Source organism: Sander lucioperca, chromosome 16, assembly GCF_008315115.2.
Source record: "Sander lucioperca isolate FBNREF2018 chromosome 16, SLUC_FBN_1.2, whole genome shotgun sequence".
NCBI classification, from domain to species: Eukaryota; Metazoa; Chordata; class Actinopteri; order Perciformes; family Percidae; genus Sander; species Sander lucioperca.
Window position 1 is genome coordinate 3,466,721 of NC_050188.1, and position 69,954 is coordinate 3,536,674.

Sequence of the window (69,954 nt, forward strand, 5' to 3'; positions counted from 1 at the left end):
TCCTGTCAAATAAAGGCCTAAAAATGCCCAAAAAATAATCTTAAAAAAAAGAGACACTCACAGAGAGATATTTCATTTGAAGAGGAGTGAGAGTGTAAGCCTACATGTGTGGGTGTTCATGATGCAAGCTTGTGAAAGTATGTGGCTCTATGAGCTAAATGCTCTAAAAGTGAGTACACAGCTGTAGTGGCAATTAAATGACATGCTGTGGAGTCAAATGGATGTAACTGAGCCAGTGATATGGATGGGACAACTTGTGATTCGCTCACTGCACGTGTTTTTACCCAGCTAAAATTTAGAAGGAGCACACTGTCCAGAGAAAATGCAAAAATGTGTTCAGTTCATTTGGAAGGCAGGACACACAAATACACATCCACAGAGAGACTCATCCGCTCTCTAGGGGGGGCAGAGTGTCTTCCTGTGGGACGCTCAGCAGGCAGAAGAGGAGGTCAAAGTTTGAGGGGAAGTGTGGTCTGTAAAAGACGACTGTGACTCGCACAAACACACATCCAGACATAACCCTCTCATATCGTCCCTTCAGCTCCACAATCTTCCATACAGTAGACCTAGCGACCTTCTCCAACACATCTCACACTCACACACGTGCCAGTGAACCCACACCTCATTCCGTGTTGCGTCGGTGTTAATCTCTCGCTCCATTTGCACTCGTCAGGAGATAATGACATCATTACCACACATTAACATGTCTTTATCATTCCCTCAGTGTCCCCGAGTCCCTGTGCATACTGCACGTGTGTGTGTGTGTGTGTGTGTGTGTGTGTGTGTGTGTGTGTGTGTGTGTGCGTGCGTGCGTGCGTGCGTGTATAGAAAGAGTCGGAATGGGGATGAAGCGAGAATGTGTGTTTTTCAACAGTGTGAGTCTATCACAGTCTGTCACAGAGGTGCGTCTGTGTGTTAGCCAGCAGATCCATATACAGATCAGACAAGCAAAATAACTTGTTAATTACACTCATTATCTAGATGTTTGACACAAGCTTTTTTTTGTATGACAACATCGAACTACAGGCATTGAAGCTGGGAGAGATACCACCATTTAAAAAAAAAAACACGAACCATAATGAAAAGTTTTTGTTGCATTTTTGCATTAGTGAGTTTTGAGTCACATTTACATTACCCATTAACAAACCAGCCTGGTCTCACAGAATTCCGTGAAATGATCACGAACTGTTAACACCGCATTACGTGGTGGTGGCACGGAATGTGTGAAAATTCTGTGTGGCCACTACGGAAAATAATGCCAATGTAAAGTCAATGAGAAGATGACGTAGCATTAGGAGCAACTACGGTAGCGAGTAGTATGAAAGCCCGAAAATCTGCGCAGGGAGATTGGTTGGGGTGGTGGATGGGTCAAACACAGGACTTTCACCCAGGAGACCGGGGGATCGTGTCCCGCCTGTTACGTTTCCTAAACCCAACCGTAACCATCCCGTTCTTCTTTTCTTGAACCCAACCGTCCCGTTGTTGTCCCACGTGTCATGGAAAGGTAAGCCCACCCACGACCTTTTCCTTATCTTAAGGGGCCGTGTTCATTTCACAGAATTCTTCCGTGGGCCCATCACGGAATTTTTTGTGATTCCGTGAAACTTCCACAGATTTTGAGTTAAGGGGCCGTGTTCATTTTATGGAATTCTGTGAGATCAGGTTGAACAAACAAGTCATTTGTTAGTAATTTGTAGGACCAAGACACTAAAACAATTGTAGAAGGAATGAAAACAAAGTATGGGTTAAAGAGTTTCTCATTTAGGATGCAGGCGCAGCAGGGGTCAGAAAAGACGTTGCTACAAAGTCATGACAGCTAAGATATGAACAATTTAAATATTTTGAATACATTTAAAATACTGTTTAGGTACATTTGAATGCAGCACTCATCCTAGCATCCTAGTCTTTTTTATTACTGCTTGCCTCCTGTATAGACATTTAGCTAGCTAGCTAACATGACACATTTCCATTGAGAAGTGGCAGCTGTTAGCAGTAACGCTAACAGTGACTGCATGAAGTAAGATAACAGTAAGTTAGAAAATGAACACACACACACACACACACACACACACACATACACACACACACACACACACACACACACACACACTTTGTGATGTGACTGAGAGTTAGTGACAGGTCTGTGCGAAAAGGCAGGCTGGTAGTAACGTTATCATAAAAATACATAACATTAGCATACATTATATACCTCCTATTTAAGTTAAGATATAGGCCTATTAGCATATATGACTTTTTGGCTGTTTAAAATCAAAATATTGAACAAGATGAATGTGAAATGTCTCATATTATGGCAAAAAAAAAAACTCACAACTTGCAAAAAAAGCATAACAATGTGATGCATTTTCCATCCAAAGCCATCAATATGCACCTCTATCAGCTGTTAACAAGTCCCACGCTCAAACTCTACATGCATGTCAATAGCCTTACAAACGTGTTGCACAGCACTATGCATTAACAACAACCACAAACATGCAGCAACAGTGCGGGCTGTCTAACCTTAAAACATTTCCTTCTCACCAGTAATTGTGCAAAACTGACTACCACCTAATTAAAATCGGGTGCCCTGTCAAAATAGCAAATTTAGCAGATTTCCTCTTTAAAATATTGAACAAACTACTTTATACAGTCAGAATGAGGGATTTATTATTGTAACTATATTTCCCAAACGTGTGGTTTTGTGTGTTATTTTGTGTCTTCTTGTGTGAATGTTATAAATCAAAGTGAAACATTTGTAATCCTTCCAGTTAACCTTCACCTTTTACTCTGTATCCAAAGTGCCTCAGAGATCCCACTCCGAAGCAACGTGTTAACATTTCCAAAAATGGTTGGACCCTCAGTGTTTTGCTCAAGGTCACCTGGGAAGTCCACACTGTCCATCATGTCATCCAGCAGAAGGGCAGTGTTCTCTCTCTGGACCATCATGGTTCCAAAAAAAGGTGATGAGGGTTAAATTCTGAACTATCCGCCTGCTGGAAGCTATTTTCCCAGTCAGTCTATATATTTTCACTGAGAGATCCTGTCACGGCCCGGACATCCCCAGTGTACGGATCCCTGTCCTCTCCTGGATGTTAAGGAATGACCATAAATCAGATCCATCTGGGAGCTCTGAGTATGGGAATTGGATGCTGGCTATCTGTTACCTCTTTCATATTATTCCCAGTGGACAGACAGCCACCTATGTCAACAGCTGGTGTCCTGTACCTCAAACACACTTGCATGCATTTGCATGCACCTGAAAAGAAAAGTCAATAAACACAGAGATGGAAGGGTTAAAATGTCATGGCTATACTTCAGTTACATTGCAAATGAAAAGCAGATGACTATATCCAAGAGTTTGAAGAAAACAAAAACTCCGGCACTCACAGACAATTAATCTTTTTGTTTAATATGGGCAAAAAATGAACATATTTCAGCTAGAAGCATGAGTGCCAGAGTTTTTGCTTTCTTCGATCTTTGTCACAACCTTATTGCATATTTAAAATGAAAGCATGTCATGAAAATAGATGGAAAAAACACTCTTTTAAGTCATCTTGATGTTGTGGCACCTGTTTCTGCATTTTACCTGTAGACAAAGAATTCCTGGCCTGCTACCACACATCTTTACATGTTTCCACTTCTACGGGAAGCACAAAAAATAAAGAAAAAAGAATGTGGGTATATGTAACCACAAGATCCCCATATAGGCTTTATTCATGTGGGTTCCATCATTAATTCGAAAATGAGGCGAGATGAGGAACTAAAACCCGAAAGCTGTTCTTACAAAGGGTAGTAACTTTACATTACAGTTACATTAGAAAACAAATCACATTTGGCTCAATAAAAATAAGTGCATGTAAGTGTAATTAAAAGGTTAACACATTTTAGTTTAATGACTTTCTCTTTCCACAATGCCATCCCACCACAGAACTGGAAGTTTGTTCCTAATATTGGCGCACCAGTGGAGCATCAGTACACAGAGAGCCTGCAGAAACTAGGACTTTCATGATGGCTACATTTGTTCATCCCTTGCATCTCCTAATTCCTCTCCCCTCTCCATGACCCTTAAACGTTCCTTAAAAACCTCTGGCTGGGCATTTTGGTGCCCATCCCAGGCCCACAGCGGTGTATGTGTCCAAGCTAAAGCCGCCTTTCCCTGCTTGACCTGGCTCTGCTTGTCTGCCTTCCCGGGCCTTAATCCTGATCAAGCATGTCTAGACCTCTCATTACCAGCACATAATCAGGGGGCAGGGAAAGGATGGGACGATGGGGCCGCGGGGAGCGTAGGATGGATGTTGGGAGGGGAGGAGAGGATGCAGAGAAAGCGACCCTGACCACTGACCCTCACATTCATTACACTGTTTACTTTCTCGGTACACAGACAGACTATATACAGGGAGTCAATACACAGGATGGAAGACAGATGGAAGAGGAAATATGAGGCAGGGGAGAGAGAGACCAGATGTAAACAGAGGATTAGACAGAGAAAGGGACTCCACAACAATATGTATCTTGAAAGATTTTTTTTTTTAAAAGTGCTACTAGGAATGGGATCAATGTTCTAGGATCAAGGGCAAAACAACAACCTCCTTCATGATTTCCTTGATATTAAAGCAATAATAGACATTTTTGGAAATATGCTTATTCGCTTTTTTTTTTTTTGTTGCCAAAAGTTAGATAAGAAGATTGATACCACTCTCATATCTGTCCATTCAATATGAAGCTGGAGCCTAGAGACCATTAGCTTAGCTTAGCATAAAGACAGGAAACAGGGGGAAACAGGTAGCTTGGCTCTTTCTAAAGGTAACATAATCCTCTACCAGCCACCTTAAAGCTCACTTACGGTACATTTTATAACTCGTTTGTTCAAAGCTATAGTGCGTAGTTTCTGTCGCCCCCATGAGTAATGACAACAACACTGTCGGCGCGTCCACATGATGCAAGCCGTCCGTGATCGCGCACAGCCCCCACCCCTCCTCCACGTAGTTGCTAGTAGCCAAGGAGGACACGGAGGATTAAAAAAACATGACAGACTCTTCAGAAGAGGCAATTATCTTCACTCGAGTTTCTGCACCCAAAAGACACAATCTTCTGAACATAGCCATACTGAGAAATACAGAGAGTTGTGTGGAGCTGGTAGTCTTAATTAGCTTTGTAGCAACTCATTCGGCAATGGCTTGAATGTAACGGACGTTCATTAAAGCAAATCGCACTTCAGGCTGGAGGTGGTGCCAGAGGAGCCGGATTGTTTTTAAAATTACCTGCTTCATGCAGTTCTACTGGAACATAGGGTCAGTTTCAGCAAATATGAAGTTAGTTTTATCTACTGCAACTTTAATTTTAAAGAGTTACGCACTAGGGCGCCTATTTTAACGATCTGAAACGCAAGTATCAAACAGCAAACGCAAGTAGCTTTGTGGGTGGATCTCCGGCGCTGTTGCTATTATACCGGACTCTTGCGCCTGACGCAAATCTAAAATGGGTTGGTCTGAAGTAGCTACATTACTCATAGGTGTGGTTTGGGCGTAACGTACAATAAATCAATCAGAGAGTTATCTCACATTCCCTTTAAAAGCATGCGCGCTTGTTCCAATGGCGGATTTGCTAGGCGCACGCTCTTAATACATCCATGGGCGCACACGCCAGGAGCGGTTTACAGCCGAGGAGACCGACGTTTGCTATTGATTTTTCTTTTTGTCAAAATGTAAATAAAGAAATGTCACAAAAACATACTTTCCAATGTTTTGGGCTCACTCTCACTGAATCACGGGGTTATGAATGCATGGTGATATTTTTGCAATGTAGTCTAACATTAGACCGAGATTACCTCACTATAGACGACGCAGCTCTTCTGTCTCTCCTCTCCCGTGCTGCTGCTGGGGCATTTGGGTTAAGTGGCATCGGCACATGCAGTTCAACATCACATCTCCTTACGTCCTCTAATATTTCCTCATTTATGTCATCAACACATCCGTGATTCATGGAAATGTTGTGTAAAACAAGGTCATATTTTCCCTTGTATTTATGTATGGTTTGCAAAAATGGGAACTGCTGGGTCCGTGAGATGAGAGAAGCAAAGTGAATGCGCGGTGTGCACACTCTACATTACGGCCAAGCATGCGCCCTTAAAATAGCATCTGAATAATGCGCCACTGACTTTAGACTAGGGTTTTCCTGGTCTGTGGCGGAACTGTTTTCTGAAACTGCAAAATAGCACTAGGGAACGTTTGTGCCGGGACACGCCTCCTCTTTTTGCTGAACCGCGCCCGTGAGCGCAAGTTCATTCCCTAATTTACCGACGTGAGTCTGTTAGGGAAAAGTCTGCTGTGCGTCGGGTGCAAAATAGGAATGATACATGCGTCGGTGTACAAAGCGCTGGGTGCAAGATAGGGCTAAAGCTTTAATACATAAAGTGTAAAAATTTAATTTTACGGGGGAATTGTTTGCCAAGCTATATTTTAGCTGGGAGGAGTGACTTGTTGTGACTGTGAGTGTGCCGTTGTCTTGTTGTGAATGTGCCGTTGTTAGCAGAAAATAAAACGTCTTTTTATAAAATATGGGTTAAAAAAGGGTTTTGTGTGACGTGTTAACTAATGAGCTTTAAAGGCTCTGAGAGGTGGATTTTTGTTACCCTTGGACAAAGCCAGGCTAGTGTACAGACAGATATAACATGGGTATTCTCCTCTAGCTAAGCCAGGAGTTATCAGTATTGATTTTTTAAAATGAGGTTTTTTAAAAATTAAAACTAAAACACTGGAGTTAAGTTAAGCCTCCAGTGCTTCCATGTCACTTTCTTTTAGACCAAAACACTTTGTTGATAGTGACAATATATTCAAACAGAAAGGGCCACATTACTAGAAAATAAAAAGGAGAAAATACTATTGATGTGACTGGATTTACCATCATGAGCTCAATCCCATTACCACACATATACTCAGTCTCTGCTAAACCATGGCTCCAGTCAAGCAGATGAGTGTGACATGCTGAGATTACTGAACATGAATAAATGTGATGAGGGGCTAAACGCACAAACTAATGACATGACAGGCGCCACTGGCCAACCACGGATAGAAACAACCTCACAAAACCAAATCAAATAATACACTACCTGCTTACAGCAAATATGAGCTTGGATTGGTGCATTGAGCTTCAACAAGGGAAGGAAGAAGATAGATGTGCGTGTGTGCATCTCGAAGGTGTAAGAGGTGTTGCATACTCTGTGCTGTGCCATGACACGTCTTTCAAGTGATCAAGTGTGATACTGTGATCTCCTTCAAAATTCACCACATGGCAGGGTTTTCATCAAGTCTCTGCAGCTGAATGTATCCTCCCATGCACGCACACAAACACACGCATGCACACACACACGCACACACACACACACACACACACACACACACACACACACACACACACACACACACACACACACAATTCTGTCTATATGATCAAAAGGCATGCCTAGAGTCTGCACCTGCATGCAATCCAACACTCAAATGCGCCCTATAAATACACAGCGAGCTGTGTTAGTATGCAGGGTGACTGGAAGCCTGTTTCACTACGTCTCTGAAACATTCATGTAGGCCTGCATTTGGTCTGATCCCAGTCTCTCTCTCTCTTTTTTGTCTTCTGCTGTTTCCACCCCCTCACCTTCTTGCCCTTCGCCTCTTAATCTCCCACCCCTCCCTTTATTACTCTGATTTCTTCCCACTCTCATAATTTGGATTCCCACACATATATATCCCTCATGTAGCTCCGCTCTCTGCAGCTTCCTAATTACATCTGCATTAATTTCTTTCAATTCTGCTGTCGATACTTTTACCATCTACGGCAGCACTTGAGTGATTTTCTGCAATTTCCTTGCCTCATTTACATACGGGGGGGGGCATAACAGTGGTGCTCTAATTGGCTGTCTGGTCTGTATTCAGTGTGCTAATTGCTTGTCTGTGAAAGTGTCCACACAAGGGTTGACCGACCCCCCCCCCAACCCCCCCATCGGAGGGGTTTATCGTCTTGGCTGTCAATCACTGCAGCCAAACCCAGAATGCCTTTGTGGAGATTGCAATACCTTTGTCAGTAAAAACCCAAAATGACTTGAAATGAATTGTTGCATAATCTGTTGACATTGTATTTCAAGCATAAAGAAGCAGACAATTACCCTAGATAACCCAAAAGTCAGTTCATTTGTGAATTCACAGCAGACAGGCAAGACATAGCAATATTTTTTAAATCAGTAAAGAACCGGAAGAATCGTCATCTGATAATGCCCGCAGAGTGCAAGTGCTTACACTCTCACCAGCAATTGGACCCAGCTCTAAGAGGGAGGAGCAAGGCTCTCACCCTCGCAACAGATCCTAAGGCTACATCCACACTAATATGTTTAAACACACACTACGTTTACGCCTGGCGTCCACACTACTCTGGCGTTTCCGAGCCCCTAAAACAGAGACATTTGGAAATGCTACTGACAACCGTTTTAGTTTGAAAACTCAGACACCCAGGTTTGCTCCCTGATTGGGTCTTATCAGTCCTGATGTGTCTTTTCCTTATTTGGTACAGCCCTATCTCATAACCAATAATGAACATCAGCCTTTACTACCGGTGGTTAATTCAAAATAGATACCGAATTACAGCCGTTTCTGACCTTGTTGTCGATGATAGCAGGGGTTGTGCAGTTAAATTCTGCATTTTATAATGCTACTACTGTTTACATGCGCAGAGGCAAGCTTTTATTCACTGATATGAAAAAAGAATCTTACCGGTCACGAGTCATCATTCCACTTTGTTGTCTATTTCAGGTTTTGCAGTCAGTTTGGCAGATGAGGTCAGACTCAGGGACTGAAGTGACTACAATAGGGTTGATATCTCTCATGTTACCATTAAAAGATGAGTTATATGACTTGCAACAATAATTTGCTATGGGTAAAGTAAGATGAAAATAAAGTTTTACCTGTGCACCCCTTGTGTTAATCTAGAATCACCCCTCCTGCCGGCATCATCCGAGTGTTAACCGTGTTCTACAAAAACTGTTGCATTGTGTGCCGTGTGATAATGTGGCGGAATGAACGCTAAGAGGCATTCGGGCTGGTGTGCTGTTTACCTTGCAGTCAAAAAAGCAAGTCATTAACATTCTCTTCATTGTTGTGTGCCGCATCTCAGATGCCGGGCTGCATCTCAATGGGCTTTTCACTGAGACAGTCAGGGGGTCAATTAGCTTATCTAGATATTGGCAATGTCTGCCTTGATGTTGTTGTTGACGCCCCAATGCAGGGCCGGCTTTACACTGAGTCACGTAGAGGCAAGCCTGATAATGCCAAGGCCATCTTAAAAGAGACCTCACACACACATGCAAACAGTATTACGTGCACGCACACACACGCTCCCCTCCCTAGACGTTCCCTAGGGCTGAAATTGAGAGCAGGGAGGCCCCCAACAGATAAACAAGACCTATTGATTCAGTGTAATTTGACTCAGTGGGTGCCATAATGTCATTATAGCACAGGACCAGTGTGTGTGTGTGTGTGTGTGTGTGTGTGTGTGTGTGTGTGTGTGTGTGTGTGCACGCACGTGTGTGTGCGTGCGCACACAGGTGCTTGCTATAGTGAATGATGACACATTATTCAGCTGTGCCAGGGGAATTTAGCTGATTGGAAAGTGATATGGAGGAGGGTGAGTGAGATAGAGAGACAGAAGTAGAAAAAAAGAGAGAGAGGGAGCAAAGTGCCAGCGTTGAGAGGGAGAGAGAGATAGTGTGTGTTATAGATGAGGAGGTAGCAGTGTGAAAGGAGAAGTAAATTGCGCTGCCCTCGTGTGTGTTTTTCCACGGGCACACAGCCATAAATACTGTCTATCTGTGTAAAACTCCGAGGCGATCAATGAGCCATCAGAGTAATGTTTTACTTGCTAATCAAAAGGGGGAGAGGCAAGAGAAAGAGACTGTCCAATGGTGTGTGTGAGCAGATAAAGTCTCCAGCTGAATTCCAATCATTCCCCATTTAATTCCAGTTTGACTACAGATTTGGAAATGCTAATCAGCCATCTGTTGATCGCTGACAGCAGATCAAGGCCATTCCTTCACTTCTGGTGGATGCATTTCAAAAATAGAAAAATCATTTGGAAAGCAAAAGCATTTGCTCGAGTTCATTTTGGCACATTATAGCAAATAACATTGATAACAAAGAATGCAGAGACATTCCGGTGCAGATCTTAGCAGGCTCACACACATGCAAACTCAAAACGCTGTGGTGTTACACTGACGATGATTTATCACCAATGCTGTCGTGTTGAAACTGCCAACAGCAGATGTTTTGTGCTGATATTCAGTATCATTTATTGGGACAACTTTAATGACGCACAATTACAATTCATCAGGTTTTATTCATGGCAGGTTGGAAAAGCTTCTGCAGCAGTATTAAGATAATGGGCTCTAAAGTCCAGCTTAACAATAGTAATAAAACATATTTATGGATACTTAGGTGGAATTCAATTAAAATATTGCACTGTGCTCAGTTCAGGTTAAGACATTACCATAAACAATATGTGACCAAATATATGTTGATATACACTCAAACTCTGCCTCATTTTTTTATCATATTAGAGCAGGGGTGGCAAACCTGTGGCTCTTGAGCCGTATGCAGCTCTTTGCCTGCTCCTGTGAGGCTCTTACTGTGTGGCTGGGGGCTGTGTCATTGGTTGATTGTTGTTTTTAACTTTTCTGAAACATATTTCAGATAAGTAAAAAAAAAAACACATTTGAATGCATCTGCCAATACATTTGCCAATTATTTTAAAATGGAAAATAATGCAGCAGAGTTTTGAGGACAGATTCTGCAACCTGAGGAAAAACAGCGGCCACAGATCACCTTCCTCGTTAACCCTTTCACTGCTGAATCCGATTGTTTGAAAGCCCCTTTAGCGAGAAATGAGTGAGAGAGTTGCTTCGAGTGGCCACAACCGAGTTCAAGCAAGACCTGAAAAGGATTGTGGATAACAAAGACTGTCAGGTTTCCCACTGAGTCAATCTAAGTGAGAAAAAACTATGAAAACTGCTACGTATTATGTCATTAGATCTGGAAGACACTGTTGCTGTTGTAGTGTGGACGTGCATGTGTTGTGTGGCTTTTTGCTATGGTGCGCTTTCTTTTGTGGCTCTTTATACCTAACTGGTTGGCCACCCCTGTATTAGAGTCAGTCAGATAGTTAGACAGACTAATATTTAACAGTCTAGCTAAATGCTTACAGAGCTAAATGCTATTTATCATGTTTACCATGTTTACCATCTTATAGCACATTCCATTTGAACTGGGAAGTCGGAAAGAAAGTCAGAAGAACCTCACCAACCCTTACCTTAAAATCCAAGATGGCTGCTCCGCCCATCAAGCTGTAGCAATATATTGTTTATTAGCACTTCTGTCTTTTTTGTGTCTCATTAAATCAGTCGTACACACAGTCTTGTCCAACTTCTATTTGTGGACATGTTGTTACAGTGTTTGTATGCCCAAAATACCGCATAATGCATTGTTATCAATTTGTATTGCTAACAATGGCTAACCTGGTACTGGTATTACTGGTAGGCTAGAACATTATGATTTGTCTTGAGAAAGGTCCTTGTGACATAAATCGTCTGAGGTAAATGGAACGCAATGAGTTAGAATGCTAACATTTGATAATTAGCACTCAACTCAAAGCTAATGGTAATTTTGATGGTAATTTTGCTAGTATTTGCTCATAAACCAACATTCCAGTAGCTTCTGTAACTTAATGCAATCTGTGCGTTCCTGAGGTTTACTTCTATTCTAAGACAAATTGACATCCACTACAGCATTTATTAGAAACTAAAACTTTTGTTTTATTTATCAAAGTTAAATGATTACCTTGTGAGCACACAACAAAACTATAGCTCCATAATAATATAATATTCACTCACCCGTCAACACTTTCTTCTAAGGTTTATGACCCGATGATGGCACAAGATGACAAGTCAGGGGATCACTTATGTATTTACAATTCATCCTGAGGGGAACATAGATGTCTGTGCCAAATTTCATAGCAATCCATTCAAGTTTTCTAGCCATTTAATTTAATACCACAAATGTCAACCTCAAAGTGGCTCTAGAGGAAAAGTCAGGGGATTACCAAAGTCATTAGGATCCATCTTCTGGGTCATGAATGTCTGTACAAAAATTCTATGTCATCCATCCAATAGACGTTGAGATATTGTAGTCTGGACCAAAGTGGTGGAAACCTCATTAAAGTGTTAGACCAAGACTGTAAAAATAGTGGACAAACCTTCCTGGCCTGAAAAGTGAAGCCTATGCGGAAGTGCCTTAAACCTGCATTCTATCTAATCCAGCAGGGGGCGACTCCACTGATTGCAAAAAGAAGTCTGTTTCAATAGAAGTCTATGGGAAAATGACCAGACTTCTCACTTGATGTATTACCTCAATAAACGTTTTCATAACAGACCTGCCAACCTTGAAGACATTTTATGAGTACAACCGCCACCCCCCCCACCCGCGCGACCCACCCGACAGCCCGCCGCCAATGTACGCTCCACCGTTGCCCACCCACCAGTGAGAAACCTAACACCATAATACATAATAGACACATGGCGTTTGCAATCTGAAAATGTAGGTGGAGAGGGGATAGATTATGATAGGCTACTATGAGTAGGTCACATTCCTGCATATTGTTACAAATATTATGAATTATGTCACACACACACACACACACACACACACCTAGATATATGTAATTTATATTCAGATACATTGTTTGGCTCATCACTACCTCCTAGATTACAATAAATTATTATTACTGTGTAGAAGAATGGAGTGGATGAATGGCCGTAGGTGTACTGAAACTAAATGTTTTCTTATATCCTGTCCAATTTTGTGCCCATATATTTGTTAGTCTAGCCAATAGGAGGCAGAGAGAGCTAATAAATAGGCCTAAGTACTTCTGTGTTAAAGATGAGAGTCAGACCAGGTTAACACATAGCCTTCTTCTGATTACTAAAGTAGTCTAATTAATGATTTACTCATAAAGCAACTTTAAATAGGCCTAAAGCAACTATTAAAAAAGCACAAGATCAGATATTTTCAGATAGGCTTTTCAAAGATTGACATGGGTGACATTGCATTATGTCAGTTGCCATCACATTGGCCTAGCAAATAGCCCTATTGTATGCTATGCATCATTAACTGAGCTCGTAACAGCTGGACTCCCAGTTATGATGTCAAGGTCATTATTTATGTTCATAAATTCAAGTAGGCTAAAAATAGCCTAACTGTTACCTTTACGTTAATCAGCATCTGGCCTGTCTAAAACCTAGTTTTCTAGCCATTCCACCACTTTTCTAACTGCCCCCAACTAATGGGAAAGATGGCGGGTGTGACAGGCTGGCCTATTGACACTATGAACGTTTTGTTTCTTATCATCCTTTTATTTTTAATATCATTATGTTTCGGGGGGGGGAAGTATTTGCAAGAGTGTATCGCTGCAGCCTGGAGACCTCCTGTCTCATTCCTGGGCATGTCCAACGCTAAACTCAGATGTTCAGAATACGACGGTAAATTCAGATGTTCAGAATAGCCTACGAAATCGTGAATTATTTTCTAAATGAAGTCACGGTTAAGTTAGCGGGCATGAGAGGCATGAGACGGGAGGTCTCCAGGCTGCAGCCATACCCGACTCGTATTAACCATACCCGACTCGTATTAACCATACCCGAGTATTTGCGTGTGGGACTGTGTTCGTTACCTGTTGTCCCTTCGTGACTGATATCGATGTCTGTCTTGCACACGGTGCAGAACGCGTGATGAGGTAGCCTGGACATGTGGATTCAAGGCCATCTCTCCCGATAGCTGTCAAGTTTCCGTAGTTGGTTTCCGAACCTTTTTTTGAGGCGGTTCAGTCATGGCATACAAGCCTACAGTTATCCGGCCAGCCTAGCTTGCTTGAGGCACTGAATTGAATTAAACGTGCAAAGCATTTGGCTAGGAGGGGCAGGTGGGCGGAGGGTTAAAATGCAGCGCTCCGATTGACCGAAAGCTTTTCACTCCACTTACACGCTGTGGCTGAGCGGCAGAATCAACGTCATATAGATTGCATAGAAACTGAAACCGGCGAAATGAAAGATGCAACAAAATCATACATCCATAAACAAAATGCGTACCTAGAGAGCAGGGAATCGTACAAGCGTACTCAAGGGTCAAAATGCGTGCCGAGTACAAAAAATGCGTACATGTTGGCAGGTCTGTCATAATGAGTTTATGGTCTCAATCGCTAGTTTAAAGTCTTCTTCAATACAGCATGTTGTTTATTCTGTAAATTATAGTCCCATTTATTGTAAAATTGACTATAAAGCAGGGGATGCTGTAGGGCGTAACTACACACCGAACTGTTAATCAGGACTGAGGCTTAGCAATGCTAACCATGGCACTGTGTACATTAAAATAGCCATGAACTTGTTTTTGGGTGTTGTGCATGTTTTCGTCTGGAACTTTGACCCTATCACTGTGTGTTTTCACTTCATCAAAGTTAATTGGACCATTTTGGTTGCCTAAAAATGTCTTGTTTAGCGTTCTGCCAACCAACCTAGCTAGCTACCGCTGGCATTAGCTGTTAACTTAAGAGGGAGGTTGGTCGATTTTCTGTACTGCCCTACATGCAGATAAATGGCGCCAGTACCCGGGGATCCACGTTCACCCGCCGCTAAATCTCCGCTGGATGACTCACTTCAGAAGGGTTTAGCTTAGTGCCATTGCAACCATAAACAACTCTGGCTTGGCCGCGTCATCATCCTTAGCTCCACCCTCTTGTCAAAAATCGCCACATCCAGTTTCAAAAAACCAAGATGGCAACTGCCATATTGCCAAACCCGAGGCTTCAAAACGGCAGTCAACATACCAATGGGTGATGTCACTGCTGCCACGTCCATTGATTTTACAGACTATGTGATAGACACACACACACACACACAGATTCATTTTTCAGATCAGAGATGTGTATCCCTACTGTGAGAGCCTCTGACCCAACAGTGGAGGCTAAGGAGACGCTCAGCTGTCATTTTGACTTCCTCTAGCTTTGCTCTCGTCCAGTTGACAGGCGGAGACCGGGGTAATTGGTGCCACGCATGATTCTGTCAACTAGGAGGACAGGTAACAAGAGACAGAGAAAAACAAAGAGATAGAAGAGAAAGTCAGACATATATTTATTCTTCCGCTGTAACCTAAAAAAAAAATTCCCTCCTGTTTTGCTAATGTAAAAGTGACTTCCACCGCAGTGTTGTGCAGAAAATCATAAAAAAAACAGCCTGCTATATATGTATTCAATATATTTCTGTTACTCTCTGAATTATCCACAGAATTGAGCAACCATTTGGTCTAAATTACTCAAAAATCCATCATATTACTGAAATTCAAGAACCTAAAACCTAAAAAGGCTACTAAGGCAACTAAATGCATGAATTTGCTTTCAGTTTCTCCCCTTACTCCTTTTTGCAGCACTGTCTCTCCTCCCCCGACACCCAGACACACACATTCTTAAGCAGTATGGCAAGAAAAATACACACACACACACACAAGCCTGGCTCAACCCTAGTCTTAGGCATTACAATATTTAGCACCATCAATTCTGTCTATCCCACGAGCAGCCATTTGCACAGAATTAGGTCAACACTTCTCCACACAACACCCCTCCTTCTCTCTTTCTCTGTCTTTGCTGATTACCAACTCTTTTGCCTCGTCTAGCTTCCTAGTTATCAATTCTCTTTACTGTAATTTTTATAATCATCAGCCAGTAGCACAACACCCCCGCCCCCCAAAAACATGCAGATATTGTGCCCACGGTAAAGATCAAATTCTAGATGTCTTTTAGGCGCCCTTTCAAAGGTGCACAATCTGCATTTCCAGCAAAAATGATCCATCAGGAATCATTTTGGGATTTGCACAATATGTGATGTGTGTTTCTTTGATATGGATTTTTTAAAAGCACGGCCTGTGATTGCTGATGGCAAAGCAGCAGATGTTCTGATCTCAGCAGATTAATTATTCCACGGGTCTAGTTTCACAGTCTGTATACAGTCTTTAATGTAACGGGAGTGCGAGAGGCAGGCTGAGCCACGCAGCCATCTTGCCACCCCCTTTCTCTTTTCAGTCTCATCCTTGGGCATGCAGCCTCCCTCCCCCCACCGCTCCATGTGCCAGCCTAGAGGGTGTGCTGGGAGGGCAAAGTCGATGTGTGTGTGTGTTGATGCCAAGGGCAGCGTTGCTACTGTAGCTTTTCAGGCTGCCAGTATGTCAGTGCCACTCCCCTTTTCTTACCGGTCTACATTTTTCCTCCAACAACTGCTTCCTCCATCACCCATACTTGACCTCATTACCTCACCATCACACAGACCACATGATAAACAAATTCGCCTCATACTGAGAATGATACAAATTCTCCACATTCTTTGGAGACGATGTGACCTGCCGGTGGTCTCTACAGCCCCATGTTGGGTTAGACTGGGGATGTGGTTTAGTGTCTTGGGTTTACATAGTAAACCTTTATTCCCCCTAACCGGCTGACTGCCTTGTCTTACGTAAGCAGCACTTTAGGGTAAAGCCCCATATGGCCAGCAGATAACCTGTCTCACCTTCCTCTTCTGTTTATTCACACCAAATGAAATAATGAAAGGTTTTATGCCGCTAACAACTACAAATACAAAGAAAGACCTTGCATTCACTGAATCCTCAACACTGTCTGACCTATTTTTTTTTTTTCAGAAAGGAGATGGCATCCCACTGGTTTGTGTTTTCATTGTGAAAGGTCTCTAATGGTGATATTAAAGGGGCAGTGTCAAGCCACCCTGAAAGAGTGCACATCCAGCCAGCCTTTTCGCACCAACCTGTCACTAGCTCTCAGTCATATCACATCCTAATACTGCACACTGTGTGTGTGTGTGTGTGTGTGTGTGTGTGTGTGTGTGTGTGTGTGTGTGTGTGTGTGTGTGATTTCTCTCCCTGGGGATTTGTGTCATCGTGTTTATTTGGTGTGTGTGTGTTTGTGTATAAAACATCCTTTCAGAGACGCATCCATCACTCGTAGCACTGATGTCCTTGGAAGGTGTTGAGCTTGTAATTAGATCTAAATCTCCTAAGCATGCAGTCTCTCAGATTGACTTAATTAGTTCACTATACAGTAGTCTATATCGACGACATTTCATCTATGGGATTGTTCGGGCCTCCCTCTTTCTTTGTGTTGTCATTCGAAATTCCAGTTGATTCGGGAAACATCCTCCGAGCTAGAACCGACAATCGCATTATATTTATCTTTTTTTTTTGTAAAATTCTTATCACACACTAAACAGCCATTATAATTCCAGAGCTCGTCTCCCCACGTGCAAATGTTCCACCAAAACAAGTTCCTTCCCGAGGCTATTTTGCAGAGGCACCATTGCTCCGTCCGGCGCTTAGCGCCACCCAAGACGATTGTGATTGGTTTAAAGAAATGCCAATAATCCAGAGCACGTTTTTCTCCTATCCAGGAATGATGTGTGGACTAACCAGACCTTTCACCACATCACACCAGTGCTGGGGAGAAAGGTCTGGGAAAGCGAGCCTCTCCTCTAGCTCTACACACTGCTGGAACACAGCACCCAGTGCAGCCTTTGCTTCGGATTCTTTAAAAAGTGGGACCCAAAATAGTTTCCACACTGGCCACACCGGAGGATGGGAGAGGTGAGTCCTCAACTCCAACGGTAAATCAAAGGATGAAAACAAGGCCGTGAAAAGAAAGCCAAACACCTGAAGACTAAGCCTGACCAAATAGAGAGAAAAAACACAGAAACAGTGAGTCTAAGAAGAAGAGGAAGATGATGAAGAAGAAAGAGAGTTGACAGAATTACACACCGGCCTCTATGGCGGGTTTCCATCCAACGCTAACTACAGCTTTTTAGTAAAACAGCTACATTCATTCATATGCATTCTTAACCTTAGCTCCAGGTCCTGCTTTCGGGGCCCAGGGCTATAGGTTAAAGGTGAACTTCCAAATGACTTGAAAACATCACATGATCATTGTCGGAAGACCTGACATGTTGCACACTTAACCTGAAATCCCCCTCGCCCACACTGTCAAGACAAAAGGCCATACTCTGAAATTTATTAGGCATTCAAACCCAAAAATACATTTGACAGATTTAGAAACCCAGTGGGGGCTAAAGTTGTGAAACCCGGTGTATGTTTCCTGAGCGGGCATGGCACTGCTTCCTCCATATTATGACCTTTACAGTAACAGCAGACAGTCAGAGATATTAGCAGAAGTGTGCCAGTGTGTGGTTTCCGTGCTTAATTGTGCAGTACATATCCAAGCGTAATAATAGGAAATGCACATGATGCACAAGTAACACTGGCTTAAAACCTTGGCTCTTGGTTTGATGTTAAGGAGGAGTAAGTCCAGTCAAAAGGGCTTATTCATGAGTGAGTATGTGTGTGTTTCACCAGTCCAGGCGAAGCCACTGGCAATGCAGCTGCAACATTAGTGGGTCAGTGTGCCATCAACCCATTCATCAGCACTTCTCCCTCTCTTCTCTCTGAGTCCATCTCTCCTCTGACTCATCACGCATCCATCCATCCATCCCCCTGTACCTACCTCTCACTCCCTCTCGTTCGTGAAGTGTCCACATGCAGATTATTTTTGAGTTCTGAATGAATTCCTTCAGACTGGCGATGCCAAATGAGGTGTGTAAATCAAATGTGGTCAGCTAACAAGGTGCATGCATGCAATCAGTGGAAATGTTAACGGATTCCCAGCATGGATTTGACAGATGGAAATGTGCAGGTTGTGGCAAAGCTCAGCATTTGAGATTTTTAAACATCATGTCAAAACAGCTTTGAAAACTTTTTACCTGTGATGTAATATTAACATGTAAGGGGTCTGTCAAAGCTATCACATAGCTACACTGTTTAACACGCAGCTTTCAACACACAGCTTTCAACACGCAGCAGTCAACATTTTCCAATATTGGCTGGGTTCTGGATGATTTTGACTTTCCTTAAAAATCAATAGGGCCAATTGTTCAGAGTGGGTGAACAAGAAACCTATTATGTAATTCAGCTAAATAAAGTGAAAGTAGGTCGTAGATAGGAAAGTAGTAGGTTGAAATGTTTATATGTTGTTGGTCACCCATATCTTCCTCTTAAAGGGGGACTCCACCAATTTTAAACATCAAAGTGTGTGTACATGGTTTTGGGGAGTGCTACTGCATATGTGAAAAAAGTTGTATAACGCCTTTTGTGTCTCCAGAGGGAGCTGTGTGAAATCTGGAAAGCTTCCTCGAGTGATGTCACTTGAGTCAGCGCCAGTTGGGGGGGGGGGGAGTTAGAAAGAAGTGAACTGACCAGACCTCTGCAGCCCGCTCCCAATCTCTGCTTGATAGCAGCTCAAGGCTACATTAGCCTCTAAACATAACACACCAAACCTCTGACTGTATTGTCAACTGTCGGGGTGCATTGTGGGTAACGTGGGCACCAGATTTTGACAAGGAAGAAGAATGCGTGGGGGAAAAAAAGACATCAATTTTGATTGTATATTATATTAACTTTCCATTTTGAGTCCAACAATGTTATGGCAGTGCAATGCTAAATTGGTGGAGTGCTCTTTTAAACAAACTCAAAGGCTGATCAGTTTTATAGCAAACAAATTAAAATAATTATTGGTTCAGTCCAGTGTGTGTGAGATGGTTACAAGAAGCATTTAGTTTTTTTGTTAAATTAGTATTTTAACTTTTATAAAGTTGTGGTACTCACAAGAGACAGACTAAGACAGAACAAGAATGGTCAAAATAGAACAAAACCACAGGGTCCTACATTTTCCATAATGTAACCAGATAGCATCTTTTCATGTGATGATGACATCATCGGGGTCTTCAGACTTTGGAAAGCTCCGTCCAGAACCACAAAAAACATTATACAACTGTTTTCACTGGCTGAGTAGTACTCCTTGTGATGATCAAACTAAACTTCCAGCCCAGTCTCATGGCAGTTCGTGAAATGGTCACGTTATTGAATCTATTGATTCGTGTACTGAACACGTTAATGTCGTTATTTTCGTGTGGTGAGCATGAATTTTAAAGTAATGTATTTTAATGGGAAGCATATTTCGTGATCACAGAACGATTACGGTAGCATAGTAGTATTGATAAGGCGAAAATCCGCGCAGGGAGGTTGGTCGGGGTGGTGGATGGGTCAAACAATACAGGACTTTCACCCCGGAGACCGGGGATCGCGTCCTGCGTGTTGCAGTTCCTTTCCAGTTCTATTCTCTTCCTAACCACAACTGTCCCGTTGTTGTCGGTGTCTCCTGCGTGTGACGGTTCCTTTCCCCGTTCTTCTTTTCCTAACCACAACCGTCCCGTTTCATGTCCCCGTTGTTGCGTGCCACAGAGAACGCGGATCGTGTCCCTTTGTTCGTCCGTCCCGTTGTTGTTGCCGGCGTGTAGCGTTTCATTTCCCCGTTGTTGCGTCCCCCAGAGCAGCTCAGTGTCATGGCAGTTCATGAAATGGTCACGTTCGAAAATCATGAACTGTATACGAAATAAACGCGAAAATCGTGACCTGTACACGAATCAATAAATCAAAATAACGTGACCATTTCACGAACTTGCGTGAGACCGGGTTGAAACTTCATGAGTGCCCCTTTTCTATGAAATGAATTAAGCTGAGCTCCCATATTGAATACCCAGCTCTTCTACGATCTTTGTCTCCTTTGCACCCCTTTTTTATTCTCCCATTCCCAGAAGTTGCCTGCCCTCCATGCATTCATGAGATAAACACAAAAAGACAAACCAGGCCTAAAAAATGCATACAAAACCCTGATTTTCTCTCTTTCCTGGTCTTCCCATTCCCCTACTTTCCTCTGACATTCTCCCTGTCTCTCCCTCTCAGGATGGATGGAGGAAAGCGGAGGAGAGAGAAGGAGGCAGAAAACAGGAATAGGAGGGGGTGGATGTGTTGTTCAGTTCTGCTGAATGTGCTCACATGTATGAAAGAAGAAGCATTTATTTTAGGACTCTTGCGTGGGTGTACACACACACACACACACACACACACACACACACACACACACACACTGGAAGTGAGAGCTCACAAGCCCAGAGATAGGCCTGACCTACCTGAAGGTATCATTCTTGTTTTGAAAGCTGCTGGAAGGTTGCTTTTCTCCCTACCTGAAACCTCCAAATGCACTACAAATTACCCAACACACACACACACACACACACACTCACAGAAACACAGGGAAATCAGGGCAAAACAAGAAAAAAAATACATGAAGCACAAGAGAGCGAGAGGAAGACATAGAAAGAAAAATAAAAATAAAAAGCGAGTGGTTCGCCTCTCAGCAGCACATCGCACAATAAGTGTCTACATTGTTGTGTCACATTGTGTCAGCATTGCCACAACGTTATAATCCTGTAGAAACTGTTGTCATGGTAATAAGGTCACTGGCATGCTCATATGTCAAAAGGGATTTATACAGGGCTGACACCATTTCCAGTGCTGCATGTGCCAAGCGTGTGTGTGTGTGTGTGTGTGTGTGTGTGTGTGTGTGTGTGTGTGCGTGTGTGTGTGTGTATGTGTGTGTGTGTGTGTGTGTGTGTGTGTGTGTATGTGTGTGTGTGTGTGTGTGTGTGTGTGTGTACAGTATGTTAGACAAAGACAGACTGAAAGGCTGAGTCGGGTAATTTCTTCGTTGGTGAGTAACAGTGAGGCTGAAATTCCACATTTAGGACAATCTATGCTTTATTGCCTGAAAATGTAGGCCCATTTCAAAATCAAGACTTATAGTAATACTCCCTAAAAAAAAACAGGAAATTTTCGCATTGCTTTACAACATTCGGGAAAACAACAGCATGTCTACAGTATTTACACTGTGATACATACACATAAACACCTTCTGTAGGGAAATCCCCAAAGGGATTCCCCCTCTCTGACCAACCAGAAAGAAAGAAGAAGTGGGTTGAAAGTGAAAGTAAAATGTCGTGAGTATACTTAGCAGAGTGATCCATTGATCTAAATGGGTCAGCAGTAGTATTTGAGTTGTAAATGGAAAGTCCCAAACACTTCTCTGAAACTGCTTATTGGACTTTTTAGTACAATTTATCTTTCAACACTGAAACCTCCCAATCCTAGAAAATTAGGGAAATAAACCACTGTAACTGTAAATTCAAACTGCTTCTTTGTCACTCCAGACAACATGTTAATGTGACCTACTTAGCTGTTATTTTATTAAGACTGGTGTACTACAACACTCCACCTCCCCATTTCCTTGCACCTTGTTTTTTGCCCCCTAACTCTTATCCCCTTTAACCCCAGGCCACTCTGGCTCAAAGCTAAAGTCATGATTATCTTTTTTTTCCTGCTCTCTATTTGTGTAGCGTGGACATCTGTCGGCTCAAACGCTAAGCCATATGCTATCTATTGTCCCTCCACGAGGTCTGTCAATCAGTGCTTATACGATTGAGCGAGCACTTAAGAGATATTGACCGCAGCTAGGCTGGCTTTGATTAAAATGGCTGATTATAATCCAGGGCAGAGACTGTATATGCTTTTTAAAAGATTTGACTTAATCATCTAAACATTAAATTGCTTGTTTGTTTATGATGGCATCGTCCAGAAATAGCATTAATTAACTTCAGCACATTCTCTTCAGTAATCAGCTCAGTTTCTGCTGTTTTAGTACCCATAATACTTTGTCCCTTTGGCCTCTCTATCTCTTTCCTTCACTGTCTTTACCCGGCCAGTGCTACCTTGTGATGCTCATCCATAGGGTGATGAAGCACAGAACAATAGAGCCTTTGGGAGACAGAGCTCACGCACAGCCCAATATCCAGGAGGTGGCATTTGGGATTATACAACTGCATACTACATTCTGACTTAAAAGAGGTAGCTAATAGAAAATAAATAACGACTACTATAGGATGAAAGCTGCGGGGCAGTTAGTCTTGCATTGTCAGACCTACCTCCACAGGGCTGCGGAGGAGGGTCTGGCTAGTCCACACAACAATCCGGGATGGGAGAAAAACGTACTCTGGTTTATTGGCATTTCGTTAAACCAATCACAATCGACTTGGGCAACGCTACGCGCCAGACAGAGCAACGGTGGCGCTGCAAAATACCCCTTTTAGCCGTGCAACAGAAAACTCAGATTGGACAGATAGTCGAGCTAGCTGACTTGATTTACCTTGCAGAATTTCCATCGGCAACGGAGCAATTCCGGGAGTGGAACGTCATGGATATAGACTACGGGGCAGGTAACAGTGATCCAGAGATGAAGTAAGCCCTCTGTATGATGAGCCTCAGGCGACAGGCTCCAGTCCTGTGATCATAGGGTGGTCAAAGGGGCAGGGACAACTTGGACTATCCCCTGAGGCCGAGCGGTTTGGCGTGCTGTGACAAAGTGACAGCAAGCATTGGAGAAAGTTAAAGGGTATGATTGGCTCAATTAGACTTCCAATAAGGTAACAAGATCTTAATAATCCTTTTCCGGCCGTTTGAGGTTGGTGGTGAATGACTGAGAGTTCAGGCTGAGAGACTAATCTGATATCTGCTCTTTACAGCTTTAATGGAGGCTCATGTCAAGGCTTTAGTTTTGCAAACCATGAACCATGTACGTTCAACTGAACCTTTTGATTTGCGGAATAATATTTGTCCATCATTTAAGCCTGGACTGTCAATTAAAAATCATTCTATGCTGTGTCAAAGTCATGTTATGAACTGATCTGTTTCATATTGGTGAATGTTTGTGAATATGACCTCATACTTTTAGTTTCCCCACCTTCTTATTTACCATTACACCACTGCCTGATTGGAAAGCACCTTACTCACTGCGGCACACCTTGACTCAGTAAAACAAAGAGCCACGAGAGTTAGGTGACTTCCTCAGAGAAAAGTTAAATGTCATTGCTTGTTTACCTACCTAAACAGCAGGTCAGGGAAAAATGTGATCATGCTCATTCTCATTCCTTTTCCTCATCCTAATGTTCTTTTCCTTTCCATTAACTTTGTAGCCAGGGGCAGAATATGTTGGCTCACTGATAATACCTCCTTGATTGGTAAGCCATCTCATCCAACTCGAATACGATGGATAAATATGTCAGCATATATTCAGGTCAGAATTTATGAATGTAACATAGGTGTTTATTAGAAGCCGCCAACATGAATTGACCATACAATTTGATCAGATTCCACAGAGCTGATTGTGAGGTTATGAGATTGCATTTCAGCCAATGCATTCACCTCTTTTGCTCTCCACAGACTGTTTACCTGCATGCAACCAAAGCCCGCCTCAAACGTGATTGTTCAATTATACTACTCGAGCTACAAACGGACTACAAATGAAAAACCAGAATGCTTCCGGTACCAAAATCTAGTCCCATTACCTACAGATTCTGCATTTATATGCCAAAGACATTCTCACTTCCATTGCGTAAAATACAGACGCATGGTCAGATGCCTTTGCCGTTGTTATCGACGCTAAAAGTCTCCTTTAGCGTCTATCTAAACGCACTTTATCCAAACACGCTGGGTCGGGACTATTGTCGTCACTTTTGACGCAGTTAGCTTTAGGGAAAGATCGTGGGTGGGCTTAAAAAAGGTGCGTTTACGTAACACGTGGGACAAGAACAGGACAGTTGGGTTTAGGAAAACACTAACTAGTCTAAAACAAGACACCTGCTTAGGCTTTCAGCTAAAATTGCAATCAGAAGTGTTTGATAGGCACCAGAAATCTATTCTGTTTTGAATGTGTGGTTAACAGTTTTGACAGCAGTGTGTTAGCATTTGAACAAAGTGCTGTAGATCCACAGTGTTGTGGTTAAAGTCATGGGATAAGTGTGTAGAGTTTTGAAAACTGTGTTCAAGCAATGAAAAACTAACTAGAGTTTGGTCCACATGAACTGCTGATGTGCAGACTGTACTTAGAGTTTTGCACATGTGGCTTCAGTTGTGCCCACGGTCGTTTAGCATTCGAAAAAAAACTGTAATATAGTTGCATGTTTTTGATTGGACAGCAATATAGACGTGTCCTGGAAATCGATTTACACATTACTAAAGTAGTTACTTTCTAAGACATACCTTATGTTGTTAACGGTGCAACTGATTTAGTAAATAGCTAGTTTGAAACTAGCTAGTAGTTGGAACTTAAGAAGAAATCCTGTCCTTCCATCCTTAAATATGCCTCTTGCTTTCCCAGCTTTCTTTACGGATCTTCCCTGGTCTCGGACCATTTTTTTCCCTACATCTTGCCCTCCTCCTCCCAATCCCAATATGCATCCATAATAAAGATTATGCGGTGGTGGGTTTTAACGATTGTTTGATGACCTCTTATCACATCCCCTGGCCCCACCTAGTGCAATCGGTCAGCTATCAGCACGTCATTCTGTTGCCAATCACATCCAAACAATGACGTGACTGCATCTACAGTACCTCTGCTGTCTTCTTTCTCCCCAACTGTCACTTTTCTTTCCATCTAAGGCCTCAGCTCTATCATACAGATCAGAAAGCCTCCTCGTCTCTGCATTCCAACCCCCGTCCCATCTACATGAACTCTGTCACAGCTGATGCCCTCCTTGCTTTGTATGTGCTGGGTGCATAATGTGTGTCTATGTGTGAAGGATTGCTTCTCTGTGCCTTTCACCCCCTGACGCTCTCTGGTCCCTCGACAATGCTTCCCTTATATGCACATAACACACAGACGCACATGTGCAAACACACACACAGACACACATTACATAGAGCAAAGTGTCAAGTGCGGTGATGAGAAGACGATGAGCCTGCGCCACGTCACTGCCCTCAGCACTGCCTGCTATTACAATCACACAGGGACTGGTTTTACATACAAGAAGAAGAAAGGGGCACTTGATGTAGTTCCATCTGCAAAAGTTAACCATGATAGCGTCTCTCTCGCTGCCTCTGCCCCAGGGCTGAGTTACCTCAAGCAGGCTGAAGAAGCCCATTCACAGGAGAAGATGGCTTGAGGAGACGGGAGGGCCTGCGTGCCAGGCATTCCACAGTACACAGTGGACACATTATTATGACATTTACAAGGCCGGCTAGATAGATACAGCGTGATACGTGTGGGGAAAAGGTTGTCCTCTCAGTGGGACTGCTATGAAGCGAGCGCAGGAAGGAAAGTAGATAGGGCTGGATTGACGTTTTATCACTTTTGGATGCATATAAAAGTCCAGCCCTGCAAAACAGCAATAAAACCACTTACAAATCAATACAATGATCATGGATGTTCGTTCAAAATAACAATGGCGGGACAGTCACCTGCCAGGTATTTTTTGGCCAAGAATATGACACCCCTACCCACATAAGGTTGTATACATTTTTAGTCTAGGGCCTGTTTGGTTCCAATTGAGGGAAATATAATGCTACAGCTTATACTAATATTTTAGACAATAGTGTGCTTTCAGCTTTGTGACAACAGTTTGGGACAGGCTAGCTATCTTCCCCTGCTTTTAGTCTTCATGCTATAAGGTAACTAAGCTAAAAATGTAGCGCACAGACATGAGAGTAGTATCGAGCTTCTCATCTGACACTCAGTAAGAGCGCAAATAAGCAAAAAACTTATACAAATGATTCCTTTAATGTCAATGATTTTGATATCAGATGTTTAACAATCATATATGGTTGTTGTGTTAAGATGTTCCCATTCTTTGTTCATATGTCCACTCCCCATACTGTTTGCATGGACTGTGAAATACATAACTCTCCAAAGTGCATTGCAAACATTTTTTTTTTTCATAATCGAGCAATGTGACCAGTGTCTGCATTAACTTACATGTGCAAAGAGAGCAGGTTGATTTTAGCATCAAGACGGGCTGCTGACATGCATTCCAATGATCCCAAGTCTTGCAAAATCAATTAGGCTGATTGGTCACAGCAAAGATCATGTGTGACATTGAACACTGAAGCCTTTTCCTCCCATAACTGAGATTTGTAGCTTTAACAGCTGTTGCGAGGAATGTGTGTGGGAGAAAATGATCAGGTGGAATGTGCATGATCATCACATTGACATATTTTGCTCCTGGTAAGTTGTTGACAAGCGGAAGTGAACAACACATCTAGTCATGGAGCGATGAGGAGACAGCATGACATGCTGTTAGTCCCGACGCTGATCCTGTTCTCCGGTCACATCGCCATGTCCCCATGCCCACAATGAGAGCACAACATTGAACAATAGATTAAACCCTTATTGACCATTGTATGACAAAAGTAGGTCCATTTTACTATTCAGCTGCTCCTACTGCTGGACTGATAGACAGAGAGGAGAAGGGTGTGCTGGAGAGATAGATGCAAGAAACTCTTAAATAACATTTAAAATTCACATCTCTCTTCTTACTGAGCTTTTCACCTGTACATTTTGCCACAATTCTTGCCCTGTTTCATGCCATCCGTCACAAATGTTGCACTAATTTCTGAGAGACTGTAACCACGATCTCATGACCATCATAATTCATTTATTTTGCATTACTGCTGTGCTAACCGGCCAGCTACAGCTAATGAAAATTGGTCGCACGTTGAGTTGTATAGGTGTTTTGTTTCCAGAGAAGTGTATGTATTGGTAGGACAGATAAAACACATGTTATGCGTGCCTATGTCATTAACTAAACATTGTCTTGTCATGTCATAACAGGTCAACAAATGATGGCTATACAGCTATCTGACTAAAATATGCTTCTGGAAACACCTGTTGTATTAGACTTTACTGAAACTGAAAACTATGTGCTGAATCAGATTCTAATTTAAGATCTGTGAGTATCTTTAGTGATACTGAAACCAAAAGACACACTCTCAAACTTCCCTGCTTGCTTAAGAAATACACAAAAGTGAAACTGTTGCAGTGGAGTGCATTACTTCATGCCATAAGCTAAGACAATCAGGGAAAACAAGAACTGAAACCACCAGCTGATTGAGTGATTGGTCAACTTGAGCTCTGAAAACATTCTGGCAAAAGTAATCGATTAATCCAGACAATAACCTACAGATCAATTTAGTAACGAAAATAACTGTTAGTTGAAGCCTTGTCATTTGTTTATCACAAGGTATCAGCCAATCTGGATGCTATGTAAGCAAATAGCTACAGTGAATAGAGTTACCAGAGTCAATAGAACTCATTATTTCCTATTACATGTTTGTTATGTTTACATCAACTTATCAACTTTAGTCAAAAGACTAAACAAAGACCCCATGTACACCTGTTATAATCATGCAATCTGTATCTGCTTATCTTACCTGGATAAGGATGAGTGTAGTGGGGAAACTAAGGTCCTTGTCTATAAGCCTTATTTTTACAGTCTATGACCTAGGCACTTGACACACATACCCACACACATGAAAATGCTGTAATAATAGACAATAAAGTAAGAAGTCCTCCTCCTTGCCTTACTACCAGCAAGATGTCCTGAGTTCAGTAAACATTCCTCAACTTTGACTGAATGCTCAACCATCATTGTAAGAAGTAAATGAACACACACAATAACATACACACTTATAAAAGGAGAGAAAATGATTTCATGGAAATTAAAATGTTGATCTTTTATCTTGATGCCATGTCAGTGTTGTTGTTTTTTTTACTTTACAAATCTATAAAACACTGAATTCAGCTGAACTAAATTAATTTCAATGCCGGGGGTCCTCCTGTGGGGCGGGGCCAATTAGAGAGTCAGAGGTGATTGGCCAGAGCTGGCTAGACTTGCCCTTAGACTGTAAGATGATTGGTCAGATCTCAGCAGGTCCCGCCCACGGGTGGCGCCTTGAACCTGCTGTATGTTGAAGCGTTGCGCTCAACCAGTGTTGAGTTTAGAGGGTCTCTCTCTAGCGGGGTGACAAGTCCGAGCACAGTAGCAACCGAGAGGAAGTAGCTGAAGAAAAACCCACACTTTTCATCGTTTCACCGCTGGATACGTAACTCGCCCTGGGGTTGGATTAACTTAAAACCACTCTTTTTTAGTTTTTCTTTTTAATTTGCTTTAGAAAACTCCGAAACTCACCGAAGACAATGGGATCTCAGGCATCCAAGGGAGATGTGGCCGCGGAGGCAAACGCTGCTGCCGCTGATGGTGCAGCTGTCAAAACCAACGGACAGGTAATTACAGTTACCCGGGCCGTTATTACTGTGTTTTTTAATGGAGGAGATACGTAGACGTTAATAAAAGTTTAATTTCTCACACGAAAACACTAGTTTAGCAAATTTAGTCGACGTTGAATTGACGAAACTTGAATGTGAGGACATTTTGGGCAAGTCAGGTGGGGCTGCTGATGGGTTGGTCACAGAGCACCCCAAAATCAGCTAGCTAGCGTGTTGTTATTTAGGCTATCTCGGTTGATAATTTGAGTTTTAAGTATGTTGAGTATGTTTGCGAATATTTGTGACTGAGGTCTAACCCAAAATCCGCACAACGTGTTTGATAGTGCCAGGCATTAAAGGGGGAGGGGGGAGCTCGAGCGCACGTAGGCACTAGGCTACTCCTCCCTGATTAAAACCCCCATATGTCTGGACACCCATTTTGCAAATTGGGACTTTCCAAAATGTGAAATCAGTGAAATGAATTACATTTAATCATACATTTGATACTTAAGACCATTATTGGATCTTAATGTAAATTAAAATGACATATTAATTACACGTTGTGTGACACACATCTACTTTACTTTAGTATTCATTGCATTTATTGAGCAGTTTACATTTTAGGATAGTTATTTTTGATAAACATTAATTGGAAGTGTTTCAATTCTTCCATCGATGGACTCTAGTCTTGTCTTTGTTGAGCCGATGTCTGTCTGGTACCTCAGGCGGTCTGTGAGGCGCTACCGCCGCCTATCGCCTCATTAGGGTACTGCAAGGCGTCGCCTCTGAGCCAGGCGAGACGGTGGTTAATGGATGAGCACGACGATGCTCTGAAAAGAAATGAGAAATGGACTTCTAAAATCGCAGTACAGAGAGGCTTTTTCTAATTATTTTTTTTTATGTAAACATAATTTTCTGTGTCAGAAGGTGAAGCTTTAGAAACAGAGGACTTATTTATTTTTATTTTTTTTTTCAGGAGAATGGACATGTGAAAACCAATGGTGATGTTTCCACAAAGCCTGATGGGGATGCTGCCGCCACCAATGGCTCAGCCGAAGCAGCCAAGGAACCTGAAGCCGGCGCAGGAGGCGACGCTATTGAGCCGGCGCCTGCTGCGGACGGAGAGGCAGCCAAACCCGAAGGCGAGGCTGCGGCTAAGGAGACCCCCAAGAAGAAGAAGAAGAAGTTCTCCCTGAAGAAGTCCTTCAACTTCAAACTGAATCTGAAGAAGAGCAAGAAGACCGAGGCTGTGAAAGAGGACGTGGCCGCCGCCTCCGCCGCCGCCACCCCCTCTGAGGAGAAGCCAGCCGAGAACGGAGCCGCTGCTCCCGCAGAGGAGAAGAAGGAGGAGGTGAAGGAGGAGGCTGCCGCTGAGCCTGCGGCCGAGGCCCCAAAGGCAGAGGAGGCTCCGGCTAAAGAGGAGGCCCCCAAGGAGGAGGCCAAGGAGGCAGCTGCCCCAGCCCCCGAGGCCACGAAACCAACAGAGGAGAGCAGCTCGACCCCCGCTCCCTCTGAAAAGAAAGAGTGATTGTACCTTTAGCTCACAATGAACTGGGTGAACTGTTTTTCAAGAGAGAGAGAGAGAGAGAGAGAGAGAGAGAGAGAAAGAGAAAATTTAAGAGTATATATATATATTTATATATATATGTGTATATGTATACATATGTATATGGATATATGTATATGTAAATATATACACATGTATGTGAGAGACTCCTTCGACGTGCCACTTTTCGTCATGATAACAAGACGACTAGATTCACTAGATCACCTCCCTGGTTACTGCTCAACATCTGGACCTGGACTGAGTTTTAGGCTGTGGGTTGGTCGCTATGTGGAAATTGGATTTTAATGGCTAGAACGCGAGCTAATGACACCATGAAGTATAGACGGGTGAAGGATGGATGGAGAAGGAAGGAGTCAAAGCATCTTTTTCCCTAAAAATCTGCAGATCAAAGATGCCTCCTTGCTGAAGGAATGCAGCTAGATAAGATACTAGGACACCATCACCACTTGAAATGACTGTTGAATAGAGCAACAACAAAAAAAAAACAAAAAAAAAAATGAAATCAGAAATTTAAGAGACTCGCCAACTTTTTACATTCCTATATTTTAACCCAAATTTGAAGTATTTTGTGGTGTATTATAGAGAACCATCTTAAAGATTCAGAGAAGCTATTACCTGTTTGTTTAAAGAAAAAAGAAAAAAATAGACAACTTTGATTTTTACCTTACTATGAAAAAAAGAACACTTAAGCTTGCTATGTTCACTGTTGCGGTTTGATATGAAGCAGAGTTGTTTATCTGTCGTATGTGAGCCTGAATCTGCTTTGTCTCTGTAAATACATTGGATTGATTTCTGTTCTTTATTTTGCTAATGTTGACAGATGTTACTGGTTTTATTGTAAAGTTGATAATGGTAAATAAATATTGGTTTCCTGCCCGTTTATGTGTCTTTATGGTTATTTACATCACGCATTACATTTGTTATGAAGTAGTATACTTTAATGAGAGAGTGTGGAGCCTGTTTGTCATATATATATATATATATATATATATATATATATATATATAACTGTACTGTTAGCTATGTTCCAAGGTAATATGATCAGTGACACCAAAATGATTGAAGGTCTTTTTGACATGTGTAGCGTCTCCTATGCCACTAATTAAGCCATGGTAAAGCTAATAAAGTATAGAAATATAATTGTTTGATATGAGCGGTGTGGTACACCAGGACATGCTGAGTACCCTCCAGGATGAGATAAAGTGAAATCGTTTGAAGTAAGCCATCTGTTGTCTAGCATGTACTTTAGCAGTTATTGTCTGGGTCACAACAACCTACACCCATTGGAAGTAGTCTAGCAAAGTTAGTTAGGGACACACAATTTTAATTCATCCACGTATTGAAAGTGAAGAGACGCCGTGTAAAGGCCAATGCTTCATTGTCTGACATGTAGCATAGCTTTGGTGTCTGCATGTAAGACAAATATAAGAATAAAGAAAAAACTTAAATCGGAGCAGCTACACCATGTCCTTCCATATTTGACAATATATATATTTACAAATTAAATGTTGAATTCATAAGCAATAAATACATAATTTCTCAGTTGAAAACACTCACTGGTGTCTGCTGCTACAGCCTGTCTTGGTCTGGTATAACAGTGGCGAATGTTAGCTAAGGTTAGCGAGGTTGTTAACTTGTGGTGCTGTCACACATTTGACCATTTACCATGTTCTTGTAAATTGTCACCTGTGGCTCCAGTGGCTGTTATTCAGCACAGAGACCTAGTTTTGCTTTAATATGCCAGTCACATTTTCACAAGGAAACAAAAGGTGCTTACAGCCCACGGTAATAAGCTTTATTAGTGCAAACACCCACTAAATCGGAATAGGCCAGACTTGGACATCAATAAAGTTTTATTCTGCTCATTCATGTAATTATTAGCCTTTATTGGATTGTCACTCACTCTGGCCTAGCTTCAAACAAACATATCAAGTCAAGACCATTTTTATTTATAAAGCCCAATATCGCTAGTGTCTCAAGGGGTCCTACAATCTGTACAGCATTCGACGCCCTCTGTCCGTCACATAAATAAAAATAATTGAACAACAAAGCCAATGATCCACTGCTAATAATCAAAGCAAAAGCTCAGTGTCTTCACTGATATGAGATTAGGTGGCACTCCCCACGACACATCACTGTGATTCTCTCTGAAACAAGAAACACCCACGTGTATTTTTTAGCTCTATTTGTTTGGAGATAATCAAACACTGCCATGTTAGCTCCAATGATCCCCGGGCCCTCAATTAGTCTTTTGGCCCTGAGATCAGCACCATTACCTCGGCCCCCCCACTCGCCCCTCCTCCTTCACATCTACAGTATTCCTTCCATTTGAAGGAGGCGACTGGCCTCCTGAACGTGGCTAACTGAACATAGCAGTCCTGCTCTGGGTGAACTGACCTAGTTCACATGGTGATATGATGAGTTGAGATCTGAGCTACATTTGGACCCAGACTTCAAACAGTTGCGGATTATTTAAACAAAACTGGGGCTCCACGCATTGACGCAGCTCTCTGCCTCTTGAAGCAAACTATTTCTTAAGCGCGAACAGCAGATTTATTTCATTATAAGTGTCTTTAAATACCAAGCAAATTCATCACAACTCATAGCTAAATTGTGTCAATCTTCCACATGCAGCTTACACTGCATGGCAGCAGGTACGGTAAGCTGTAAATGATTTATGGCTGCTCCACATGGAGTTGATCTTTCCAGTGTTTTCTTTGCACTGCATACTATACATGATATTATGTGAGCGATCAGCTTAGGGGTGCTGCTGCATTTCTCATTCAGCAGTGAAGGGGTCTGCAGAGATTTGGGAGTTACAGTCAAACACGTGAGCTTACACTGTCATCTGGTGGCCATTGTGTGGAATGCCACAAAGCTGATCACCTATTGTCTAGTATCGCATTGCCAGGCCTACTTCCTATTGTCTGGTTTCCCAATCTGTTCCAGTACTAAGCCTGCATCAATATGCATAATCAGTCTCATTGTACACTACACTATAAAACAGGACAGTAAGTAGCTTTTTAAATTCTATTTTAGGGTACCATCCTAAGATCTGGCCAAGGACAAATATATATATATATATATATATATATATATATATATATTACCTCACTCATTCCCTGTCAAATAAACAAATTAAATAAAATAAATGTAGAAATATTTTGTCAAGGGGCGCCTGGGTAGCTCACCTGGTTGAGCCTGTGCCCCATGTAGCCTACAGAGGCACAGTCCTTAACGCAGCGGCTGTGGGTTCGATTATGACGTGCGGCCCTTTGCTGCATGCCATTCCCCCTCTAACTCCCCTTTTATGACTTCAGCTATCCTATCAATTAAAGACCTAAAAAAATGCCCCGCAAATAAAAACATTAACACAAAAAAACAGACATAAATAAAACGTGGCAATTTTAAGTTTTTAAATGTCTAAAGAAATGTCCTGAAAAGGACATTGCTTCTTGTTATAGGTTTAGCTGAAATAATAGAGGAAATAGGCATACCGGTATGCATATGTAGATAGGGATATTGGAGATTTCAGACGCCAAGATCTAAGCTTAGATACATTTATACTTAATTAAATCTAGATCACTAAACCATCAATCAATGTAGAGGAAACCCATCTAAGCACTATATTAACCTTTGAAGGCTAAAATAAAGGTTTATTATTTAGCAGTATTAAACTGGGGCTGACAACTGATTTTAACCAATCAATGATAGAATACAATTAAATTGACAAATTACATAATTGTAAATTAATGAAATAATGGTGTTACTGGTACAGTGTGGTTGCAGGGTGGGTTTTCAGAATGGAGATTTGCCAAGGGAGGGCCCTTTAACCTTTATATAATCTGCAGGGGGCTTTGAAAATCATCTTGTCCTGGGGACAAGCAAGACCCACGACGGCCCTGACAGAAGGTACCACGATCTGTGTTAGCCTAAGTGGGGTCTTTTGTTTTGAATACATTTGCTTTTATACCCATGGCCTTATTGTCCCTATCCCTGTCATTCTTGAGCACAGTCAACTGGGCATAATAACACTGAACCCCAGTGACTTAAGACAGAAGAAGCTGCTCATGTATGTCATCAATTAACTAATTATCAATTGCTGGGCATTACAAATAAGCTCGCCTCTACAAAACTGAATTAAAAGACAAAATAGTGCTGTGTGCTCTACCGGTCTCTACACACTTGTCTGGTTGTAGTTTCAACCTCGAGTCGGCGGTCCTTGGTTTGGATACCGGCGCCTCCCAGTCGGGCGGTTGAGCATCTGTGATTGGTTGACTAGAGCTCCACGCTAGTTCCCTGGCGCAAGAGAGGAACCGGTGGACACGGAACAGTGGGATTGTCACGGTAAAATGGCGCTGTCTCAAGGAACAAAGAAAAAAGTTTGCTATTACTATGACGGTAAATATTCAACTTGTGCACCTCGGGTTCTCCCATGATTGAAGCGGCCTTGAAGGCGCGTAGCTGTATAGGAAATTGCACATGTATTTTTTAAAAGTGTGCAGTACGGCCATGCTAGCTAGCCGGTGTAGCGAGCTAACGTTAGCTTGCACGATTGGCTAACTAGCCGGTATGCTTGACGTTAGCTAACTGTTAGCTTGACACTGCAAGCAATGTATCATCCGGTGTTCATTTCATTTTCAAGTTACCCAATAACCAGAACAATGTCCTTAAATTATTTAAATCTTTTATTGTATTGTGATGTGTGTATCTGCGGTAACTTGGTCATTCTGGGAACAGAGAGCCATGGATCTACCCGGCGCTAATCACATCAATGTTGCCCCAAATTGCTATTAACTTCCGAGAAGTGGGGACCGGTGTACTGGTTGTCAGTTAGATTGTTTAACGAAAAGTTTTCGTTCAAATAAGTGCCGTTAAGTTATATTGCATTTCTCTTTTCTGTTATGCATAAGTACTCTTAGGAAAATTATACATACCCGTACGTAACGTTAGCTGAGTGTAGAAGGTACAAGTGGGATGGTTAAGCTGCTAATCACTGTAACGGTAATGTTATTACATTTGATTATTCTCGGGCTTTCTAATGAAAATTAAATTGTTGTCATATGGAAAAAAACAACAAAACAAAAAAATCCCATACCTATACTATAGACACAGCTGATCATTGACTCATATCTCCTGGCAAACATCAAACATATAGCTAGGTCAAGTAGCATATGAATAAATCAAGCTAACGTTACAATCCAGCGAATTGACCATCTCCTATTTTTATTTCTCAGATTTTAACATCAGGTCATGTTAGTGCCTACAGTGTAATCTGCAATTGAAAATTGTGTGAATAACAGGCAAATCTGTAAAAAAAAAAACAACAAAAAAAACGTTGCAACAAAATCGGCTTGGTGGATTGGATTGAAGACTGGTTTACCCTAAAACATAAAATTGTTGTAAGTAAATCGTTATAACATTTGCAGATAAACAGGACATTTTTGAATGGAGTTTGGCATTAACTTGTCTTTACAGCCAAGTCAGGAGAGGCAATTGGGTCATGGCAATAGACTTATTACTAGAATTATTAAGCAAAAATTGTAATGTAAACTTGTCTGGATAATGTTTTCTTTCTAAGGGGATGTGGGGAACTACTACTATGGCCAGGGCCATCCCATGAAGCCCCACAGGATCCGCATGACACACAACCTCCTTCTCAACTATGGACTGTACAGGAAAATGGAGATCTATGTGAGTTATGTCACTCCACGCAAACCATTCCCCAACACTCGGATCCAAACGTATGTGTCATTACACCATTTTCTTTAAAGTATAGAGTCTCATAATCTTAAAAGCTAGTGTCTCATATGAGAAGATAATTGTTGATAGTTTCTGACTGTGATGCAGGTATTTTTTATATTTAGTTAGCTAGTTGGCGTTTGAATATTTGGATGACCTTGTCACATGTAAGTGAATAGAGACGTGTCAAAATCGGACAAACCCAACGACTACTGACAAACGGGGAAGTGTCAGCTGTCACTTTCTTCCTCATCATCTTTCTGTTTGTTTCCAGAGACCACACAAAGCCAGTGGTGAAGAGATGACAAAATACCACAGTGATGACTACATTAAGTTCCTGAGGTCCATCCGACCAGACAACATGTCTGAGTATAGCAAACAGATGCAGCGATGTGAGTGTCTGCTTTTTTTCTTCCAACTGCTGCTGGAATATTCTTTCTTTCCGCATTAACGTTAAATCTTTTTGTCTTGTTCTTTTTCTCACAGTCAATGTCGGCGAGGACTGTCCAGTGTTTGATGGTCTGTTTGAGTTCTGCCAGCTCTCAACAGGCGGATCTGTCGGTAAGTTACTCAAACCACACTTCCCATAATCCCTCTGGTGTACCACCCTAAAACAAGAGGGATATTTATGACTGTGTGCATGGAATAAATCTGAAGTATAGGCCTTAATTTAGTCTAGTGATTATGCCGTCTTGGACTAAGTTAAACGTATAATTTCGACTACCAGTGGTCGTCCTTACTGGGAAATATATGTCCACACAGAACTGTCCAGAGGGTGCTTAGAAAATCTATATTTGATTACAAAAACATTTTTTGCACATTTATAAGTGTTAAGACATTTGAATCGACACACAAAGGCCATTAATCCCATGTTTATTTCACTCTCATTCTGTCCTCTAGCTGGGGCATTGAAGTTGAACAAGCAGCAGACAGACATCGCCATCAACTGGGCCGGCGGACTTCACCACGCCAAGAAGTCTGAGGCCTCAGGTTTCTGCTACGTCAACGACATTGTCCTGGCCATCCTCGAGCTGCTCAAGTAAGCTGCTGCCTTCCTTTTTTAAACTTTAATCATCCTGCCTTTCCAACCGTCTGTCAGGGTTCAGTTAATTTGGGCCCCCGAAGAAATCTGGCACGTACATTTTAAATTAGCTGAATTAGATCTACACCTGCCATGGAGCTTTATTTCTGATAAAAATGCACACAATCAGACAACTCCGTGCCAAACACTAGATGGCTGCCTTCGTCATTTTCTCGCAGTGTTTCTGCCTTTTTAGAGATGACATAAAGTGTTATGCTCACTCCCCATCCATCAATGCTATCGTTTCAAAATTATTTTGGCAAGTTTCTGTCTGAGCGTTTGGCCTGTTTGATTTGCATGGATTTGCTGCTAAGGTGGCCGAATGCACTTTGGGCCGCTTTTGGAGGTGGATATCAAATGCATCAGGACTACTGAATTAGTCCCCCCCATATTGAAGGCACGTTTGAAAAAAAGCAGACTCTGAGTTGTCTTGTGGAAGTGCCTACTAGAGCAAATTAACCTTCAAGCCACATTATCCCGTGGAGGCTGCCTGATTTCTGCCCTGATTGTTTTTGGTGTCCATGTTATGTGAATGCCCTTTTAAGATGTCCTGGACTGAATTCTCTCTCTTCTCTAGGTACCACCAGAGGGTGTTATACATAGACATTGACATCCACCACGGTGATGGAGTGGAGGAGGCCTTCTACACCACAGACAGGGTCATGACTGTCTCTTTCCACAAGTATGGGGAATACTTCCCTGGCACTGGAGACCTCAGGGTGTGTTTTCTTCTCTCCCCCTTTTAAGATCATCGGCGTATCTTGTGCGTCTCCGGGCAGTAATTCAATATCTCCAATGTGTGCAGGACATCGGAGCTGGAAAGGGCAAGTACTATGCAGTAAACTACCCGCTTCGAGACGGTATTGACGATGAGTCCTATGAAGCCATCTTCAAACCTGTAAGTCTGCCCTTATTTAGGTACTACGTAATCAATCAGGCGGTTTCTCCGAGCTAGTTTGTCAATGTGTGTGTGTGTGTGTGTGTGTGTGTGTGTGTGTGTGTTAGATCATGGCTAAAGTCATGGAGATGTACCAGCCAAGTGCTGTTGTACTCCAGTGTGGAGCTGATTCTCTTTCTGGAGACAGACTGGGGTGCTTCAACCTCACCATCAAAGGTATAAACACAATTCACCTGTCCCACGACAATACCGCAACGTTCTTTTGCGCTTTGGAGAATTTAACAGTTGTGTGTTCTTCCAGGCCACGCCAAATGCGTCGAGTACATCAAAAGTTTCAACCTGCCCCTGCTGATGCTGGGTGGCGGCGGCTACACCATTCGCAACGTGGCCCGTTGCTGGACGTACGAAACCGCCGTAGCCTTGGACTGCTCCATCCCCAACGAGCTGCCCTACAATGATTACTTTGAGTACTTTGGGCCCGACTTCAAGCTGCACATCAGCCCGTCCAATATGACCAACCAGAACACCAACGAATACCTGGAGAAGATCAAGCAGCGTCTGTTTGAAAACCTCCGTATGCTACCTCACGCCCCTGGCGTCCAGATGCAGGCGATCCCTGAGGATGCTCCCCACCCAGACAGCGGAGACGAGGAGGAGGAGGAGGAGGACCCCGACAAACGCGTCTCTAGTAAGAGACTTCTACAGGCCTAGATTTAGACGGCATCACAAGAAAATGGTCACCTACATCGACGTGATGATAGGGCTTGAGTTGTAAAGATTCAGTTTATAATTTGTAGTGTCAAATCATTACAGAAGTTATCTCAGGACACTACAGATAGAGCAAGATGTATCCTACGCAGTTGTCCAGCTCTAGTCTGTGTTTGCTCTCAAAGGAAAATGAATGAACTATGCCTATACCAACGGTGTGTGTTCTGTGTTCCAGTCCGGGCCCACGACAAGAGGATAGCCTGCGAGGAGGAGTTTTCTGACTCTGAGGATGAGATGGAGGGGCAGGGAGGAGGCCGCAGGAACGCAGCCAACCACAAGAAGGTGAAACGAGTGAAGAAGGAGGAAGAGAAGGAAGGAGAGGAAAAGAAAGGTAAGACTTATTCTCCAGCCCCATTGGTATTTGTAGATGACCAGATATTGTAATAAGCACTCTTGTTCTTCTGCCTCCTAGAAGTAAAAGAGGAGGAGAAGGAGGAAGAGAAGATGGACACATCAGGGTAAGATCAAGCACATTCTCATTAATTATTAGAATATGAACATTTTAAACCTGGTAGGGTGAAAACCTGTGGATAGTAACAGTTTTTCAAGTCTCAAGTAGCAACAAGCAATTCAATTTTATTTATATTATCAAATCATAACAAGAGTTATCTCGAGACACTTTACAGATGGAGTAGGTGTAGACCACACTTTGTAGTTTACAAAGCCCCAACAATTCTAGTAATTCCCCCAAGAGCAAACATTTAGTGCGACAGTGGCGAGGAAAAACTCCCTTTTTAGGAAGAAACCTGGGACAGACCCAGGCTCTTGGTAGGCGGTGTCTGCCGGTGCTGGTTGGGGGTGTGAGGAACAGTGGCAATAATAGTCACAATAAAGATAATGGAACAGTGACTACAAATGGTAGTCGTAGTAGTTCATGTCATAGCAGGGCACTGCAGGGCGTTACAGGATGTAGCGTGGCACAGCAGAGCATAGCTGGACGTAGCAGGATACCGCAGAGCGTAGCAGCGTGTAGCAGGGAGTGCAGCAGGACCACGGCGACAGCTGCAACCAAGATCTTGGTGCCATCCGAATCCAAGGAAATATGCTGGGTGAAAAAAAACAAGGACTCCGGGGAGTAAATAAGCACTACTGAATAAATTAAAAGCTGAAAGTTTATTTACACTACACCAATCTTTGAGCTTAGAGCCATTTTAGATTCAGATTCATGGCATCTTCATGTGAAGTTTTTCCATTAAGAAGCAATGTCCTGGCTGCCAAGTAATTAAAGGCTCTGACACACCAACCCGACGGCCAACCATCGGCAGAAAAGGCAGTTGGACCGATCAGTCGGCTCCCGTCTCTCGAAAAAGTACCTCGGAACACACCGAAGCGGCGCCGACTTGAGCGTACGTTCTGCGCAAGACGTAATACGTCTCCGTAACAGCAGGCGGCGCTAAATCTGTATTGTCGCCCAAAAAAATGAAAACGGAAATGACGGAACATCTCTCTAGACCTAGTGAACGCAGAGCACGCTGTCGTCAGTCATTGTTTTCATCAGAGGGTGCTGACAGTAGTCAAGAAGAATCGTTGTTGTCATTACTCGCTGGAAGGAAGAAAATACGATGGCTAGTAATAAGAAGATACTGCCGTTGTCAGCTCTCGGGCTTCTTCTTGTGGACGAAGCACTGATTCGCTAGTCAAGGGCTAGCACTCCACCAATCAGATTGGTCATTGAGTCCGACTGCCCACTGCAGACCTGCCAACCTGCACACATTTTGCGTAGTAGTGATATACTTCTTGGTTTGAAGCGATAATTTTCGTTTGGTCTGTACCTCAACTCAGCTACATGGTGTCACGGACGATCGCTGAAAACTACTTGACAAAAGTCTGGAGTTGACGGAAATATGCGTGGTCAAAGCCCCGGCTGTGAACGGTTTAATTTCCTATAAGTTCTTCACAATAAAAGTCCTCCGTTATTTTGGTATTTGAATGTTTTTATTATGAAGTGGCAAAATCCGGAAATGTTGGGCATTCACTAGCAGTAACGTAAGCGCCTCCTATAAGCATTGTGCATTGTTTCTTAGCAACGGCATTCTTTGACAAAAGCTGTCCAATCAGTTACAAGGAATGTTCTACAATCCACCCGCCACTGTGGCTGGTATACAGGGCAAAGGCTGAATCTCATTTCTCTGTCTTACCCCTTACCCTTACCCCTACCCCTTAGTTTACCCCTACCCCTTAGTTTACCCCTAGCCCTTGTCCCTCGAAACAGTGGTAAGGGGTAGGGGTGAAAACATAGCACTATGAAATGAGACACCACTTGGTTAGGTCATCATACATACTTAGGTCTGTTTGCAATAAATATTTGTATACACACTGCATGGTGTGTTGTATATCTGTTTCAGTTATCACTGTTTTGAATGTCATTGATGTTCAGAAACACTTTTTGTTAACAAAAAGCTGTCTTTATTGCCCAATAAAGTAAACATTATTACAACTATTAGAACCATACCTTACATGTCACACACACAAAAAAGGCACTCAAATGTATAAAACTAAAAAAAGACACACAAGACCACAAACAAACAACAAACTACAGCTATTCTGAAATTCCAGACCCCAACCTGATGCCTGTTGGCCAGTAACCTTTCCCTCCATACCCCATTTCTTTCATTAGTGTCCTGTATCAAACAAACGACAATGTACAAGTGCATGAACAGGAATGAATTACACATGATTACAATAATACAGTACCAATACAATAATGAATGGCTACAACATGAATGCAGAAACCTCTGCTCGTTTTCAGCCCGAAAGTGGATCAGCTGCCGGGTTTCCTCAGGCGTCCCTGTGTGTGATACAGGACGGTAAATGTAAAGCACGTATCGATGTCTCCAAAGCAAGTAGTGTTATACACTGATATCAAACGAAATTCGCTGCTAATGGAGTTTAGTTAACACTGTAGACATGCATGGAGTCCATTCAAGGCAGAGAAATGCGGGACTGTTGTTGTTGCAAATAAGCAATGTAGCTAACGTTAGCGTTAGCATAGCAAGCTAGCGATTTTTAAAAACGTTTCAATTACAAATATGGTTGCAAATATATATGTACAGGACTGTGTAGAGCACAAAACAAGACCGTTGTAATTTTTAAATCAATTCTTTAAGCCGAAAATACTTACATTTATGGGTCTCTCTGGTTGACCTGGCAGCCATTGTTCCTTGTTGCGCAATGTATCTGGATACCCCTTGCTTTTCAAGTAAGCTCGCGTCCTTGCTTGGTGTTAAGGGGTATATAGCCCTACCCCTCGATCAAAATGAGTATTGGGACAGCCCTTACTCTCACGTGAACGTGCAAAACTAAGGGGAAGGGGGAAGGGGGAAGGGTTAAGACAAAGAAAAGTCACCCGCCACTTTGAAAAAGTACCTGCCATTGGTAGGCCTGTCACGATAACAAATTTTGCTGGACGATAAATTGTCCCAGAAATTATTGCGATAAACGATAATATTGTCGTTCTGAGACCATTTTCATCTAATATAATGATAATGACATAATAATGCAGGAACACCTTTTCAAAGATCAATAAACTTATTTCTAAAGAATATTTAACACTGGAACTGGAAGACATTTTAAATATCCACAATATGTCTTTGATCTCCTTTAGTATGTCGTCTTTCACGGTGCCACAGTTGTGGAATTGCCGTTTGACACGTATGTTCTCCCAGGTAATTCATACTGGCTATCAAATGTTTGCAGCATTAGTCGAGTGTTTGTGATAGACTACAGACTCTGTACTGCATTTAACAATTATTTATTAAACACTAAATATTAAATTTAAATAATACATTATATCTACCTATTTCTATGTGACTATCTGCCACATGGCGAGTAAATGTTTGTACCAAAATAGTTCTGTTTTTCAGTCTTCATTTTGGCGAAGGTGCAGCTATACTTCTGCTCCTCTGCAGGTCTGAGCTTCGCGGGGGGGGGGCGGGCCGACACACACGCACGCACGCGCGTGCACGCACAAACAGACGCCAGCCACCACGTCACTTCTGTTTACTGACTGCTAGTGTTTACCTTAGGCTAATTTATTAGCTAGTAAGTGGCGATATTTGACAAGCAGGTAACGGAGTCTCAGTTCACCGTCCGGGAGCCTCTGACACACTGACAGCTGTAGGCTTGTACCGGTCAATGTTCTGTGCATTGTCGGACACATACAGCAACTTTCCTGAAACCGCTTGCAAGACTGACAAGTCCACAGTGGCGTTTATGTCCGTGCCTGTCTCCACCGCCTCCACCTGCAGGTTGTCAACTGCGTGGTTTGGAATGAAAGGGAGAAAACCGGACGCCGAGTAAAAAGGCGGATATCGCTCATATACGTCTTCTTTTTTTGACAGCGCCTTAACGGCAAAGTGCTGCGGAAAACCCCGCTCCAACTACTCGCATTTTCTGTCTCTCTCTCAACAGACTGTAGCTGTGAAGAGAGAGAGAGAGAGAGAGAGAGAGAGAGAGAGAGAGAGAGAGAGAGAGAATTTTTTTTATCGTGCGATTAATTGATTTATTGACTATCGCGACAGGCCTAGTGGCGGGTGCTAATTTCCCACCCTGGTTGGGTGCCAAACTCAGTACTTTTTATGGTACCGACCGAACTACGTCGGGACTACCGTGGGGCGATTCACATTAAATGGAACGGTGCCAAATTTTGGTACCTAAGAATGCGAGCTTATCTGCACTTAGCATGTTGACCGAGAGCTGGGCTCCGACGCATGCAGCGCTGCGTGCAGACGGTTCAAACTACGTTATCTGGCAGTTTGTTTAAGTCACAGTGAGTCACGGCAATGCCGGTAAAGCGGTTGCAAGTGCAAGTTACACTTTTCAAAACTCCACGCAGACGGCGTTCGCTGCAATACAATATAATGGCGAGCCGAAAGTGGTCGTGGTCGCGGCGCAGATAATGTTACACTTCCTGAACAGTGTTCTTTTAAGCCCTGGTGACTGACTGACAGCCTGGAGGTTGTAGGGCAAAGGCAACTTTTTTTTTCTATAGCACATTTCAGCAACAAGGCAATTCAAAGGGCTTTACATAATACATTAAAGAGCAATTAAAAAAATAAAATAAATAAAAACAGGCTAAAATAGAATAAGGTACAAATTACAAGAATACAGTGTCCAGTGCAGTGTAAGAAATGAATAATTATTTGATTTAATAGGTTGTAGGGACAGGTTTGGGAGTGGAGAGGGAGGTGTGTATAATGTTCGGTAAAACTGAACGGTACCCGACTAGACTTTATCTCATCTTATTATAATTTTATAAATGAAGAAAAACAATAGGCTGGTTAACACGGGAGGACAGAAATGATTATATCTGTACATTTGAAATGGCCAAAGCATCAATGTGGGTCCTGTGAAACACTCAGTCAAAGCTGTTGTACAAAGAAGTAAATAGTTAGCTAGACTTGACAGTGTGTCTGGTATTTTGTTGCTTAAATTCTTTAACGGTTTGCGTTTCAGACCAAAAGAAGAGGTGAAGGCAACTTGAAGTCTGGCGCAAGGAGAAATGGTTGGTTGTACTGTTGTCCTCAAGCCCCCCCACTGGTTCCTATCTTCTCCTGCTGCCACAATAGGACCCTTTTTTGTATTCCTGTTTTATTATGTGTTCTTATGGGCAAACCTGGTTCACATTGTATTATTTACATTTGTTTCCAGCCTCAGTGAAGCAGCAGTTAAGTGGGTGTTGAACAACTACAGCTGCCTATCTGAAAATGTGCCCCTGTGTGCTGGGTGTAAACCCCACCCAACTGGACCTTCACGTAGTATAAAACAAGTGACACAAATCCTTTTCAGCTGTTGTGTGAACCAGGTCTGCTTTAATGTGAAAAAAAGAAAAGCACTCAAATGATTACTGTTCCTATCATGGTGTTTCAGATTCAAACAAGTTTGTGGGGCTCACGTTGAAATACCTGCACAGATGTAGATGATTTATAAGTCTAGTGCTCACATGCCAAAAGGCTTTTCTGTCGGTTTTTAAACATTTATTTATGATACTGTTAGAATAACCAGCATTGGACAAATGTCTTTGGCTTGCTGTGTTAATGTATCAGTGAATGCATGTTTAGAATGATCTCGCCTTTAGCATGTTCATATTGCTCCCTTTGGCCAGATGGGCCCTGATCTCTGCTCAGTAACTTATTTTAAATCATGAACAGGCAGTCCCTTTATCTTCCTTTGAGTATCTGTTAAATTTTTTTTTAATTATTACTGCATTGTTTCTATGTTGAAGTATGAATGGGTGTGAACATATCAGAGGCTTATGTTTGGAAGTGAGTGACTTGTTTTAGATATTTTGTACCATTATACATAAAGGTGGAGTGAGCTGGTTAAATGGCCCCTCTACATGTGATTGTTCTGAGTTTTATCCTTGTGAAATGTGCATTATAACTTTGTAATACAAAATAAAAAAAAAAAACTGTTACACTGTTTTTGCGCCAGAGTTCATTTTTTATACATATTCTTTGCAATGCTTTTGCTTAATATTGCATTACATTTATAGGGTTTGTTAATGATTTAGCAGTTGTTGAATAGTTCACGCAGACAAATTTAGTAATTTTATGGTGACTTGGGGTGGAATGGCTTACAACAGAAAATATGTCAGCTCAAATTCTGCTACCACACCTGCTGTCGTAAAGACCTTTTGTAGTGCGCCGGCTGATGCTGTACTACCCACTGTGTTAGAGTTAGCGCGAGGTCATACATTTGGGATGAATGTTTTGCTAAAGACATTCTCATTTACAATGAGAGAATACGTTGCTGATGCATCGTTGCATTTCAGTAATGCATACGGTACACTTAGCCTACTTTGGATGTATCCTGAGCTAAATCACCATCACAAGCCAAAGCAGTAGCAACCAATACAATTATAACTGTTTTATATAGCACCTTTCATGAAACCCAAGGATGCTTTACACAAGTAAAGGGGGACAAAAATAAAATAGTAATCCTAACTTCCATACAATATACAACTAGGCCTATATAAAGAAATCTCCTGCTACCTTTTACCTGGCTAGATACTCAAACCCAGGCTTTTCTAGTGTTACACTGAAATCTGTAACCTGTCCGAATGTGTAACTAGAAAGCCTGTCAAGTCCAGTCACAATAGCTCTGCAGGTCCAGGGTAGAAAAGATTGCTTTCCAAGTGATGTTAGAAAAATGACTTAAAACAGCAGAAACTCTGGTCACATCTTCTGACCTCATTGCTTTTAGTTGAAGTAATCTGTGAGAAGTACACTGATTCACAGTTCAGTTGAAGTCGAGGTGGTTAGAGTGTAAATGCACTTCAGCCGGTTATTCCTTCCTCTGGACTGCAGTGTTAGCTGCAGCCTCCAGTTCAAAGTCAAAGTACTGTGGGTCACAGTGATTAATTCTTCTATATCCGTCTTCTCCTCCACTGCTGTAACTGTAAACAACCATAGTACACAGAAAATATAACTTTATTCAGGACACAAATGGAAGCTCCATAGTATATTAAAATGGCAATATTTACAAATAGTAATAAATATACAGTACAATTCATCGAAATTAATAAAAAGTCAACAACCTTCACCTGTAATATACATACAAACAGGAGCGCCAATGTCTCCACAGTCTAGATGCATACCTGACAGAGCTAAAATCAATGTGGGCTAAAGCTTGTTTAATTCGGTTTTCTGAGACAGACAGACAAATCTATCGATAAATAAGGTTTCTTATTCAGAAGAAACCTTATTTGTGCCTACACCAACACTAACATTTGACTTGCACTACACCATCTTGGTTGTTTTAGAAGCAGTCTCATGCCATAATTATACGCTACATTCAGTCTCTGCATTCTTTTTTCTGTAAGACCGCCACAAGTGGCCAGTATCCTGTATAGTGGTGTACAGAATGCTTTGAATAAAGCTACCTTAACGTTAGCAGAACACATGCCAAATGTACGTGCAAGCACATCAGCCTGAGCAAGCTCCCCAGTTATACAAAAGGCTACACAGGTTCACTAACTGAAGTAAGACAGACGTGGTTGCAAAAGAAATATTCATTTATTAATGGATAATTTATGACTGAAAGTGCCTGTAAAGAGGATGTTAGAAATGAGGATGTTTGAATCAAATTGCAATAGAAAATGTAGAAAAGGTTTTATTACAATATATATATTTAGCCATCATGTTAATTCTCTTAAAACAGATACACTCCCAGTTATGGCTTAAATTATCAAAGGAAAGGGGGGGGGGGGGGGCAGAGGCCAGCTGTGGAGAGACAGTATACTAAGGGTGTGTTCCAGGGGTGCACCAACTTACCCACCGCATGTGCCCACTGCAATCGATAGTCACTGCAAACCGGTTCACTGCAAATCGTGTCACCGTGCTGTTATCACTACAATCTGTGAAGGGAACCACACTAACCTGCCTAGCCTCCACCACAAGCTGGCTACTAGCTCCACTGGAAAGCAAAATAACAGTTTAACAAAATCAAGAAAATAAACCAGTTGATAACCTAAAATACAAGCAAACCAAACAGTGTCCTGGGGCACTAACAAAGATGTACTAAAATAATTAAAATCCCAAAACTACTAAACTAGGGCAAAACAGCAGCTGACAACCTACAATTCAGACAAATTACATTAATGACAAGTTTAAAAGCACTACCTTAAGCTCAGGTAGTGATCATACCAGACTTGCTGCTTTAAGTTACTCATACCTTCACTCAAATGTACTCAGTAGGCTAAGGGAGAGTTCATCACACCACGCCAGGCAGGGGAGCTTGGAATCCCTTCCAGGCCCAACAGTCAGGCAGGTAGCAGACTGCTGCAAAATATACAACTAAGTACTTAAAAACACCTTGAAAGCATAAAACAGACTTAACACAATTACCTACCTAAAAGTCACAGAGATGGTCCCATGTGGCAACGAACAGCAAGAGACAAAGCCAAGAGGCAGCCATGATGATACAGGTGCTATATATAAGCTCAGCTAACGAGGGGGTTTGGCCTGGGTGGAGCTAATTTGATCTAGTTGAGGTGCGTTCAAGAACCAACAGGGTGCAAAGCTTACTGCACACACCACTACAATCGTAATCTAGTTTGGTTAGGTTTGTTTTCAGATGTGGAAGGAGGTCAGATTGGACCTCTGAGGACCATTAGAGGTCAAATCCAAGATGGCTGCCAGTCCTTGGATTAGCCCATCGCTAACAGTGGGTTCCATTTATCTCGGTACTTGGAACCCAGAGCTGGAAATGACGTCACACCCGAGTTGACTGCGTTCCATTTAACAAGTCGGATTCATAGTCAAATTTTTCCCTGTGGGGTTAGCTCTAGCCAGGTTAAGCAATGCCTGTTGATAACCACACATCATGCTGTTTTTTGTGCAAACAAACAGCATAACAACAATGTCCACAGATAGAAGTTGGACAAGACTTGTGTACGACTGATATAATGAGACCAAAATGAGACAGATGTGCAAATAAACTATGTTACTACAGCTTTCACTACAGTTGGTGCACAATGCAACCACAGTGGATGTTGAGCTTGGGGTACTGTGAGGTTGTACGACTTCCCTACTCGGAAATTCGAGTTCAAGGGAAGTTTTTCCGACATCCGAGTACAAATGGAACACAATGTGAAGTTCAAAAGTGCTTGATTTTTGTAATCAAAGAGTGTAGAAAAACATGTAAGGTGTCATTTTCAACTTATTCGGTGGTGCCCATTTATTTGGTGATTCTTTTGAGATAAAATGTTTTTACATAATATACTATGACTTTTTCGAGATACTATGCCATGACCTTTTCAGACATAATATACTGTGACTTTTTTGATCTCATTTCTTAACATACAATACTATGGCTTTTTTATCACTTTTTTCAACATACTATACTATAGCTTTTTTATCTCTTCTTTCGACATACTATACTATGGCTTTTTTATGATTTTTTTTCGATGTACTATACTATGGCTTTTATTCGACATACTATACTATGGCTTTTTTTATCACTTTTATCGACATACAATACTATGGCTTTTTTATCACTTTTTCGACATACTATACTATGACTTCCTTCGACATACTATACTATGGCTTTTTTATCACTTTTATCAACATACTACACTATGGCTTTTTTATCACTTTTTCGACATACTATACTATGACTTCCTTCGACATACTATACGATGGCTTTTTTATCACTTTTTTCAACATACAATACTATGACTTCCTTAGACATACTATACTATGGCTTTTTTATCACTTTTATCAACATACTACACTATGGCTTTTTTATCACTTTTTCCAACAGACTATACTATGACTTCCTTCGACATACTATACTGTAGCTTTTTTATCACTTTTTTCGACATACTATACTATAGCTTTTTTATCTCTTCTTTCGACATACTATACTATGGCTTTTTTAGCACTTTTTTCAACATACTATACTATGGCTTTTTTAGCACTTTTTTCAACATACTACATTAAGTTTTTTTTATCACTTTTTTCAACATACTATACTATGGCTTTTTTAGCACTTTTTTCAACATACTACATTATGGTTTTTTTATCACTTTTTTCAACATACTATACTATGGCTTTTTTATCAGTTTTTTGAAATACAATACTATGACTTATTTCGACATACTATACTATGGCTTTTTTATCACTTTTATCAACATACTACACTATGGCTTTTTTATCACTTTTTCCAACAGACTATACTATGACTTCCTTCGACATACTATACTGTAGCTTTTTTAGCACTTTTTTCAACATACTACATTATGTTTTTTTTATCACTTTTTTCAACATACTATACTATGGCTTTTTTAGCACTTTTTTCAACATACTACATTATGGTTTTTTTATCACTTTTTTCAACATACTATACTATGGCTTTTTTAGCACTTTTTTCGACATACTATACTATAGCTTTTTTATCTCTTCTTTCGACATACTATACTATGGCTTTTTTATGATTTTTTTCGATGTACTATACTATGGCTTTTATTCGACATACTATACGATGGCTTTTTTATCACTTTTATCGACATACTATACTATGGCTTTTTTATGATTTGTTTTCAATGTTCTATACTATGGCTTTTTTTCAACATACTATACTATGGTGTTTTTATCACTTTTTTTGACATACTATACTATGGTCTTTTTTATCACTTTTTTCAACATACTATACTATGGCTTTTTATCACTTTTATCAACATACTATACTATAGCTTTTTTATCACTTTTTTCAACATACTATACTATGACTTCCTTCGACATACTATACTGTAGCTTTTTTATCACTTTTTTCGACATACTATACTATAGCTTTTTTATCTCTTCTTTCGACATACTATACTATGGCTTTTTTAGCACTTTTTTCAACATACTATACTATGGCTTTTTTAGCACTTTTTTCAACATACTACATTAAGTTTTTTTTATCACTTTTTTCAACATACTATACTATGGCTTTTTTAGCACTTTTTTCAACATACTACATTATGGTTTTTTTATCACTTTTTTCAACATACTATACTATGGCTTTTTTATCAGTTTTTTGAAATACAATACTATGACTTATTTCGACATACTATACTATGGCTTTTTTATCACTTTTATCAACATACTACACTATGGCTTTTTTATCACTTTTTCCAACAGACTATACTATGACTTCCTTCGACATACTATACTGTAGCTTTTTTAGCACTTTTTTCAACATACTACATTATGTTTTTTTTATCACTTTTTTCAACATACTATACTATGGCTTTTTTAGCACTTTTTTCAACATACTACATTATGGTTTTTTTATCACTTTTTTCAACATACTATACTATGGCTTTTTTAGCACTTTTTTCGACATACTATACTATAGCTTTTTTATCTCTTCTTTCGACATACTATACTATGGCTTTTTTATGATTTTTTTCGATGTACTATACTATGGCTTTTATTCGACATACTATACGATGGCTTTTTTATCACTTTTATCGACATACTATACTATGGCTTTTTTATGATTTGTTTTCAATGTTCTATACTATGGCTTTTTTTCAACATACTATACTATGGTGTTTTTATCACTTTTTTTGACATACTATACTATGGTCTTTTTTATCACTTTTTTCAACATACTATACTATGGCTTTTTATCACTTTTATCAACATACTATACTATAGCTTTTTTATCACTTTTTTCAACATACTATACTATGACTTCCTTCGACATACTATACTATGGCGTTTTTATCACTTTTTTTCGACATACTATACTATGGCTTTTTTATAACTTCTATCGATATGCTATAATATGGCTTTTTTATCACTTTTATCGACATACTATACTATGACTTTTTAATGATTTTTTTCGATGTACTATACTATGTCTTTTTTCATACATACTATACTATGGCTATTTTCGACATACAATACTGGGGCTTTTTATCACTTTTTTTTACATACTATACTATGGCTTTTTTATCAGTTTTTTTGACATACTATACTATGGTCTTTTTTATCACTTTTTTCAACATACTATACTATGGCTTTTTATCACTTTTATCAACATACTATACTATAGCTTTTTTATCACTTTTTTCAACATACTATACTATGACTTCCTTCGACATACTATACTGTAGCTTTTTTATCACTTTTTTCGACATACTATACTATAGCTTTTTTATCTCTTCTTTCGACATACTATACTATGGCTTTTTTAGCACTTTTTTCAACATACTATACTATGGCTTTTTTAGCACTTTTTTCAACATACTACATTAAGTTTTTTTTATCACTTTTTTCAACATACTATACTATGGCTTTTTTAGCACTTTTTTCAACATACTACATTATGGTTTTTTTATCACTTTTTTCAACATACTATACTATGGCTTTTTTATCAGTTTTTTGAAATACAATACTATGACTTATTTCGACATACTATACTATGGCTTTTTTATCACTTTTATCAACATACTACACTATGGCTTTTTTATCACTTTTTCCAACAGACTATACTATGACTTCCTTCGACATACTATACTGTAGCTTTTTTAGCACTTTTTTCAACATACTACATTATGTTTTTTTTATCACTTTTTTCAACATACTATACTATGGCTTTTTTAGCACTTTTTTCAACATACTACATTATGGTTTTTTTATCACTTTTTTCAACATACTATACTATGGCTTTTTTAGCACTTTTTTCGACATACTATACTATAGCTTTTTTATCTCTTCTTTCGACATACTATACTATGGCTTTTTTATGATTTTTTTCGATGTACTATACTATGGCTTTTATTCGACATACTATACGATGGCTTTTTTATCACTTTTATCGACATACTATACTATGGCTTTTTTATGATTTGTTTTCAATGTTCTATACTATGGCTTTTTTTCAACATACTATACTATGGTGTTTTTATCACTTTTTTTGACATACTATACTATGGTCTTTTTTATCACTTTTTTCAACATACTATACTATGGCTTTTTATCACTTTTATCAACATACTATACTATAGCTTTTTTATCACTTTTTTCAACATACTATACTATGACTTCCTTCGACATACTATACTATGGCGTTTTTATCACTTTTTTTCGACATACTATACTATGGCTTTTTTATAACTTCTATCGATATGCTATAATATGGCTTTTTTATCACTTTTATCGACATACTATACTATGACTTTTTAATGATTTTTTTCGATGTACTATACTATGTCTTTTTTCATACATACTATACTATGGCTATTTTCGACATACAATACTGGGGCTTTTTATCACTTTTTTTTACATACTATACTATGGCTTTTTTATCAGTTTTTTGAAATACTATATCATGACTTATTTCGACATACTATACTATGGCTTTTTTTATCACTTTTTTTGACATACTATACTATGGCTTTTTTATCACTTTTTTCAACGTACTATACTATCACTTCCTTCGACATACTATACTATCGCTTTTTCATCACTTTTTTGGAAATACTATACTGTGGCTTTTTTATCACTTTTTTGACATGCTATACTATGGCTTTTTTATCACTTTTATCGACATACTATACTATGGCTTTTTTATGATTTGTTTTCAATGTTCTATACTATGGCTTTTTTTCAACATACTATACTATGGTGTTTTTATCACTTTTTTTGACATACTATACTATGGTCTTTTTTATCACTTTTTTCAACATACTATACTATGGCTTTTTATCACTTTTATCAACATACTATACTATAGCTTTTTTATCACTTTTTTCAACATACTATACTATGACTTCCTTCGACATACTATACTATGGCGTTTTTATCACTTTTTTTCGACATACTATACTATGACTTTTTTATAACTTCTATCGATATGCTATAATATGGCTTTTTTATCACTTTTATCGACATACTATACTATGGCTTTTTTATAACTTCTATCGATATGCTATAATATGGCTTTTTTATCACTTTTATCGACATACTATACTATGACTTTTTAATGATTTTTTTCGATGTACTATACTATGTCTTTTTTCATACATACTATACTATGGCTATTTTCGACATACAATACTGGGGCTTTTTATCACTTTTTTTGACATACTATACTATGGCTTTTTTATCAGTTTTTTGAAATACTATATCATGACTTATTTCGACATACTATACTATGGCTTTTTTATCACTTTTTTTGACATACTATACTATGGCTTTTTTATCACTTTTTTCAACATACTATACTATCACTTCCTTCGACATACTATACGATGGCTTTTTTATCACTTTTTTCAACATACAATACTATGACTTCCTTAGACATACTATACTATGGCTTTTTTATCACTTTTATCAACATACTACACTATGGCTTTTTTATCACTTTTTCCAACAGACTATACTATGACTTCCTTCGACATACTATACTGTAGCTTTTTTATCACTTTTTTCGACATACTATACTATAGCTTTTTTATCTCTTCTTTCGACATACTATACTATGGCTTTTTTAGCACTTTTTTCAACATACTATACTATGGCTTTTTTAGCACTTTTTTCAACATACTACATTAAGTTTTTTTTATCACTTTTTTCAACATACTATACTATGGCTTTTTTAGCACTTTTTTCAACATACTACATTATGGTTTTTTTATCACTTTTTTCAACATACTATACTATGGCTTTTTTATCAGTTTTTTGAAATACAATACTATGACTTATTTCGACATACTATACTATGGCTTTTTTATCACTTTTATCAACATACTACACTATGGCTTTTTTATCACTTTTTCCAACAGACTATACTATGACTTCCTTCGACATACTATACTGTAGCTTTTTTAGCACTTTTTTCAACATACTACATTATGTTTTTTTTATCACTTTTTTCATACATACTATACTATGGCTATTTTCGACATACTATACTGTGGCTTTTTTAACATTTTTTTCGACATTCTATACTATGGCTTTTTTATCACTTTTTTTAAACACTATATTATGACTGATTTCACCATACTATACTATGGCTTTTTTATCACTTTTTTCGACATACTATACTATGGCTTTTTTATCACTTTTTTCGACATGCTATACTATGGCTTTTTTATCACTTTTTTGAAATACTATATTATGACTTATTTCGACATACTATACTATGGCTTTTTTATCACTTTTTTTGACATACTATACTATGGCTTTTTATCACTTTTATCGACATACTATACTATAGCTTTTTTATCACTTTTTTCGACATACTATACTATGGCTTTTTTATCACTTTTTTCGACATACTATACTATGGCTTTTTTATCAATTTTTTGAAATACTATATTATGACTGATTTCACCATACTATACTATGGCTTTTTAATCACTTTTTTCAACATACTATACTATGGCTTTTTTATCAGTTTTTTCGACATGCTATACTATGGCTTTTTTATCAGTTTTTTGAAATACTATATTATGACTGATTTCACCATACTATACTATGGCTTTTCTTATCACTTTTTTCAACATACTATACTATCGCTTTTTCATCACTTTTTTCGACATACTATACTATGGCGTTTTTATCACTTTTTTTCGACATACTATACTATGGCTTTTTTATCACTTTTATCAACATATTATACTATGACTTTTTAATGTTTTTTTTCGATGTACTATACTATGTCTTTTTTCATACATTCTATACTATGGCTATTTTCGACATACAATACTGTGGCTTTTTATCACTTTTTTGAAATACTATATTATGACTGATTTCACCATACTATACTATGGCTTTTTTATCGCTTTTTTCGACATACTAAAAAATGTTTTTTTTAATCACTTCTTTCGACATACTTATACTATGGCTTTATTAACTCTTTTTTCAACATTCTATACTATGACTTCCTTCGACATACTATACTATGGCTTTTTTATCACTTTTTTCGATATACTATAGCTTTTTATTTCTTCTTTCATTTTTTTTATTACTTTTTTCGACATGGTATACTATGGCTTTTTTATCACTTTCATCGACATACTATACTATGACTTTTTTATGATTTTTTTCGATGTACTATTCTATGTCTTTTTTCATACATACTATACGATGGCTATTTTCGACATACTATACTGTGGCTTTTTTATCACTTTTTTCAATGTACTATACTATGACTTCCTTCGACATACTATACTATGGCTTTTTCATCACTTTTTTTCGACATACTATACTATGGCTTTTTTAATCACTTTTTTCGACATGCTATGCTATGGCTTTTTTATCACTTTTTTGAAATACTATATTATGACTGATTTCACCATACTATACTATGGCTTTTTTATCACTTTATTCAACATACTATACTAAAGCTTTATATCACTTTTTTCAACATACTATACTATGACTTCCTTCGACATACTATACTATGGCTTTTTTATCACTTTTTTCAACATACTATACTAAAGCTTTATTATCTCTTTTTTCGACATACTATACTATGGCTTTTTTATGATTTTATTCGATGTACTATACTATGGCTTTTTTATCACTGTTTTGACATACTATACTATAGCGTTTTTATCACCATTTTTCAACATACTATACTATGACTTCCTTCAACATACTATACGATGGCTTTTTTTGTCACTTTTTTCATACATACTATACTATGGCTATTTTCGACATACTATACTATCGCTTTTTTATCACTTTTTTCGACGTACTACACTAAGGTTTTTTTATCACTTTTTTCGACATACTATACTATGGTTTTTTTATGATTTTTTTCGACATACTACACTATGGCTTTTTTATCACTTTTTTCGACATGCTATACTATGGCTTTTTAATCACTTTTTTCGACATACTATACTATGGCTTTTTTATCACTTTTATCGACATACTATACTATGTTTTTTTTATCACTTTTTTCGACATAATATACTATGGCTTTTTTATCACTTTTTTCGACATGCTATACTATGGCTTTTTAATCACATTTTTCGACATGCTATACTATGGCTTTTTAATCACTTTTTTCGACATACTATCCTATGGCTTTTTTATTAGTTTTTTGAAATACTATATGATGACTGATTTCACCATACTATACTATGGCTTTTTTATCACTTTTTTTGACATACTATAATATGGCTTTTTATCAATTTTTTGAAACACTATATTATGACTGATTTCACCATACTATACTATGGCTTTTTATCACTTTTTTGAAACACTATCTTATGACTGATTTCACCATACTATACTATGGCTTTTTTATCACTTTTTTCGACATACTATACTATGGTTTTTTTATCACTTTTTTCAACATACTATACTATGGCTTTTTTATCACTGTTTTCGACATACTATAATATGGCTTTTTTATCACTTTTTTCGACATGCTATAATATGGCTTTTTAATCACTTTTTTTGACATACTATACTATGGCTTTTTATCAATTTTTTGAAACACTATATTATGACTGATTTCACCATACTATACTATGGCTTTTTTATCACTTTTTTCGACATACTATACTATGGCTTTTTTATCACTTTTTTCGACATACTATACTATGGCTTTTTTATCAATTTTTTGAAATACTATATTATGACTGATTTCACCATACTATACTATGGCTTTTTAATCACTTTTTTCGACATGCTATACTATGGCTTTTTTATCACTTCTTTCGACATACTATACTATGGCTTTTTTAACACTTTCTTCAACATTCTATACTATGACTTCCTTCGACATACTATACTATGGCTTTTTTATCTCATCTTTCGACATACTATACTATGGCTTTTTTATCACTTTTTTCAATATACTATACTATAGCTTTTTTATCACTTTTTTCAACATACTATACTATGACTTCCTTCGACATACTATACTATGGCGTTTTTATCACTTTTTTCGACATACTATACTATGGCTTTTTTATAACTTCTATCGACATTGTATAATATGGCTTTTTTATCACTTTTATCGACATACTTTACTATGACTTTTTAATGATTTTTTTCGATGTACTATACTATGTCTTTTTTCATACATACTATACTATGGCTATTTTCGACATACAATACTGGGGCTTTTTTATCACTTTTTTCGACATACTATACTGTGGCGTTTTTATCACTTTTTTTTCGACATACTATACTATGGCTTTTTTATCACTTTTTCGACATGCTATACTATGACTTTTTTATGATTTTTTTCGATGTACTATACTATGTCTTTTTTCATACATACTATACTATGGCTATTTTCGACATACTATACTATGGCTTTTTATCACTTTTATCGAAATACTATACTATGACTTTTTTATCACTTTTTTGAAATACTATATTTCTATATTACTATTTATAATGTGGCTTTTTTTATCATTTTTTTCGACATACTATACTATGGCTTTATTATAAGTTTTTTGAAATAGTATATTACGACTGATTTCACCATACTATACTATGGCTTTTTATCAGTTTTTTCGACATACTATACTATGGTTTTTTTATCACTTTTTTCAACATACTATACTATGGCTTTTTTATCACTTTTTTGAAATACTATATTATGACTTATTTCGACATACTATACTATGGCTTTTTAATCACTTTTTTCGACATGCTATATTATGGCTTTTTTCGACATACTATACTGTGGCTTTTTTATAATTTTTTTCGACATACTATACTATGGCTTTTTAATCACTTGTTTCGACATACTATACTATGGCTTTTTTAACACTTTTTTCAACATTCTATACTATGACTTCCTTCGACATACTATACTATGGCTTTTTTATCACTTTTTTTCGACATTCTATACTATAGCTTTTTATCTCTTCTTTCGACATACTATACTATGGCTTTTTTATTACTTTTTTTGACTTGGTATACTATGGCTTTTTTATCACTTTCATCGACATACTAAACTATGACTTTTTTATGATTTTTTTCGATGTACTATTCTGTCTTTTTTCATACATACTATACTATGGCTATTTTCGACAAACTATACTGTGGCTTTTTTATCATTTTTTTCGAGATTCTATACTATGTCTTTTTTATCAGTTTTTTTAAATACTATATTATGACTTATTTCACTATACTATACTTTGGCTTTTTTATCACTTTTTTCAACATAATATATACTATGGCGTTTTTATCACTTTTTTTGACATACTATACTATGGTCTTTTTTATCACTTCTGTCGACATACTATACTATGGCTTTTTCAGCACTATTTTCGACATACTATGCTATGGCTTTTTTATCACTTTTATCAACATACTATACTAAAGCTTTTTATCACTTTTTTCAACATACTATACTATGACTTCCTTCGACATACTATACTATGGCTTTTTATCACTTTTATCGACATACTATACTATAGCTTTTTTATCACTTTTTTCCACATACCATACTATGGCTTTTTATGACTTTTTTTTACATCACTTTTTTGACATACTATACTATGATATTTTACGACGTACTATACTATGGCTTTTTCATCACTTTTTTTCGACATGCTATGCTATGGCTTTTTTATCACTTTTATCGACATACTATACTATAGCTTTTTTATCACTTTTTTCCACATACCATACTATGGCTTTTTATGACTTTTTTTTACATCACTTTTTTGACATACTATACTATGATATTTTACGACGTACTATACTATGGCTTTTTCATCACTTTTTTTCGACATGCTATACTATGGCTTTTTTATCACTTCTTTCGACATACTATACTATGGTTTTTTTATCACTTTTTTCGACATACTATACTATGTTTTTTTTATCACTTTTTTCGACATACTATACAATGGCTTTTTTATGATTTTTTTTTCCGATGTACTATACTATGGCTTTTTTTCAACATACTATACTATGGCTTTTTTATCACTTGTTTCGACATACTATACTATGGCTTTTTTATCACTTTTTTAAAATACTATATTATGACTTATTTCGACATACTATACTATGGCTTTTTTTCAACATACTATACTATGGCTTTTTTATCACTTTTTTCGACATACTATACTATGGCTTTTTTATCACTTTTTTCGACATACTATACTATGGTTTTTTTATCACTTTTTTCGACATACTATACTATGGTTTTTTTATCACTTTTTTCGACATACTATACTATGTTTTTTTTATCACTTTTTTCGACATACTATACAATGGCTTTTTTATGATTTTTTTTCCCGATGTACTATACTATGGCTTTTTTTCATCATACTATACTATGGCTTTTTTATCACTTGTTTCGACATAATATACTATGGCTTTTTTATCACTTTTTTAAAATACTATATTATGACTTATTTCAACATACTATACTATGGCTTTTTTATCACTTTTTTCGACATACTATACTATGACTTTTTTATGATTTTTTTCGATGTACTATACTATGTCTTTTTTCATACATACTATACTATGGCTATTTTCGACATTTTATTCTGTGGCTTTTATATCACTTTTTTCGACATAGTATACTATGGCTTTTTTATCACTTTTTTGGAATACTATATTATGACTTATTTCGACATACTATACTATGGCTTTTTTCTCACTTTTTCGACATACTATACTATGGCTTTTTTATCACTTTTTTTCGACATACTATACTATGGCTTTTTTATCACTTGTTTCGACATACTATACTATGGCTTTTTTATCACTTTTTTCAACATATTATACTATGACTTCCTTCGACATACTATACTATCGCTTTTTCATCACTTTTTTCGACATACTATACTATGGCGTTTTTATCACTTTTTTTCGACATACTATACTATGGCTTTTTTATCTCTTCTATCGACATACTATACTATGACTTTTTTATGATTTTTTTCGATGTACTATACTATGTCTTTTTTCATACATACTATACTATGGCTATTTTCGACATACTATACTATGGCTTTTTTATCAGTTTTTTTAAATACTATATTATGACTTATTTCACCATACTATACTATGGCTTTTTTATCACTTTTTTCGTCATGCTATACTATGGCTTTTTATCACTTTTTTAAAATACTATATTATGACTTATTTCAACATACTATACTATGGCTTTTTTATCACTTTTTTCGACATACTATACTATGACTTTTTTATGATTTTTTTCGATGTACTATACTATGTCTCTTTTCATACATACTATACTATGGCTATTTTCGACATTTTATTCTGTGGCTTTTATATCACTTTTTTCGACATAGTATACTATGGCTTTTTTATCACTTTTTTGGAATACTATATTATGACTTATTTCGACATACTATACTATGGCTTTTTTATCACTTTTTTTCGACATACTATACTATGGCTTTTTTATCACTTGTTTCGACATACTATACTATGGCTTTTTTATCACTTTTTTCAACATATTATACTATGACTTCCTTCGACATACTATACTATCGCTTTTTCATCACTTTTTTCGACATACTATACTATGGCGTTTTTATCACTTTTTTTCGACATACTATACTATGGCTTTTTTATCTCTTCTATCGACATACTATACTATGACTTTTTTATGATTTTTTTCGATGTACTATACTATGTCTTTTTTCATACATACTATTCTATGGCTATTTTCGACATACTATACTATGGCTTTTTTATCACTTTTTTAAAATACTATATCATGACTTATTTCACCATACTATACTATCGCTTTTTCATCACTTTTTTCGACATACTATACTATGGTGTTTTTATCACTTTTTTTCGACATACTATACTATGGCGTTTTCATCACTTTTTTCAACATATTATACTATGGCTTTTTTATCACTTTTTTCGACATACTATACTATGGTTTTTGGACAGAAAGGTCAGATTTGGCTTGGACAAAAGTCTTGTCGCATACAAAAATACAGTAATGTACAGTAGAAATTATACTTTATTGTGAATACACAAACATGCTACAATAACATCAAAGTATACGTAAAGTCATGGTGCCTTGGGAAAAAGAAAATGAGCTTGGAGGACTACATCCATACGTCTCGGCAATGACTCAAATAACGTATTGATGAAGTCATCTGGAATAGCAAAGAAAGCAGTCTTGCAGGACTCCCAGAGTTCATCAAGATTCGTTGGTTTCATCTTCCAAGCCTCCTCCTTTATCTTACCCCAGACATGCTCAATAATGTTCATGTCTGGTGACTGGGCTGGCCAATCCTGGAGCACCTTGACCTTCTTCGCTTTCAGGAACTTTGATGTGGAGGCTGAAGTATGACAAGGAGCGCCATCCTGCTGAAGAATTTGCCCTCTCTTGTGGTTTGGAATGTAATGGGCAGCAATAATTTGTTGATACTTCAGGCTGTTGATGTTGCCATCCACTCTGCAGATCTCTCGTACACCCCCATACTGCATGTAACCCCAAACCATGATTTTTCCTCCACCAAACTTGACTGTTTTCTGGGTGAATCTTGGGTCCATGCGGGTTCCAACAGGTCTTCTGCAGTATTTGCAGCAATTGGGATGCAGTTCAATGGATGATTCATCAGAAATATCAACCTTCTGCCACTTTTCCACTGTCCATCCTTTCACCAAGCTGTGGGCCTTTGCAAATGCAACACACTTTTTTAGTTGTCTTCTGTTTAATGCTGGTTTGTGAGCACTAATTCGGCCATGGAGGCCACTGCGTGAGAGAATTCGACAAACTGTTGTTATAGATACAGGGGTTTCTGGTGGCCAAGGGCTGGCCCTGGACTGTCGAAGCAACAAACGGTCCTCTCGAACAGTTGTCTTATGGGGTCTGCCTGACCTGGACTTGTCATGAACTTCACCAGTTTCTTCAAATCTTTTTCTTATCCTTTCCACTTGACGTTTGGATACATTGAAGATGTCTGCCACCTCAGCAGCAGACTTGGTCTTCAGGCTCTTGATGATCAGCACTTTGGTCTGTGGTTGAATCTTTGGCATGTTGTGAGAGGTCAGGTTGCACTTCACATGAAGGTCTGGTGTGCTGGAGTTCTTTTTATACACACCCAGGAATTTGTTAATTACAGTATTTGTCACAGGTGAAACTCTAATCTGTGATTGGTTGAATCATATAAAGACACGACAAGACTTTTGTCCAAGCCAAATCTGACCTTTCTGTCCTAATTCAATGATAAAACTCAATGAATGATACAAAACTTTATTTTGGTATAATAAGCATAATCCAGAAGCCTTTGCCTTTCATATAAACCATTTCTGATTCCAATTGATCAACTACAAGTCAAGTTATTATTTGTTGTTCCTACAACTTAGATAAGCGACAAGACTTTTGTCAGGCACTGTATACTATGTCTTTTTTCATACATACTATACTATGGCTATTTTCGACATTTTATTCTGTGGCTTTTTTATCACTTTTTTCAACATAGTATACTATGGCTTTTTTATAATTTTTTTGAAATACTATATTATGACTTATTTCGACATACTATACTATGGCTTTTTCATCACTTTTTTTCAACATACTATACTATAGCTTTATTATCACTTTTTTCAACATATACTATGACTTCCTTCGAGATACTATACTATGGCTTTTTTATCACTTTTTTCGACATACTATACTATGACTTTTTTATAATTTTTTTCGATGTACTATACTACGTGTTTTTTATACATTCTATCTATGGCTATTTTCGACACACTATACTATGGCTTTTTTATCACTTTCATCGGCATACTATACTATGACTTTTTTAACACTTTTTTCAACATTCTATACTATGACTTCCTTCGACATATTATAGTATGGCGTTTTTATCACTTTTTTTCGACATACTATTCTATGGCTTTTTGTCACTTTTTTCGACATACTATATTTTGAGTTTTTCCGACATCCTATACTATGGTTTTTTTATCACTTCTTTCGACATGCTATACTGTGGCTTTTTTAACACTTCTTTTCGACGTACCATACTATGGCTTTTATATCACTTTTTTCGACATATTACGGCTTTTTTATCACTTTTTTTGACATACTATGGCTTTTTTCAACATACTATGGGCTTTTTATCACTTTCTTCAACATTCTATACTATGACTTCCTTCGACATACTATACTATGACTTTTTTATGATTTTTTTCGATGTACTATACTATGTCTTTTTTCATACATACTATACTATGGCTATTTTATCACTTTCATCGACATACTATACTATGGCTTTTATATCACTTTTTTCGACATATTACAGCTTTTTTATTACTTTTTTTGACATACTATGGCTTTTTTCAACATACTATACTATGGGCTTTTTATCACTTTTTTCGACGTATATATTTTTTAACTTTTTCCGACATACTATACTATGGCTTTTTTATCACTTCTTTTGACATACTACACTATGGCTTTTTTATCACTTTTTTCGATATACCATCCTATATTATGACTTTTTTGACATACTACGTCTTGTCTTACTATACTTTCACCTTTCAATGACTTTTTTTTTTTTTTTACATACAATACTATGACCTTTTTGACTGTTTCAATGTACTATACTATGACCTTTTATTACTTAGCATGTACATATTGCTCCCTGTGGCCAGATGGAGCCTGATCTCTGTTCAGCAACTTATTTTTAATTATGAACAGGCCCTGTGGCAGTCCCTACATCTTCCATTCATATAAATATTTGTTGCAATACTTTTAATTTACATTGCATTACACATTATATATATAGGGTTCGTGCTAATGAATTACAAGTTGTTGAATAACAGAGTTGCATAGTTCACACAGACACAAATTGAATTTAGTAATTTTATGGTGACTTGTGGTGGAATGGCTTACAACAGAAAATATATAACTCAAATTCCACTTAATTGTAGAATCAGATTAAATAGACTTGGGAATCAGAGTGTGGGTTTTCAAGTCCAGTCACAATAGCTCTGCAGGTCCAGGGTAGAAAAACTTGCTTCTGATCCCATCAAGACAGTTTCCAAGTGATGTTAGAAAAATGACTTAAAAAACAGCAGAAACCCTCTGGTCACTGAGACAGTCACCTCTTCTGACCTAATTACTTTTATTTGAAGTAATCTGTGAGAAGTACACTGATTCACAAATCAGTTCAGATGAAGGAAATAAGTCGAGGTGGTTAGTAGACTGTAAATGCACTTCAGTCGGTTGTTCCTTCCTCTGGACTGCGGTGTTAACTGAAGCTGTGTGGTAAAGGAGCCTGACTGTTTACGCCTCCAGTTCAAAGTCAAAGTACTGTGGGTCAAAGTGATGAATCCTTGTGTATCCGTCTTCTCCTCCACTGCTGTAACTGTAAACAATAACCACAGTACACAGAAAATGTTAGAAGTGATACACACAAAGAACTTTTGACCAGCCGACTTTACATTTTAGGTCAGTGTTCGTCTTCTTCTTTTACCTCTTGCCATCAGGGTGGAATGCCACACAGTTGATGGGGCCGAAATGACCTTTGACCCTGCCAAACTCCTCTTCATAGGCCGCATGGAAGAACCTGCGGATGAAGAAGAAAAGCAGGTTAGCGCCTCAATCGGCACTGTCCCTAGCATGAAAATGGCTTTTACCATCAGGTTGAACTTAATGTGGGGAGGAGGTTCTTTCCCAACCTCTGTGGTGACTCTCAGGCCCACTTTATCTCACCTGGCCTCAAACTTGCCGATCCTGGTGGAGGTAGTGGTGACCTCCATGGCCTCCTGTCCACCTCCCATCACCACCTATTCAAGTGTCAACAGTTAATGATGAGATACAGTTTGCAACACTACTGCGTTTTCGTAAAAATGAGCATCTTTCTCTACTCTTATGCCTCGCATCCACACTACTGCGGCATTTCCGAGCCCCTTAAACGGAGACATCTGGAAACACTGCTGACCCGATTTTGGTTTGAAAACGCCGGGCTTGTTTTGTAGGCGAGACGGAGACGACAGCGCACGTCAGTCAGCCTTAATGGTTAGTTTTATCTCGTCGCCCGTCCAAGCAAATAAATCCCGGATGTTTTCACCATTACTGTTCTTTCTCCAAACTATTGTCTGTATTTTCAACTTATACATCCATAGTTAGTTTTTTAGTTCGCTGCTCTGGTCCAAATCGGTTGATGAGTTTGTGAACTGGGAGCGAGTTCCCCATCCCCAGCGTACAAACTAAGCCTGCACGATTAATCGTTATAAAATCGCAATCTCGATTCACGATTTCATTTTTAAATAACTTTTTTTTTTTTTTATGACTTTGATTCTCATTTAATTTTACGAGGCGACTGCATCACAAACGCTACTACTTTCTTCTGTGAGTTTTAAACATGGACTGTATAAAAAAAGGTTTTAAAGCGCTCCCAAGCGCTGCAATGCTCTCCCTTCTCTTCATTGTAGCCTCTACGTGTACAGGCTTGTGGTGATGATCAATGTGCTGTAGGTGCCAAAAAACATCTATGTTTGGTACTGCCAATTTGTTTTGTTTTGGCAGAGAATCGTGATTATCAATTCTAAGCTAAAAAAATCGTGATTCATATTTTTCCCCGAATCGTGCAGGCCTAGTACAAACCACGCAAGCACGTTCACGCCGCTTTACTGGTCAGGTGTGTCTGAGCCGCTCCAGAGTTCGATTGTTTGGTGCACATTCGAGTACAACTGCTGTATTCATACCTGCCCAAACACAAAGTAACGTTAGACAATCTGCTTCCAGTTTAGACCGGCAGATGCATGCCCAGTGTGTGCGAACGGTCATGTGATAAGCGCTGTAAGATGTGTTACTATGAACAGAGACTAGTTCTGCTACGGAGCCTAAAAGTTTGTGTAGACAGAGAAGATTTTTGTTTCAAAAGCCCTTACAAAACTGAAACCAAAGTAGTGTGGATGTAGCCTAGTTGGCAAACAAATGGGTACATGGCCATGGGATACACAGCCTTTACTTGTTTTAACTGTGCAATGTAAGTGTTCCCTTACATGATCCATAATGGGGGAGATGGCCGCGGAGTTGACAGGTCTCTCGGTCTTGAAAGTCTTGATGTGATCCATAGTAGCGCAGTCAAACAGCTGAGAGGAAGCACAGAAGACACCCAGCGATCAATAAAGTATCAGACAGCAGGCAAATCGAGATTGAAATCTGACTAGAAATACATGAATTATGTATATACATTAAGTAATTGCTGGTGTTGTATGAAAACAAAATGAGCAAAATATTCACAAGCTGTCTGGTTGAGGCAGTGTCTACGAGCCAGGAGAGCAGACCGGGGGGGCTTACCTTGGCGGTGTTGTCCTTGGAGGCGCTGATGAACATAGTGAGATCCACTGATGTCTGGATGTCGTTGATCTGCTTGGTGTGCTCCTTGGCCTTCTTCAGGATCTCTCCAGACTGCCCGTAGACAACACAGTCACAACATTCAACTTTAAAGATTCGGAATTAAAAAAAAAAAAAAAAACATGTTCTCTTTAAGCCAAGCTTTGTCTGAAATCTCACGTCTTCTATGCTTCACGTTCTTAATCGCTGCAATACATTTAGACACATTTAGAAGGTGGTGATGGCGCAGTGGATATGACACATGCCTTTGGTGTGGGAGACCCGCGTTCAATTCCCACTGCGTTACATCAACCAATATGTCCCTGAGCAAAACACTTAACCCCTAGTTGCTCCAGAGGTGTGTTACCTCTGACATATATAGCAATCGTAAGTCGCTTTGGATAAAAGCGTCAGCTAAATGACATGTATTTCCCATTCTTGTTTATTTATTGTTTTGGGCTCCATAACCAATATCAGCTTGGTGTACTAGTATTAAACCCTGCAGCCAGCGCAACGTGGACACAGTTTATTACATTCCCATATGTTCCCAGACAGACAGTGTGTGCGAGACCAACCTTGGCGCTGAACTGGTTGAACTCTCCGTTCTCATGGCCAGCAATGACAAACTCTCCCAGTGGTCCCCACACAGCACTGGTAATCTTGTTGTCACTGCAAGGTATGGACAGGTAGGGCTGGTTGTCCTCTGCAGAGACAGAGGGGAGAGAGTCACTCATTAAACCCCTGAGAGGAGCCATATTCCTGCTGAGCAACATACTCTACCACAGTGCAACTGTCAACAGGTAAATCCATTTTGGCTTAGTGTTGTGTGAAGGCCAACAGGACATCACCAGATGGCTCAGAGTGTTCCGTTTCATATTATGTCCTAATTGTAAATGAGTGATGAGTGACGTGTGACCTCATCACTTTGTTAAATACTGATATAGAGTTAAATCATGTTTCCTGTAGAGGAATATTGCAGTTTTTAACTTAAAAGATAAATTCTAGAGATGCACCGATTGACCGGCCGGTGACCGGAATTGGCTGATTTTCACGTGACCGGCCATGACCGGAGACCGGCAAGTCAGTCTGACATATGCCGATTTTATGCCGGTCAAATGCACTTGGGCGCCGCATGATAAACATTGCATAACATCAGCATCGCACGTACACACGCATCACCGCTCCATCAGCTGTTTATGAAATGTCATATAGTCGTAACTATACACGGCTCTGTAGAGCCGTCTGCGCGCGCGCTCGCTCTCTCGCTCTCTCTCTCTCTCTCTCTCTGGAACCAGAAAACCGCACTCACAGCTACAGTTTCTTGGAAAATTGCGTTGGGCACACTGACTTTGATGAATTTACTGTTTATCAGACCCCAGATGAGACAAGAAACTAATGTTGGCAAACGCTGCGGTGATGGTCCCGGTCTCTGGTGCCCCGCTGCAGGAGACTGTGTGTATTCCTCTGACACGTTGTATTAACGTTACTGTTTAAAACGCTTTCCAGGTTAGTGGGGGTGCATACCGCTCCAAACCAACGTTAAAAAGGTAGTAATCTTCCCTCAGCGTTTAGTTTTGTTGCTAAACTGTGTTTAAAATGAGCGGTAACGTTAGATCATCCGTTTCAGGTAACAGCACTCTAGGGTACCGTCTATTTGCTGGATTGTTCTGAGCTAACCGTGATGTTTTTTTTTTTTTTTTTTTAAGATCAGATTCAACTTTATTGTCATTGTGCAGAGTACAAAGACAGCGAAATGCAGTGAATTTCCCATACCAGGAGTAATTTATATAGTTCTATTTTATAGCGATAGATTATCTAAATGTTGTATGTTCTATGCAAAATGTAAAATGTTCTATTAAAGAAAAGATAGAAAATAAATATTTGTGTGTGCTGTAAGGTGGTCAGAAAATATGAAATCGGAATCGGCTAAAATCGGTATCAGCAGGTCAAACTCAATGAAAAATCGGGAATCGGAATCGGCCTAGAAAGTTGTAGTTGGTGCATCTCTAATAAATTCAACATTTGCAGTGATGAATGATGTTCAATTCCTTTACATGAATTTGCATCAGTAAATATCTAACCATCTCTCCCAAAATCTCATAAAACAAAGTCACATAAACTACTACTTAATGGCAACTAAAACAAGAAGGGGAATATGTGCAATTATAGCTTTATAGTATGTGATTTGAGTAAGGCTGTAATGGTTCGAGTATTCGTACCCAACCGTTGCGTACAGGGGTACAGTCTGTTCTGATTGTCAGCGTTCTCCGGGTCTTCCACATCTGTGCTCTAGGGCAGTTTACCAAAGTAGCCAACGGGCAAAATGTTACCTCAGTCCGCAGAAAGAGGATTTTGTCTTTGACACTTGCACTACTGTCACTGTTCAAAATAAATGAAAAGAAACCCTGACTCGTAAACGGCTGTACGTACTGAACCGCAACGTTTGTGTACCGTTACCTAGCCATCTCCACAGTGTGGTGTCAGTGCTGGAGTATCTGGCTACACCTTCTATCTATTCTGGGATAGAGGGGGGGGGAAAAAAACGCTCCAGCTTGTTTGTATTTCTCTAAACCAGTGATCCCGTCCTGGGCGGTGCTAAGGCCCGATAGCGAGAGGGGAGGGACAACCGGCGCGCCATGCTTTATCACAGCAATGTACGTCCGTTGAGCCAGACTAGTGTACCGCTACAACCATAGTGTGCATTATGTGGCGTGTACCAATCTGCTGTGGATCCCTCAGGTCAAAGTAGTTCAGGAAGCACTGGTAACCCATCTGCTTGTCTGTGGAGAACATGATGATGTTGCCGCTGAAGTCAAAGCCGCACGTTCTCACAGCAGAGCTGGTGTTGAGCAGGGCCAGCTGTTTACCTGTGTGGCACAGAGACGCGGGGGTTAGTGGATGGAGGATCCACATTCCCAAACTACTGCTTTTACTGGAAAATTGACACTGACGTTGCATAGAAACATCCAATAACCAACCAACAGGGAACATTGGGAAACACATAACACA

General features: G+C 39.3%; 3 protein-coding genes and 1 long non-coding RNA gene across 5 annotated transcripts in view; 2 read left to right on the forward strand and 2 right to left on the reverse strand.

Annotated features, from left to right (window-relative positions):
* The first annotated feature begins 28,822 nt into the window (after nt 1-28,822).
* Nucleotides 28,823-31,559, forward strand: marcksl1b (MARCKS-like 1b). Its single transcript, XM_031287196.2, has 2 exons — nt 28,823-29,130; nt 30,089-31,559. Exons 1-2 carry the CDS (start codon nt 29,044-29,046, stop codon nt 30,638-30,640), a joined length of 639 nt encoding a protein of 212 aa, XP_031143056.1. The 5' UTR covers nt 28,823-29,043; the 3' UTR covers nt 30,641-31,559.
* A 3,288-nt stretch (nt 31,560-34,847) lies between these two features.
* LOC116041292 (probable histone deacetylase 1-B) lies at nt 34,848-45,113 on the forward strand. The gene is made up of 12 exons (XM_031287186.2): nt 34,848-35,080; nt 36,261-36,373; nt 36,696-36,813; nt 36,908-36,982; nt 37,322-37,460; nt 38,080-38,221; nt 38,308-38,400; nt 38,508-38,616; nt 38,702-39,088; nt 39,344-39,499; nt 39,581-39,626; nt 44,623-45,113. Exons 1-12 carry the CDS (start codon nt 35,032-35,034, stop codon nt 44,648-44,650), a joined length of 1,455 nt encoding a protein of 484 aa, XP_031143046.1. The 5' UTR covers nt 34,848-35,031; the 3' UTR covers nt 44,651-45,113.
* A 592-nt stretch (nt 45,114-45,705) lies between these two features.
* Nucleotides 45,706-48,061, reverse strand: LOC116041293. 2 transcript variants are annotated; one of them, XR_004102895.1, is made up of 3 exons: nt 48,019-48,061; nt 47,842-47,948; nt 45,706-46,564 (listed from the first exon to the last, which is right to left on the reverse strand). It is a non-coding gene; the product is annotated as an uncharacterized LOC116041293 (long non-coding RNA). The 2 variants fall into 2 exon arrangements; XR_004895404.1 differs by having other exon boundaries at nt 47,842-48,051.
* A 16,389-nt stretch (nt 48,062-64,450) lies between these two features.
* The window catches only part of eif3i (eukaryotic translation initiation factor 3, subunit I), a 6,976-nt gene continuing 1,472 nt past the window's right edge, over nt 64,451-69,954 (reverse strand). Inside the window, exons 5-11 of the mRNA XM_035993059.1 lie at nt 69,663-69,812; nt 67,521-67,648; nt 66,910-67,020; nt 66,612-66,701; nt 65,317-65,390; nt 65,078-65,170; nt 64,451-64,969 (exon numbers count right to left, since the gene is read on the reverse strand). Of these exons, the coding sequence (XP_035848952.1) occupies nt 64,888-64,969; nt 65,078-65,170; nt 65,317-65,390; nt 66,612-66,701; nt 66,910-67,020; nt 67,521-67,648; nt 69,663-69,812 (728 nt within the window). The 3' untranslated portion in view covers nt 64,451-64,887. The remainder of the gene's footprint in view (nt 64,970-65,077; nt 65,171-65,316; nt 65,391-66,611; nt 66,702-66,909; nt 67,021-67,520; nt 67,649-69,662; nt 69,813-69,954) is intronic.

What these genes read in the sequence shown, in the direction of transcription:
- marcksl1b (XM_031287196.2), top strand. Translation starts at nt 29,044, where the DNA reads ATGGGATCTCAGGCATCCAAGGGAGATGTGGCCGCGGAGGCAAACGCT. An exon ending in CTGTCAAAACCAACGGACAG is followed by an intron (nt 29,131 to 30,088) that starts GTAATTACAGTT and finishes TTTTTTTTTCAG; the next exon opens with GAGAATGGACATGTGAAAAC.
- LOC116041292 (XM_031287186.2), top strand. Translation starts at nt 35,032, where the DNA reads ATGGCGCTGTCTCAAGGAACAAAGAAAAAAGTTTGCTATTACTATGAC. An exon ending in CTCAACAGGCGGATCTGTCG is followed by an intron (nt 36,983 to 37,321) that starts GTAAGTTACTCA and finishes TCTGTCCTCTAG; the next exon opens with CTGGGGCATTGAAGTTGAAC. An exon ending in GAGAAGATGGACACATCAGG is followed by an intron (nt 39,627 to 44,622) that starts GTAAGATCAAGC and finishes TTTGCGTTTCAG; the next exon opens with ACCAAAAGAAGAGGTGAAGG.